Source organism: Sorex fumeus, unplaced genomic scaffold (genome assembly GCF_029834395.1).
Source record: "Sorex fumeus unplaced genomic scaffold, SorFum_2.1 ptg000048l, whole genome shotgun sequence".
In the NCBI taxonomy this organism is placed as follows: domain Eukaryota; kingdom Metazoa; phylum Chordata; class Mammalia; order Eulipotyphla; family Soricidae; genus Sorex; species Sorex fumeus.
In genome coordinates, this window is record NW_026606105.1 from 3,352,902 (window position 1) to 3,417,110 (window position 64,209).

A 64,209-nucleotide genomic window follows, 5' to 3' on the forward strand; every position below is an offset into this window, starting at 1 on the left:
AGTCACTGTGAGATACAGTTACAAAGCTGATCATGGTAAGGTTCCAGTCTTACAATGTTCCAACACCCATCTCTCTGCCAGTATACATTTCCCACCACCAATGTCCCCAGTTTCCCTCCCACCAACCTTCTCCCAGCCTGCCTCTCTGGCAGGCACTTACAAATGACCATTTTTGTGTATCTTCCAAAACCTTGTTATTTATTGTCTTTGTATTTTTTGTGTGTATTCCAAATACTTGTTATGTATTGACTTTCTTGTTCTTTCTTCACTTTCATATTTAAGGTGATCTACAGTATGGCACTTAGATATCTGAGATTAGCCTTTCATGTTGATTCCTTCCTTTTCACTGCTTATGTATGGTCTGAATCCACTATAATTTATCCTACCATGGCGAACATTTGGGTTGTTGCTAGTTTGGGCGACATATTAGTTATCTATTAGTGCTTAACAAATCGCCCCAACACTTAGCATTTTGAAGTGGAACAAAAGGAGCCCTCCAAACTCCCAGACTCCCAGTTTCTGTGGGTCAGGGGTTCTAAGGCCCCTAGCTGGGTGTCTCTCATTCAGTATTTTTCACTGGCTGTAAGCAAGGGTTTGGCTGGTTGGCTGAGACAGCGGGACAATAACCTTCACAAATGAGGAGGTGGGGTAGGGGGCCATCCAAGTCCATTCACTGGAACCCTTGGCAATTCCCTGGGTCTCTGACTTTGGCTGGTCACATCAGTTCTTTGCCATATGGGTCATTGTGGTAGCTAGAACAAAATCTCCCAGAGAACAAAATCTCCCAGAGAGAAGGAAGTTACCTTGATTTGATTATGATTGAATCAAATATGATTTTTTTTTTTGGTAACTAATCTCCAAAGTGATGTCCCATCACCTTTTCTGTCTTCTGTTCTTTATAAGAAAATTATTCAGGCTGGAGTGATAGTATGGCAGGTAAGGCGCTTGCCTTGCATGCGGCTGACCCGGGTTCGATTCCCAGCATCCCATATGGTACCCTGAGCACCGCCAGGAGTAATTCCTGAGTGCAAAGCCAGGAGTAACCCCTGTACATTGCTGGGTGTGACCCAAAAAGCAAAAAAAAAAAAAAAAAAAAAAAAAAAAAAAAAAAGAAAAAGAAAAAAGAAAAGAAAACCATTCATTCCAACCCACACTCAGGGGAAAGAGGTTACGAGAGTATGAATTTTAGGGGACAAGGATTCTGGGGGGTATCTTAAGAGCTACCCTCTACAGGGTACGCTAACAAGTTACCCTAGAACGTTCTTGGCCATACCTCTCATTCACAGGCACAGACCATTCCCCAGTGTGGAATTACCAGGCCATCCAATTTGTGTTAAACTTGATTGGGCTTTTTTCCCCCAAGCTGTTTGGAAAGTGTTGAGCCAGTTTTCGTTCCCTGCAGAGACAGATGACAGTTGCTGTTGCCCAACATACTTGTCATAACATGGTATTCTCAAATTTCATTTCTAGCCAATCTGTTGGGCATGAAATCGCATTCCTTTGTGATTTGAGCTTTTCCCTGATAACTACCAAAGTGCGATGTCTTTTCTTAGATCAGCAAGCGCTTCCACTTTGAAATTCTGCTTCCTGTCTTTCCTTATTTTCTATCGAGTTGTTCTTCTTTCTTCTTGACTCATTGAAAAGTTTCCTTCATATTCTTAGCTCCCAAGACCACTATCCCCACCCCCCATACACACACTTTAAAAGTCTGTTTCTCAGCAAAGTACATTTTAATTCAGGTTACTAGGAATTGTTCAGCTTGTCCTTCGGAGAAATTATTACCGGAATTGTTTCTGAATGATTAATTTTATCTTATTTTTCTATATAAACTTTTATTCCTATCAGTTGTTGCTTTATTTTTTACTTCTTGCTTTCTTTGAATTTTTGTCAGCTATTTTATAATCTAAATTATATATTTAACTCATCAATTTCTTCCAACATTAACTGTTATATTCATAATTTTGTGGGATTTTTAAAATCTATATCTTACAAGTTTAGCACAAGTTTTTTGTTATCATATCGTTTTATGTATTTATAATTCCTATTACAGTTTCTTATTTGACTCATGATTTTTCCAGTAGTGTATACTTTAATTTCTGTTCACTCACACAAAAATATTTTATTATTTTGCAGTAGGGCCGGAGCTTATAGCATAGCAGGTAGGGCATTTGCCTTGCATGTAGCTGACCTGTGTTTAATTCCTCCTCCCCTCTCAGAGAGCCCGGTAAGCTACCGAGAGTATCCCACCCGCATGGCAGAGCCTGGGCAAGCTACCCATGATGTATTTGATATGCCAAAAACAGTAACAACAAGCCTCACAGTGGAGACATTACTGGTGCCCCCTCGAGCAAATCGATGAATAGGAGGTCAGTGACAGTGACAGTGATCTTGCAGTAGATAATTGTCTAACAATTGTTAATGTAGCCAAAGAACATATGATTCCAGTTCCTTTAAAGCTAGCTTTATAACCTGCTATGTTTTTTGGTGTTTTTGTTTTGGGGGCCACACCCAATGGCATTCAGGACTTATTCCTGGCTCTGTGTTCAGGGGACAAGGGAGGTCCCAGGTGGTGCCAGGGATCAAACCCAGATCAACCACATCAAGACAAGCACTCTACCTGCTGTATTATCACTCCAGTCCATTTCTGCTTTTTCTCTCTGATTTCTCTTCTCTCTTCCTTCCTTCCTTCCTTCCTTCCTTCCTTCCTTCCTTCCTTCCTTCCTTCCTTCCTTCCTTCCCCCAATTTTACTCCTTCGTTATTTGGAATGTTTAGGCTATCATCGTGTAGGAATACTTTAGATAGTTTAATACTACATTAAGTTATATGACACAACTGATAACATTTATTGAGCGATAAAGGACTAATAAAACTTGCGTGCATATGTGTGTGATTTATTTATCCTTTTATCATTCTCTAGACATTCAGATTATCTCTATAGACATTGTATATTTGGTGAGGGGGGATGAGGACCTTCCCCAGTGCTTGACCTGGTGGTGTGTTGTTTATCCCAGTGGTTCCTGACAGTCAAAGAGCTACACCCAGCAGTGCCAAAGTGGGGTTGGGAGGTGGGCACGCAGTGCCAGGGGTTCAAGTCACAGCAAGAGAGGCATGTTCTGCCACTGAACTCCGCATCAGGCTGTTTTCACTTGGGGCACCCCAGAGCGGGGTGTGGGTGAAAGCCCTCCCCACCCCAAGGGACCCAGCCTGGCAGCCGACCTCCACTACTCAACCATCACCTCGCTCCAGGCCGCTTTCCACCTGCTCGGGCCCAGCCTCGCATCTGAGTGAACATATTCCTGGACACATCATAAGACACTCCCTACCCATTCTCCATAATTACCACACCATATTTGATGAGGTCCAGACAGTAGGCAACAAATCATAGAGGGAAATATATACATATGCATATATGCATATTTTCTGATATATTTCCCAAAGCTTACATCATCCAAACTTTAACAACATGTTAGTGATATCCTATTGAATGTCCTAATGGCTCCTGCCAAAATAGAACAATCTTCACACTGTTTCCTATATAAACCCTTTTTTGTAAGCATGTTCAGCAGTTCTTCATAACAGACAGTACAAAATATATTCTTTCAGTTGTGTTTTGGGACAGGGCTTAGGGCTTGGGATGGAAACATCCCGAATTTGGTGGTGGGAAGATGTAATGGTGGTGGGATTGTTGTCTGAATATTAAATGTAATCAAATATTGTGAACTAACTTTGGGACAGGGGTTAGGGTTTGGGATGGTAACATCCTGAATTTGGTGGTAGGAAGGTGTTATGGTGGTGGGATTGGTGTTTGAATATTAAATGTAATCAAGTATTGTGAACTAACTTATAAAATCACTATCACTGTCATCTCGTTGATCGTCAAATTATTTGAGTGGGCACCAGTAACAAAAAAAGAGGCATGTTCTCTGCCACTTGAGCTATTCTTCTCCACCCTGTCCTATTTTTTGATTATTGTGCATGGACATGGCAATGTAGATATTACTTCCAGATTAATAAAACAACAAAAAAAAAAAAACAAGAAAGAAATTCAGGTGGTTTTTCCCCCACATATAGCCAGAAGTGGAATCACTGGATTCTGTGATAGTTCTTTTAAATATGTCAAAGGCACTTCTGTGCTATTTTTTTTATAGTCACAGCATTAAGTGCATCCACACCAAGAGTACACGAGGGCTTTCTTTCCCTACTTCTTTACCACTTGCAACTTTTTTAAAATTGTTTTTTTTTTATTTCTATAAAGTAGTTCACAATACTTGATTACACTTAATTCTCAAACACCAGTCCCACCACCATTACAGCTTCCCACCACCAAATTTTGAATGGTTTCTATCCCGAACCCCAATCCCTGCCCAAAAGCAAAACCAAAGTAATTTACTTTGTATTGTTTGTTATGAATAAACAGCAGAAAATGCTCCAAAAAACTTTCCTTAGGGGAGAGTGTGTGAAGATTGGTGTGTTTCAAGGACCATTAAATCACTCTATAAGAGATTATTAATATGTTGTTAAGATTGAGTCTTGTGTGCTTATATATATATATATAAACATACATATATATGTAAAAATATATTGCCTTCTAAGATTGGTTGTCTTCTACTTTTAACCCCCTCTAGTGTGGTGCACTACTCTTGGAATATGAGTGGTGTGAGGTACGAGATGTCCAGGAATAGATTTACTCGTGGGTGAGGCTTGGCCCGAGTGTGTGAAAAGCAGCCATGAGCATGGCAGGAGGATTTTGGCTGCCAGGGCTGGGTCCCTTGGGGAAGGGAGGGGTCTCGCTCACCCCCTTACCCTCCCCCAGGATGCCCCAAATGAAGCAGCCTGGCACTGGGTCAACACATGCCATTTGCAATTTTTGTCTCTTGATAATAGCCCTTCTAATAGGTTTGAAAAGATATCCTGGATATCCTGTGATTATTTGTATTTTCCCATTAGTTAATGGATTTTAGTGTTTTTTTCCAATCTACTGGCCAATTTGTATGCCTTTTTTTGGAGAATTCGTTACTTGGGTCTTTTATTTATCTTCGAATGTATGATTTGTTTTCTTGCCCTTGAGTTCCTCACATGTTTTTATATGAAACCTTTATTTGGGTGTATGGTTTGTAGATAATTTTGCCCATTCCGTGGGTTGTCCCTTCACCCTATTGATAATTTCCTTTCTGTGGAGATACTGTTTCAGTGTAATATAGTTCTAGTTGTTTGTTTTTGCTTCCTTTGTCTTTGCTTTATGTGGTCTTATCCAGTTATTTACCAAGCCAGTGTCAAGGGATTGTTTTCGTTCTGGGAGCTTTGCCATTTCTGCCATGTGTTTTTGTCTTGAATATATTTTGAGTTGATTTTTATTTATGGTCCTAGTTAAGGGTCCACTTTACTTTTCTGCATAAGGGTCTGATTTCATTTTTCTCCAGTTATTTCAACTCTGTATTGGTTCTAGTATCTTCTCTCCATTGTACTTTCCTTGAAGATCAATTGATGGTAAATACAAGTATTTTATTCTGAGCTTATGTCTTGTTTAATTATTCTACATCTTTTAAGATGTGTCTTTTTATTACTATAGCTTTGTAATGTCATGTGAAATAAAAGACTGTTGTGTCTAGAATTTTATTCTTTATTAAAAACTTTTTTATTGAATATCCATGAGATAGACCATTACAAAGCTGTCCACGATTGGGTTTCAGTCATACAACACCCATTCATCCACTAGTGTATCTTTCCCACCACAGTGTCCCCTGTGTCCCCAACACGCCCCCTGCCCCCAGCCTGCCTGTATGGCAGGCACTTTTCTTCTTGTTCTCTCTCCTTTGCCTTTTGTGCATTATGGCTTACAATACAGGTACTAAGAAGTCATTGTGTTTGTTCTGGGCATTCTGGATTTTAATCAGGAAAGTAAGGCTGGGGTAGCTATTTTAGCTGGGTGGCAGCTTTGAGGTGTGTATGTGACTGCTGGGGCTTCCAAAAATACAGGGAAGTGTGGGGAGGTAGCCCATCCTGACCCCGAGAAAGCCTGGGGATTTCAGTCCCCAAACCCACATAACTGAATTGTCAGCAGATTATATCTCAGTGAGGTCTGTCCCAAGAGAGTGGAGTCCTGCCCGGGGCATGGCAGTGATTTTGGATGGTGGGAGCAAGCGGATGCTAAGGTCTTTGCTTGGGAAGACACTAGGATGACCCCTGCCTCTCCAGTTTACCCTACTCTGTTCAGCCTTGTACAGGTCTGAGGTTAACTGTGGGTTTTGATCTCTTGTGAGATTTATTTATGGGTCTCTGAAGCAAGGCCAATAAATGAGCTTGTATAGCTGAGCCAGAGGTGGTTTGTGGCCATGGCTCCCACATACCTAACTTCTGGCCATTTAATTTCTCAGGAAACTTGGTCCCAAGTTGTTGGGGTCAGGCCAGAGGCACAGCGGCAATTTGTGGTATCAGGAAGCCTAAGGTACCATCAGGCTGCTGATGCACTCGCCCCACATTTACAGGTTGACCTGCTGGCACCACCACACCCCTCAAATTTTATTCTTTCTGCAGAATTGCTTTGCCTATTCAAGCTCTTTTGTTGTTTCATTTGAATGGTAAGATTATTTTGATTTTGTGAAAACTGTCACCTGGGATTTTTATAGGGATGCGTTGAATGTGTCAATAGCTTTAGGTAGTATGAAGATATTTTCATTATTAATTAGTTCTTCCAATTCAGAAGCACAGAATAACTTTTTATTTCTCTTAAATTTTGTTTATTGCTGTCTCATGGTTTTCACCATACTGTGTATTTGATCTCTTTTATTAGACTGAATAAAATATTAAATAAGAGTAGTAGAGGGAGCATATTTGTCCGGTTCCTGATCTTAGAGAAATACCTTTTAATGTTTCACCATGAAGTAAGATATTAGCTGTGGATTGTGGGGTTGTCCTTTATTATGTTGAGCTAGCTTCATTTTATATTATATATTGTTGAGAGCTTTCGTCAGAAAAGAGTGTTGCTTTTTTCTGTCTTTTATCTGCTGAGATAGTAGTATAATTTTGTATTTCATTTTATTAGTGTGTTACACATTTATTGGTTAGAAGCTGTTGAATCATTCTGACATCGCTGAAGTAAATCCCATTTGTGCATGAATAATGATTCTTTTAATGTAGTATTGCATTTAGTTTGTAAATATATCATTGATGGTTTCTGCATCATTGTTCATCAGAGACATGTAATTATTTTTATATTGTTGTCAATTTTTGATATCAGAAATAGGATAGGACTAAAGCAATACAACGCCTTTAAAATAGTTTATCTTCATTATCCCCCATCTTGTAGTTGCACTTTTTTTTAAAATTTTTATTAGTGAAACACCATGAGGTACAGTTGTCGTCTTACAAATTTTTGTGCTTGGGTTTCAGTTATACAATGATCCAGTACCCATCCCTCCACCAGTGCCCATTCTCCATCATTTACATTTTTTTAAAAAAATTTGTCAGTTGCACTTTTATTAATGTTTATTTTTCTCTTGTATGCTTTTTATTCTCGTGTTTATTTTAAAAGTTAATATTAGCAAATAGCTGACCTCTTTCGGCTATTCTTTATTTCTTGCTACTTGTGCTCTGATCTGGGAATGTTTTTCTTAGTCCTAAAGAATCCTTTTCCATAGTTCTTGTTCTGTATTGACAAGAAAAATCTTTCCATATTTGCTAAACTGAACCTGTCTTTCAAATTGTCTTCAGTTTGGAAGAAATCATTTACTGTGAATAGAGATTTAAGTTGTTAGATTTTATCATTTGTATTTTATTTTCTTTAAGGAAAAAAAAAAGACGTTTCAGTTGTGTTTTTGTTTTCATCATTTCTTTCCAAAAGTCCATTTTATTAGTTTTTTTAATAAGATGCATCTTATGTCTCTCTCTCTGAGCTCGGTTTTCAGCATTTTAACATGAACCTGTGTTTTAGCAATTTGACTATGATGTGCCTGAGTTTAGCTTTCTTCTCTGGTAGTTTGTGCTGGAATGTGTATTCCTGTCTAAATTTCAATGCTTCTTCACCCTCTTTCAGGGAATTTTTCAGTCATTATTAATACAGTTCTTTGTTTTCACTCTTTCTCTTCTTTTCTGGGATTCTGAGTTTACAAGTCATTACCATGTTTCATATCTGTTATCTTTTGATCTCTTTGTGCCAAGTACTACTGACTGTCTCTATAGTGCATTTGCATATGACATTTTAGAGATTTACATCTCTAAAACCAATTATTGAATTCCTAAATTTCAATCATTGTTTTAATGATATAATTTTCATTTTCATACTTGTTGTAAATTTTCTCCCATACTGAAATTCTCCAGACTTGTTTCTCTTACGGTTGAATTTATTAATCAGTGTTTTTATTTTTAATCAGTCTATTTAAGAATCAAATGTCTGAACTACTCATGACTGCATTTCTATTACTCTTAGCAACTTAATCTTGATTTTTTTTAACCTCTTTCTAAACTTTTGGTTGGTTGTAGAACATCATGAATGAAAAGTAAACATTAATTGCTGAGTGAGGGTGGTAGACCTTTGATGCTGACAAAAGTTAGATTTGGTTGATATAGTTTTAATTTGTTTTTTTTTGGGGGGGGGGGAAATCATGCCTGACAGTGCCCAGGGGCTATTTCAATATTCCATGCTCCATGCATGTGGTTACTCCTGATGCTACCCAGGAGATCAGGCAGAACCAAGGTCTTGACCAGTGCATGGACCACCCAGCCCATTGAGCTGTCTCTTTGGCCCTCAACGGTTAGTTTTAAGATGTCTTAGAGAAAGTTCAGATCTGGTTTATCTTATATCCAAAAGCATAGCCCTTTCCCCTTTATCACTCTTATTCAAAGCCATGGCATTTCTCCGGCTTCAACTGAAAGCAAAGTGTATTATTAATAATCATCTGCTTTGAAGGGATTTGACCTTCCCCCTCCACCCTGACCCCTAGCAGAACCATGATTGAAAGCACCACTCGATTGTTTAATGCGTTAGCTACCCTTGCCTGCAAGTCTGGGGGTGAATAGCATAGGCATTAGCCTGCAACTTCAGGGGATTTTGCACATAGATTTTAGGCTGACCTCTCAGAAGTTTCTTAACTGAAATTTTGGCCTTTCGATTCCAGTTGATTCGCTAATCAGGCAACAGACTGACCTTTTCGGCTTGACCTCAGGTGCTCACTGCTGTGAACTGGAAGATGCTATAAAGGGAAAAGCTATAAAGAAGGGGCAGCTCATGTCCAGTGTTTTTTCTTTCCTCAAGGCTTGTGACTCCTTTTGTCTTTTGCTCTTCAAAGTCTTTAATTTTCTCTATTTCCCCCCAACTTTCACCATTTAATTTTAATACCCCAAACTATTTGTTTGGATGATACTTATTTGTTAGGATGATACTTATTTTTGATAGATATTTTCTTTCTGAAGCAGAAATTTTGGTAATGCAGTCTTGTATTTGTAGGTCTGAAAAGAACCTTTTTTTTTCAATTATTATTTTTGGGTTACACCCAGCAATGCTCAGGTGTTATGCCTGGCTCTGTTCTCAGGAATTACTCCTGGATTGCTTGGGGGACCATATGGGATGCCAGGAATTGAACTCGGGTCGGCCACATGCAAAGCAAACGACCTACCCACTGTGCTATCGCCCTAGCCCCAAAGAACCTTCTTAAAAGGCTCTAAATAGAAGAGAGTGTCAGGGTGCCACTTGGGGTGAGACCAGAGAGGACAGCATTTGGCTAAGTCCTAGTTTAGACCATTGCAGATGGTTCTTTAAACATTTCTCATGTGGGGACATAAACCTGCATTTGTCATTTTGGTGGGGTATGGGCCACCCCCAGTGGTGCTCAGGGCTCACTCCCGGCTCTGTGGTCAGGGATCATACCTAGTGGATTTTGGGGAAACATGGGTGTTGAGATGGAACCAGGGTCAGCAGCGTGTAATACCAGTGCCCTCCCCGTTGTATGAGGGCTCGGGCCTCCTGGCATGCATATTCTATATATGTGATGGCAGTATTCCTGGACAGTCTTTTTCCATTTCAAAATGATTTTTTTTTGGTGGCATTTAAAATGAGAGAGAGAGAGAGAGAGAGAGAGAGAGAGAGAGAGAGAGAGAGGTAGCACTGTAGCACTGTCCTCCTGTTGTTCATCGATTTGCTCGAGTGGGCCCAGTAACGTCTCCATTTTGAGACTTGTTGTTACTGTGTTTGATATATTGAATAAGTCACGGGGAGCTTGCCAGGCTTTGCCGTGCATGCAAGATACTCTCAGTAGCTTGCCAGGCTCTCCGAGAGGGGCGGAGGAATCGAACCCGGCTCAGCTGGGCTGGCTGCGTGCAAGGCAAACGCCCTATGGCTGTGCTATCACTCCAGCCACATTTAAAATATATAAATAAAATAAAGACGTGACTGGGATGGCACGCGTGCCTATCATGTGAGAAACTTCAGGTTTGGTCCCTGGCAGGGCCCAGCCTCTACTCAGCACCACCAGGCATGGCCCTGGTAGTTGCCAACAGGGCCAGGTCTCAAGAAGATGGTGTCTGAGCATCAGTCTGAGAGAGGTCTGATTATCACTGGGGGAGTAGTACCCACCTATTCCCACACTGTTGGTGATAACCCCCCTTTTTTTAAGTCTAAAGGAAGAAATTACTGGTTAACCTTCTCCATTTCTTAGATGACCAAATATATTCTTATTATCTCCCGATAAGCATATGCCAAGATAGAAATGGACCATAAATTTTTTATTGAAGATAAAGAGTATTCTCCAGGATAGGACAAGTTTGCCCTTTTTAATGGACTGTAAAATGTTTTGAGGTATAGGGTTTTAATAAATTGGTCATTCATTCCTATGTTGCTGGATAGTTATAGGACACAATATGTCAAAAGTGACTTCAGGATTTCCAAGCTAGTTTCCATTCCTTAGGACAGAAGCTGTAAAGAGAAACTCCAGGAAGTAGACATGAGCAAAAAATTAGAATTTAAAATGAACACTTTTGGGGGGAAGAGGACACTCCAGTTGATGGATGTGACGTTAGCATGATGTCTGCATGACAAGTTTGATTAAACATTATTGTAAATGCTGGTGCTTCAATCAAAATGGCAAAATAAAAAAAATAAACTGGCAATGTAGCATCTGAAACAGAAAGGATAGAGCAAACTGAAATTTGGTGCAATATAAAAATGGAGCAAAACTACTTAGAAGAGAGGCTGGAGCAATAGTACTGTGGATAGGGCTTTTGCCTTTCATGCGGCAGACCCAGGTTCTATTCCCAGCACCGCATATGGTCCCCCATGCCTGCAGGGAGTGAGCCCAGAGCACAGAGCCAGGAGTAAACTCTGAGCACCAACGGGTGGCCCCAGAACAAAACCAAAGGTGTACTTAGAAGAGGAAACTGAAAGAGCATTAAAAAATTTAGAGAAGAAAACTTACAATGAAGGTAACTGCACTTTTGAAGGGGTGTAGGCCACACTCCAGGGTACTTATTCTGTGTCTAGGAGATCTTGCTTCTGTGCTGGGAACAGAAAGCAGGGCCAGTTACAGGCAAGGCAAGTGCCTGACCTCCATGAAATTGTCACGGACCGGCTTTCTCCACCATGCTCTGTTGAGGAATGATGCTAGGACCACCTTCCCTCCCCCCTCATTTATCTCCCTTGTCAACCCATGCATCAAGGGGACAGTATGAAACATCTGGTTATGGCTGCAGAAAGTGCAGAATCCAAAGAATAAAATACGACTCTTGATTGATGCTTATCTTTGTTTGGGGAGTTGTTATGAAACTGAAGCAAAAGCCAAGGCATGGTGCCCTCACTGGTCCCCTTGCCACAGCACCCACATTGCTGTGAAATTCCAGTCTGGTTGCAGTTTCCCATGGTGGTGGAGGCTTACCATGGTCTCCTCCTAAAGAGTTGGAGGTGGTATCCTTTTCCCTCCACCAGTGTTTGGGCTGGAGATCCCCTCATCTTAGAGATCTGATCAATCAGGGCCAGCAGTAAGGAAACGGGAGCATGTACTGAGAATCTTGCAGACTTAAGGGTCCTCCATTAAAAGGCACAAGTGGCTTTCTAACGCTGAGCTGGCCGTGCTGGAGAAACAGACATAGATCAAGCAAAGCAAGAGCCATTGGACAGAAAGTCAGATCCTGACAGAGAAGTCCGGCGGGCAAACATTAGGTCCCATGACTCACTTTGTTAAAATTCAGCCGGGACTAGGAACAATGTTCAGGAACACTGCATGCTACCATGAACATTGCTGTAAACCGTGGTGCCTCAAAAAAAAATTTTTTAAAAAAAAAACGTATTTAACAACAACAAAAGAAACCCACGTATTGGAGAGGTCGTACTTATGGAGGGATCTCTGCCAACTGTTTCAGCAGGAACATTTTATCCCTCTTTTAGTGGATGAACTCTATTTTTATCATGAAATAATCCATATGACTATTAAAAGTGAAGCATATGGAGGTAGAGAGAATTACCAACAAGTAGTCTACATTTTTTTCTTGCCTGAAGTAACTAATCATTTGATATGTCTTCCGTTTTGGTTTGTTTTTGTAACTATTCAAATATGCTGTGAATGTTTTTTCATACAAATAAACTCGCAGTCACAGGACCATGTTGAATGTCTTGTAAATATGTAAATTATAAATAGGAATTATTTAATATAAATTAACAGGGAACACACAGAGAGCCCCAGTTTGACTACACGGTCCAATAAGTGCTGTCAGAAGTGAAGCCTGAGTAATGTTATGTGTGGCCTAACAAACCCCCTATAAATTGGAAAAAAATATATATATATATATATAAAATCTAACTTAAACATCTAACTCATCTATGTAATGGTTAAATATTATTTTAGATTTTAAAAAAGCTATCATTGGCACCGTTCTTTTGAGAACTAGGCTTCCTGGTTTGTTTTCTGACCGCATTCCCCGCCAGGGTGACCGGAGTCTATCCAGGATTTGGGTCCCACATCCCCTTGCTGAAACTGACACAAAGCAGGGCCTCCTGGTCCGGGCTGGCCGGCCAGGCTCCGCCCCCACCACCGGGCAGCCAATCAGCAGCCCCGCAGGGATCCTCTACACCCCACGCCCCATCAGCACCGCCCCGACTCCCACCCACCCCTGCCCCCTCCCCGGGACACACGCAGGCAGGCACCTCCCACCGCTGCCTCCCCTAATTTCCAAGTCCCCAGGCTGTCGCCCAGACTCCTTGTCGCATCTCTGCAGAGGAGTCTCGTCCCTCTCCGAAGTAGCCGGTGTGGACAATGGGTGAGTCTGGTCCGAAGATGGGTTCGGGAAGCCGAGCTGGACTGGGTCCCCTGCAATCGCGCCGCCCCCCGGAGCGGGAGCGGGAGCCGGAGAGGAGAGGACGGGCTGGGGGGCCCCAGGAGCTAGAGGCCTAGGGCAGCAGCCGGCCACTCCCGGTGCCTCTCTCCGGGGCTGCCCCGCGCTTGCTCGGGTCCCTCCCCGGTGCATTTCCTCCCCAGGAACCTCAGCGGCAGAAGCCTGGTGTTTCCCAGGCATTTCTTGGGTCCTGTACAACGTTTTTCACGAGAGAATAGTTTAAAGCTGCAAACCACGTACAGAAAATAACAGATTTATTTTTTTCAGATGGTGTCATTTTCACCCTGTTGCCTTAGTTTTCTCTGTCCTCTTCGTGTGTGTGTGTGTGTGTGTGTGTGTGTGTGTCTTCTAAGAAGCAGAACAGGACTCTAGCAGCCCTATCCTCAGAGGTAAGTTAGGTTGTACCTTTTTTGTGTATATTACTATTACTATTATTATTATTACCTTATTGTCAACAATTAACATGTAGATGCAGTGTTTTTGTTTCAAAGTATATGTGTGTGTGAAACGGTATCATACGGTTCTAACCTGTGTTACTCCTGACATTTCATACCCCAAAGGGCTTTACAAGCAGACCTTGTCCGTTAGTTGAAAACCCTGAGTTCAGGAGAACATAGAGGACTGATCATTGATCCTTGAAGGATCCTGAATTCAAGTCCTCTTAGCGTTCCCCAAGTCTCCCCTGTGTGACCCCAACCGCTGAGCTCACCTTCCCACCTGCCCTCCTGTTCAGATTACTGGTGGGCTGAAAGGGGTCGGAAAGAGATGGAGAGAAGAAATAGGCCATGGGCTTGGACCCAAACCAAAGTCAGGGCTAAAAGTCACCCAATTTCCCAAGCATGAAATATTGGGCTTTAGAGCATCCCGAATATTTTTTGTTATTCAACAAACATCCATAGTTTTATTGTGTCCCAGGCATGGATCGAAGAACCTTATAAGGATTGAGTCCCCTCAGGTAGACCCTCAGACAGGTTCTTATTTGATCCTCCTCGTTTTACAGCTAATAAAAGAGGCACAGAGAGGCCTTAGGTCAGGCTTCCTGAGCCACTCAGCCCATGGAGGGTGGCCAGGGATCTGAATCCAGGCCTTCTGGTGACCCGCTGAGTTCCCCACTACTTCACTGGCTGCCTGTCACAGGCTGCAAATGGACCAGCGCAGGGAGGCAGAATCTCCATAAGTGTAGGATCGGGACATTCGTGGGCAGAGAAGGAGCTGCTGCCAACTGGTTATCAGGAAGGACTAGAGAAAAAAAAAATGGAATGGATGCTGATGGATCAGCTTTAGCCCAGATTTGCTAGAGACATTCTTTGGTTTAACACTCAGAAGTGACATTTAACTTTGTAGCACGCTTGGAAAAGTTACCTAGCCCCCACTATTCCTCAGGATCAACTTAAAAGGGTCAGGTATACCTCCCGTCCGGAGGAGGAAAGCATTTTCAAGGATTCCTGCCTTTGCGTTTCCCCATGGGGCAATACACACCAAGCACGCCTCTCCCGGGACTCTTAGCTCCTGCAACTGAGAATCGCGAGACGTTCCCGGGAATGCGTGCCCGAGTTGGCCCCGACGAGTCAAGTAAAGTTGAGGCCTTTCAGTAAACGGCTGTCCACTCTGCCAGGACTGGGGTCCCAGGCCAGGCCGAGCCCAGGGGGCTGGCCACACAAAGAAGCGCTGTCCGGGGCCAAGCCCCGCCCCTGCCGCTGCCTGGAGGAAATGGGCGGAGTCTCCTGTGAAGCCCCGCCCCTGCGCGCCAGGCCCCTCCCCTGACACCAGTTTCAGGGGGGTGAGTGGGCGGAGACACTCGGGAGTCCCCGCCCCCGAGAGCCAGGCCCCGCCCCGCGCTAGGCCCCGCCCCGCGCTCCACCGCTGCAGGGAAGCCCATTCCCGAGGATCTCAGGATCTCGCGCCCTGTCTGCGCCCAGCTGGGCCTTTCGGGCTGCCCCTTGCCAGAGTCTGGACAAACCTGGTGAGTGGTAGTCCCCATCTTCTCACAGGCTCGACCCAAGGCGGGGAAGGGGGATGGGGACGGCGCTGGGGGGCGCCGATTGCAGAGCCCACTGAGGTGTAGGCACCTTTTCCCGCAGGTTCCCCGCTCCGGGCACCCTCCCGGGCTCTGCCCAGCCCCTGGCCGCTCTGCTTCTCCACGTTTTTGAGGTTCCTTTGCGGGCTTTGTGGCGTCGAGTTTACTTGCAGAACTGACCTTAGAGAAACGCCTGCCTGCAGCGAGCCACTTCCCACCCCCCTCCCCCAGTATCCCCCCTGCCCTGATGCCCTTTGGTCTTTGCAAACAGCATCTCTGGGACTGAGACCACCCGCCTACTTGTCCTGAGTCCCCTGGAGACGTGTGTGTGTGTGTGTGTACGTGGGTGTGTACGTGAGTGGGTGTGTGCCTGTGCACGCGTGAGGGGAACCCCCGAGACTTGTGCCAGAGAGTCCCCGGGCCTGGGCACCCCCCACCCAACCCAGACCCGACTGCCAGCTGGCGCTCAGTTCCCTGCCAAGCCCGCCCCGCTCCCCTCCTCCCCCTGCTGGCCTGCGCTCCCCCAGCCCCCTGCCACCCCGCCTCTGACATCACGGACTTGCTCTTTGCAGACTGGCTCGGGGCTGGGGAGGAGAGCGTGGCCCGAGGGGAGGGCTGGAGGGGACAGGGGAGAGGGGGGAAGAGGGCTGGAGGGGACAGGGGAGAGGAGGGGAACCCGGCGGGTGACCGCCGGCCTTGGCACGTCGAGCCTGGGTTTGGCTTTGACTTAATCTTGGGGTGGGCTGAGCCGGAGGCGGGGAGAGGCCGCTCCTGGATTTTCGCCTTTTCCTCGAGTACTACATTTCCCAGGTCCACTGAGTCTGGGGCCTGCGCCCCTCCACGCCACTGCTCCCGGCGCTCACTCGTGGGAGGAGTGATCAGAGAGCGAGGGGCCCCGGAGACCCCTCCACGGAAACTCGGGAATTAAGGAGAAACGCGTGTTCTGCCTCGAACACAGTCTCTCTCCCCCTTCCTCCCCCATCACATTTTTAAGTAAATTTCTTGAAAGCGTTTTACTTGGAGAAAGAAAGGAAAGAGAGGGAGGGAGGGAGGGAGGAAGGAAGGAAGGAAGGAAGGAAGGAAGGAAGGAAGGAAGGAAGGAAGGAAAGAAAGAAGAGGAAGGGAAGGAAAGGGAAGGAAAGGGAAGAATGAAAGAACGAAAGAAAGGAGGAATGAAGGAAAGAAGGAAGGAAAATAAAACGAGAAAGAAAGAGGAGAGGAAGGGAAGGAAAGAAAGAAAGAGAGAGAAAGAAAGAGAGAGAAAGGAATCTAGTCATGTGGAAATAGGGGACTAGGAGCAAAGTTTGGGGTCATGTTTACTTTTAAGGGGGTGGGAGATGGATTATTTAAGCCAGCAGGGGCTTTCAAAGGTCTAGACAGTGGTATGTTTTTAAAGAAAGGTGGTAGGTTCATGGGAGTTTAATTTTTTCAATAGAAGTTTTTGCAGCTTGTATCGTTTCCCTGCATTACTCACTCAGTCCTTGTGAAGGACAAATCAGGGAGCTGACTGAACTTTGGTTTCGTCCAATCTTTGGAAAGGATGAATAAGGAAATAGAAACTAGGTACCCTTAAAAAAAGGGAGATGACCAGTGGAGTTGGGGGTCTGCGACATTACTTTTCAAAGTAACAGCAACTCTTTGCTGAAGTAGCACTGTCCTGTAGGACTCTCCTCCCGTTGTTCATCGATTTGCTCCAGCATCTACCGGTAACATCTCCGTTGTGAGACTTATTGTTACTGTTTTTGGCATATCGATTACGTCACGGGTAGCTTGCCAGGCTCTGCCATGAGGGCGGGATACTCTCGGTAGCTTGCCGGGCCCTCCAAGAGGGGTAGAGGAATCGAACCCAGGTTGGCTGCATACAGAGTAAAAGCCCTACCCACTATGCTATGGCTCCGGCCCTTGCTGAAGTAATGAACCCAGATTTGCACTCCATCCCACATCCGTCACTACCTCCACACCCATTCTCATGAGGAATGAAATGTATCCCCTAATTCCAGACTCTGTTAGGAGGATTTGAAATCAAACTATAATGGAGCGAGTGACTCCGTTTCCACGATAGGTTTGCTGCCTACCTGTCCTTCCCTTCCATTCCTCTTCAGAGGACAGCCCATTAGTGGTCGGGTGGTCCCTTCTCTCCCCCTCCCTCCCCCTCCCCCTCCCCCCCCTCCCCCTCATCTCACTCCCCTTTCTCTCCCTCCCCCACTTCTCTCTTTCTCTCTCACCCTTGCCTCACTTCCTCTTTTCCTGATGTGTCCGGCATACCTCTTATTTTTAGGGGCTTCGAGTTCTAGACAGGCCAGAAGCGGAGTGGGGAGGGGAGGCAGGGAGTGGAAAGCCAAGAAGGTGGGAGAACGCTGGGGTGTCGCAACAGGGATTAAGGACAAGGCATTCTGGGAATGCCCCCACTACAGTGGCCCTCTCTCCAAATTAGAAGAGTAAACACCTCCGTCCACCATCCCCTTTCCAAAAACAAACAAAAAGAACACATACACAAATCTTTGACATTCTTCTAGGTCGGGGCAAAATAGTTTCCACTCAGCCTTGACCACTCAACTGCCTGCGCAGAACAGGATTGGTTCAGTTTTCCCTGGAGTTGTCTGGTGGCAACATTAGTAGCCAGCCTAGACTGACACCATCCTAGCTGTTCCTGGGCACACACCCCCGCCCCTGCAAACATCGGCCCCACCCCAGCCCAGCAGGTAGAAGGCAGAAGGAGGAGGAGACCCAGGGGACAAGCAAATCCCTCAACCCCCTTTTCAAATCTGCAAGGCTCTCTGCCCAAGACTCTGTCACGTCACCCCAATAACCCCTTCCTCTGTAGATAATGCAGTTTTGAGAAGGAAGTGTGACTCCCCTGCCTTGGATGCATTCAGAGTCTCAACCTCGCACAGCTCAGAGATGGGGAGTCCAGCCAGAAGCTCTTTTTGTAGAATGGATATAAAGACTGGCTGGTTGGCTGGTACCCTCCTTTATTGGGTAAAGGAGGCCCGGAGGGACCAGGGGTATGTGGAAATCAGAACCGTATGACCTTTGGTTTAGAGATTCCCCACTCACAAAATTAAGCATGGTTCAGGGAATTTCCTTGCCATTTATCTTGATTTCCAGTTTAAAACAAACTCTTTTGTGTTTATTTGTTTGTTTGTTGTTTTGGAGGGGGATCACACCCAGAGATGCTCAAGGGTTACTCCTGGCTCTGCACTCAGCAGTTACTCCTGGCAGTGCTTGGGGGACCATCTGGGATGCCGGGGATCGAACCTAGGTCGGCTGCATGCAAGGCAAACGCCCTAGCCACTATTACTATTACTCCAGCCCCTCCCTTGATTTCCAGTTTGAATTTGTCTGTCCGCATTGGTAGCTTTGTACAGCCATGAGCCTTGGCAGGCAGGCCTCTTTACCCTGAGCTATTATTTCTCTGGGGAAGGTAAGAAGAGCAATGGCTACTCGGAGAATGAGGAGCTGTTAAGTTGAGTTGCCATGGTCAGTTCCCCCAGCAGATTGGGATGGTCGCCCCATGTCGTGGAGGACATTGGAAATCATTACCTGTCATGGTTTTCACCTTCTCTTCCTTCTCTTTATCCTTCTCGGCCTCCTTTTCCACCCTGAATCTTAAGGATCATACACATCTGTCTAATTAGTGAAGTTGAGCATACTTTCTTGGACAGATGGGCATCTTATTTTATTTTATTTATTTATTTTGCTTTTTGGGTCACACCCGGCGATGCTCAGGGGTTACTCCTGGCTTTGCACTCAGGAATCACTCCTGGAGGTGCTCGGGGGACCATATGGGATGCTGGGACTCGAACCCGGCTCGGCCACATGCAAGGCAAACTCCCTACCCGCTGTGCTATTGCTCCAACCCCCCCCCTCCACCCGCCATGGGCATTTTAAATTCCCCTGATGTCAGTAGTTTTCCTTAGAAGGTCCGGATTGCCGTAGAAAGATGGAAGAGGAGGAAAAGGAGAGAAAGAACATTTAAAATAAGCAGGGCACGTGGGAGTAAGCAAGTATGTAGAAAGGGCAGAGAGTTCGGGTGGTGAGAGAATCTGGCAGGATCAGCAAGTCACGGAGGCTAGACACCCCAGAGTGAGGCCAAGATTCTCCCCTGTGACGCCCTGGGTGCTGGGGGAGAGAGGATTCTCTCTCTGAAAATCAAATGGCCTGTCACTATAGAAAAATAAAACTAAGAGCAGTCTTGAGGTTGTTTTAACCAGGTCAGTTTCATTGAATGAATTGTAGGGGCGGGGGGCATGAACTAGGTTAATGGCAGGATGACAGGATGATTGGAAACCAGGAGAGACATTGGCAGGGCTTGTGCCCAGCTGGCTACAGATCATTGTTTGTAGAACTTCACATCGGGCGAGGGATTTTTTTTTTATATTTTTTTCCTCTTTGGAAGAATTCCTATTAGGCATATACATAAATTATTTATTTATTTGGCTTTTTGGATCACACCCAGCAATACTCAGGGGTTACTCCTGGCTCTGCACTCAGGAATTACTCTTGGCAGTGCTCAGGGGACCATAGAGAGAAGGGAGAGGGTGTCACAGTGGTCAGCCCCAGGAACAGCAGGGAAGGGACCCGCTCCTGTTAACCACTTGTTGACTGGTTGTCTAGCCTTAAACTTCTCTGAGTTCAATGTCACCATCTCTACTTGATAGGGACACAGCCTCTGTAATTCACCCTGAAGAAGCTAGTTTGGAAAGAGAAAGACTACATTGAAAATGCCTTTAGAAGGGTGTTGTGAAGACCTTCCCAGGGTGGTAGAGACATGCTAAAAGTAGTCTATAGACCAAACATGATTGCCACTCAATGCCTTTCTTGCAAAACACAGTACCCAAAAGAAGAGAGAGAGAACAAGGGGGAACAGAGACAGGGTGGGATGGGGGAGATGGGGGGTGGGAGGGATGCTGGGACCCGTGGTGGGGGAGGATGGGCACTCGTGGAGGGATGGGTACTTGATCATAGTATAACTGAAACCCAAGAACAAAAATTTATAAGTCTATAACTGTACCTCATGGTGTTTCACTAATAAAAAAAAATGATTAAAAAAAAAAAAAAGAAAATGCCTTTAGATCCAGAAACCCATACAACTGATCTTATGGGTCTTGAGTCTGTTAGTTTTATCAGCATGAGGGGAAGAACTTTTTCAAGGGTCATAGAGGTCATTGAAATCTCAGTATACTAGTAATTCATATAGATCCAAAATAGGAAAACTTTAAATGCTTAATCCATTGTAGAACTTAACATCAGGCGAGGGTTTTTTCCCCCCCCTCTTTGGAAGAATTCCTGTTAGGCATATACCTAAATTGTTTGTTTATTTATTTATTTGGCTTTTTGGATCACAACCACCAATGCTCAGGGGTTACTCCTGGCTCTGCACTCAGGAATTACTCCTGGCGGTGTTCAGGGGACCATATGGATCGAACCTGGGTCAGCCACATGTAAGGCAAACACCCTACCTGCAATACTATTGCTCCAGCCCCTAAATTATAGCATGCATATGCTCATGCATGCTGTATATATGGGTCACTGTCACTGTCCTCCCGTTGTTCATCAATCTGCTCGAACAGGCCCAGTAACATCTCCATTTTTAGACTTGTTGTTACTGTGTTTGGTATACTGAATACGTCACGGGTAGCTTGTCAGGCTTTGCCATGCGGGCGAGATACTCTCGGTAGCTTGCTAGGCTCTCCGATAGGGGCAGAGGAATCGAACCTGGCTGGCTGCACGCAAGGCAAATGCCCTCCCGCTGTGCTAATAAAACATTGAAAGGCACCTAATCTGCAGTAATTTCTTTAATCTTCAGGAAAGCAATGCTGTCCTCCTTACTTGGTTGCTGAGGACATGAAGGCCCAGCCGGGCTGCTCGCCCTCACTTAGCAAGCAACAGATTAGAAGAACCTGAGCCCGAATCCCCTGGCCACTATTACCCTTAAAGCTGGTCCAGTCTTGGCCAAGGAATGGAATACAGAGATGAGCGGCTGAGAGGAAAACTTTGGGGATGCATCTTCCAATGCAGTGAGGGAAGAACAGAAAGCCAGTGGGTTAAGGGGCTGCAGAGATGGACACAAGCTGGGGCTTTGCTGCTCACCGGCTCAAAGTGGCGAAGGCCTCAGGGCCTGAATTTGCAGGATAGACCAGGGGTGTCCTGAGGTTCTGAGTAGGCAAACATGTCTGTCCTTGGGGAAACTGTTTCCTGGGGAAAATCCGATTCCAGACTGTGCCGACAGGGATGCTAGAGGCGAAGGAATAGAAGGAAAAAATATCTACACACACACACATACACACACACACACACACACACACACACACACACTCCTTTCTCTTCCTGTCTCCATGGGTCGAACTCTGCTGTCATTTCCTAACTTGTCACCTTCGACTTCTGCTTCTTGGGGATGTGGACATGAGGCTTAGAGGAGCAGGACTCCGCTTCCCCTCCCCCATGCCTGCAATCAAGGAACCTTCTATGAGGCCCCTTGCTCTCCAGACTGAAGTTCCACCTTCCCTGCTGTAGGATGAAAGAAATGGGGTAGAGGAGGGAGCAGGTTGAGGGGACAGCATGCTGCCCGCTCTCTCTCAGCTCCAAGGCTCGGTGTTGGGATGGTTGGGTTCTTTCCTGCCTCTCCCTTAGCGCCTGGTGTTGGCCCACAAGGTTCAGGGATGGTCCTGTTGAATCTCTGCTTACACTTTCTCAGAATATCCTCCTCTTTGTAGTTACAACAGGTAATGCAGAAATGCAAATGATTATACAAGAATACTCTGCACAACTTTATGCCACAGAGTTGATGAACCTTAGAAGAAAATGACAAATGTTTTGAATCCTAAAACTTCCTAATACAAATTCAGGAGGAAATAGAACACACCAATTACTCACGCAGAGATTGGAACAATAATCAAAAGTCTCCCCCAAAATAAAAGACCGGGCCCAGATAGGATCACAACTGATCACAAGCTTCCACACCTTCAAGGTGGGCCTACTTCCTAAGGACTCACCCAGAAAATTGAAGAAACAAGAATTCTCCCAAGTTGAACCCAATGTTACCCTGATACCTCAAATAGGAAGAGACATTCCTAAAAAGGACAGTTATAGACCATTATCCCTGATGAACACAGACACAGAGATCCTCAACAAAATCTTAGTGAACAAGACTTAATAATATATTGAAAGTAACTTATGCTATGATCAAGTGGGAATTAACCCACTTAAGGAATGCAAGGTTGGTTCAGTATATGCAACTCAATAAATGTAACACACCATAGTGATTTAAGGAGAGATAAAAGTCATGTTATCAGATAAGTAGAAACAGATGAAAAACAATGTCCCTTTATGATAAAAACTCAACAAAATGGACTTAGAAGGAATTTAGCTCAAGATACTAAGACTATGTATCACAGACCCGCGCGTAACATCATATTCTAGTGAAAAACTGAAAGCCTTTTTTCTAAGATCCATCACAAAGCAAAGACACTCTTACCTGATTATTCAGCATAGAATTGGAAGTTGTTGCCACAGAAGTTAGGCAAGAAAAATATTAGAAAAGGTAAAGGCCCTCCCGTTGATCGTCGACTTGTTCAAGCGGGCCCAGTAATGTCTCCATTGGAGACTTTGTTGTTACTGTGTTTGGCATATCGAATACGTCACGGGGAGCTTGCCAGGCTCTGCCGTGCGGGCGAGATACTCTCGGTAGCTTGCCGGGCTCTCCGAGAGGGGCGGAGGAATTGAACTAGGTTCGACCATGTTGGCCGCTTGTAAGGCAAACGCCCTACCACTGTGCTATTGCTCCAGCTCCCAAGAAAAATATTAAGAGATCCAAATTAGAAAAGAAATTAAAATATCACTATTTGCTCATAATATATGTGGTAAACTCTAAAACTCCACCAAAAAACTCCTAGGAACGAAAAGCCTATACTGTAAAGAAGCAGGCCACAGAATCAATATGCAGAAATTCATTGTGTTTCTATATGCAAGTAGGTAAAACAGAAATTTTCTTGCTTTCCCTTTCGCACTTGCACTTAAAAAGGTCAAGTGTCTGGGAATCAAGAAAAGAGGTGAAAGATTTTCACAAAGAAAACTGTAGACACTAAGAAAATAGACACAGAAACTTGAAACATGTTTCTTGTTTGTGAACTGACGAACATGTTTGAAACATGTTTTTTTGGCTGAACTGACTTTGTTTCTTGGCTGAACCGACGTTAAAATGACCATCCCACACCCAAAGCACTGTACAGACTAAATGCAGCTCCCAGCAAAATTCCATGTATACCCCCATGTGGTATCAGACACAATCGGAACGGCATCGTAACACACCAAGCTTAGTAACTTAAAATAATAACCTGAAGTCCTGACTGGTACTAACCAAGTCTATAACTTCTCAGAAAAAGACGTTAGGGGATAGGGAGATAGGACAGTGAATAGGATGCTTGCCTTGTATGCAGCAGGTATGGGCTTGATCCCCACGTAGTCTAGTCCCCTGAACCCCACCAGGAGTGATCCCTAATGACAGCCTGGAGTAATCCTTGTTTACATGGTCTGGAGAGATAGTACACAGGCACTTGAAGTATATGGCACTTGCCTTGCATGTTCCCAGCCTGTGTTCAATCTTGCGGCATTCCAAATATTCCCTCAAACACTGCCAGGTGTTATCTGAACATCACCAAGTGTCACCCAAAAACCTAAAAAGAAAGAAAGAAAGAAAGAAAGAAAGAAAGAAAGAAAGAAAATTCCATGGAATTCTTTGGAACATGGAATAAGGAAACTCCCCAAATAGTCAAAACAGCCCTAGGAGTGGGGTGAGGGTGGAGGGGAAAATAGGAAAAAATTTTTTCCTGACTTTTTTATTCTGTAAAGCTATAGTAATCCAATTTGAGCACCTACTGAGGAGCACAAAATCATTGAAGTATTTAAAGGGAATGAGCAGTGGCCAGTAACAGGCTGAAAGACTACCAGTAGAACTGAGTTGAGTGTGTGCAGGGCTCTGGGTTGGGGGGATGGCAGGAGCCTTAGGGACAGTGGTGAGGGGTGCTGACATGGTTGATGCATCTGGGAGCCCAACCTTGGCTTTCTGAAACCCTGATAATAGTTTTGTAAGCCACAATGCTCAGATTAAAAAAAAAAAATTCTCCCATTTCTGTCTCTTCTTCTCTACCATGTAGCGTCCAGCCTGTGCTCTTTTGAACTTTCTGGCATCTTCAAGACCCTCTTTCCAACACGTTCATATCCAACTCATCTCTTGGCGACTCATTTGTGCCCTGATCCGTCAATTCTGTTGGTTCCCATCAGTGACGGAAGTGTCCAGCACTTTGATGTTGACACTAAGGGTTTTGGAGGCTGGGGTACAAGCGTGGTCTTTGGGTTGGTGAGTCCTTGGGTCCGCTCACCAGGTCAGTCTCATCTGGAGACTGGCAGCAGATTGTCTCAGCTGATGGCAAAGGTGACCCTCTTGCCTCATGTGTCCACGCGTGACTCCCCGACTGAATCTTTGCTTTGCTCTTTGCAGAAGCGGATCCAGCCATGGCCACTCCCTCCGCTGCCTTTGAGGCCCTGATGAATGGAGTGACGAGCTGGGATGTGCCCGAGGATGCCACCCCCTGCGAGCTGCTGCTCATCGGCGAGGCGGCCTTCCCGGTGATGGTGAATGACATGGGGCAGGTGCTGATCGCGGCCTCGTCCTACGGCCGAGGCCGCCTGGTGGTGGTGTCCCACGAGGACTACCTGGTGGAGACCCAGCTCTCGCCCTTTCTCCTCAATGCTGTGGGCTGGCTCTGCTCCTCCGCTGGGGCTCCGATCGGGGTGCACCCTTCCCTGGCACCCCTGGCCAAAATCCTCGAGGGTGCCGGCTTGGAGGCGAAGATCGAGTCAGAAGTGAACGACTCCCTCGGGGTTTACTGCATCGACGCCTACCATGAAACCATGACGGAGAAGTTGGTCCAGTTCATGAAACGCGGTGGCGGCTTGCTCGTGGGCGGCCAGGCGTGGGACTGGGCCAACCAGGGCGACGACGAGAGGGTTCTCTTTACGTTTCCGGGCAACCTGGTGACCAGCGTGGCCGGCGTGTACTTCACCGATAACAAAGGGGACACGAGTTTCTTTAAAGTGTCCAAGAAGATGCCCAAGATCCCAGTCCTGGTTAGGTGAGTGCCTTGCCCCAGGGGTGTTGATCTCTGGTCACTTGGTTCACGTGGTGCTTGTCCTCTAGTTGTTCTCAAACCCAGGAGGAGGGACAGAGCAATAGTACAGTGGGTGGGGCGTTTGTCTTGCACGTGGCTGACCCGGGTTCAATTCCTGGCATCCTATATGGTCCCCCAAGCACCGCCAGGAGTGATTTCTGAGTACAGAGCCAGGAGTAACCCCTGAGCATCACTGGGTGTGACCCCAAAATCATAAAAAAGCAAAAACCAACCAAACAAACAAAACCCAGGAGGGAACATGGCACCCAGGCACGAAGCCATCCCAAATCAGCATCATTGCTGCTATCTGCTCAGACTAGACCGAATTACTAAGAAGCATCTGGCTCTTTGAGGGATGGGGGATCAACCCCCAAGCCCATTCCCTAGCATCTAGCTTAATGCAATATATTGGCAGGCCCAAGCGTTAGCATTGTTAATGCAAAGGGAAGATCACAGGTTACTTTCAGAAGGTCATTTTTGGTTGTAAGGCGAGGTATATTTCCAACAGGAACCTCTTAAGGTAAAGTCTCAAGAGCTGTGGGGAAAGTTCTGAAGTGTCCAGCCAGATGGGATCAGTAAAGAAGCCAGAAATCAGGATGCTGGGGGCTGGAACAGGAGGAAAGTGGGGAGAGCCCTTGCCTTGCACATAGCCGATCCAGGTTTGATCCCCTACGCCCCAGATAGTCTCCTGAGTACCGCCTGGCGTGATTCCTGAGCACAGAATCAGGAGTAAGTCATGAGCATCACTGGGTTTGATCCCAAATAAACAAAAAGTCAGAGGATGCAGAAGTTTGAGAGAGCAGAAAGAATGGCACAAGTTGTAGTTTGCGAAATTTGTGAGGCTGAAAGCGGTTTTGTTTCTGGGCTCAGAAGACCAGGTGATTGAGGAGGAAGGAGGCAGCTGTTGGTGCCATTGTGGAGTCTGGGGCCGACCCTGAAAGTTCTCTCACAGTGTTTTCCCATTTATTTGTTTCAAACCGTTCTTGGGCATGACATAGGACACTGGAAACAGCTGACTAGTCCTGGCTCGGCCAACGGCTGATGGATGTCTAATTTGGATGGATGGATGATTGGATGAGAGAGATTAGAAGCTACAGTAGTACCAGGAGTGGAAAAAGCATAGCGCATCTTGCTCTGTATCAGAGATGAAGACTCAGCATCCTTGATAATGAGCACTGACCTTTACGACTAGTGGGGTGAGAGTCAGGTGGGGTTGGCTGAGAAAGACATAACAGAGGCAGTGGAGACATATAGGGCATGAACATGAACCGCAGACTTGCTTTGGCATGGAACTTCTGGAACCTACGTCTTCATCTTCATGTGTGCAATGAGGAAAGCATGGTGCTTGAGAGTCATAGTAAGTGATCTTACACTGAACACACTTACCAGTGATTTTGCTCAGAAGGATGGTAAGACGAGGCTACAAGTCTTATTTCTTAACAGCCTAATTCCCCTTAGTTGTCCTCAGAGATGGTTCTTGACCAAACCGGACCTCCTCTTTTGTTTGGCACACGAATTATTTCTCACCACTGAATCTGAACTTGGGAGGAAACTTGTGTGTGTGTGTGTGTGTGTCTGTGTGTGTGTGTGTCTGTGGGCACACACACACGTGCGTATGTGTGTGGTGTGTACACGTGTATGTGTGAAATTAACCTGAAGCCTAAGCATTAAGGGAAAATCACACTTAAAGGAAGCACATGAACCTACTGTGCATAATAGGTAATCGTAGCAATGCTTGCTAGGTAAGATTGCATCAAGCTCTTGGCTGCTTCTGCAAGTAGGTATATCCTAATTTTACCTGTATATTATCAGAAGGAAGATTTTCTGCCTTGTGAAATTAACGATGCCAACCTTATTAGGATTTGGAGCTAATTGGTTGAGATGAAGTAAGGGAATAAAAGTAAATGGTGCAAGAGAGTTGTGTATCTGTGTATATGAATGTGTAATAGAAAGATGTGACATTCATATATATGTGTATAAAATACATCTAACAGGGATGTGCCTATGTGTGTGTATATATATGCATAAATGCTTCTTAAATCTTTGGGCAGGTAGAAGAGGAAACATATCCTCCCCTCCCCCCCACAGCTTTCTTACAATAAGCTCTCAAGTACTTAATGCAGAAAGATAAATATTGAGTTATCCTTATGCTCCCCAATATGTTAGTAGTTACCAAAATATATATTTATCAACACTCATTACTGTGTACGGCAATTGAGTAAAATTTTACTCACTGAAAGAAATCTTAGTAAACTTAAAAATAGCTATTTTTAATAAGGATATTAAAAATAATCAGATGTAATCAAATTCATGTATAAGGATATGCAGTTAGCATTTTTTGTATACAGTTGATTACATCAGATCAATAAATTATGGAGTTTTTAAACAATCATTAAAATTATGCTTTTAGAAATATGCTAGAACATGGAGAAGATATTTGGGGGAAAGAGAATTCTGTTAAATAAAATATACAACTAGCTGCATAAATATAAATATATAGAAAATGTATTAGGTCAAATATCAGTGACTGATAGACTTCTAGGTCATGGAATAACAGTGGATGAGCACTGCTTTAAGACATTTTTTTCCTGAACTTTCTATCAGATTTTATTATTAGACATATATATTTTATCTCACATCATACGCAAGAATATTAAAAGGAAAATAACTCAGATATTCATCTTATTAGAGAGCCACATACATGCAACATATTGATCCTTTTTATCATATAAGCAGAAAATTTGAAAAAATTCTGACTACTGAGTTTGCTTTATTTCTCTTTCCTTTCTAATATCTGAGATATATCCATATGTAAGCACATATTTAGCATATTATGTCAATATTTAGCATATTTATGTCAATACTTTTAACTGTTACTCTTCCTCATAGAATATTCATTTACTTTTTCCAATAATGCAGCATCTTAGTTTTGAATTTTCACTTCAAAAAGTTTTTAACGTTATCATGAACCCATTTTACAGCTCTTGATTTCTGCATGGTATTTTACCCGATCATAGCTTGTCACTGCCTAGTACATAATATTTTGAATTCTGCTCTTCCCTATTTTTTATTTGCATTATATTTAAAGGGCTGGAGCGATAGCACAGCGGGTAGGGCGTCTGCCTTACACGCGGCCAACATGGCCGACCCGAGTTCGATTCCTCTGCCCCTCTCGGAGAGCCCGGCAAGCTACCGAGAGTATTCGATATGCCAGACACAGTAACAACAAAAGTCTCCAATGGAGACGTTACTGGGCCCGCTCGAGCAAATCGACGATCAACCTGAGGGCCTTTACCTTTTACCTTTACCTTTATATTTAAAGTGGCCTTTGAGTCCCTTGTGGACTGCCATGTGCATGCCCTAATTAATCATGTGCTGATCTCATCTCTCATTATAATACTGAATAAAATATCCTCAAGGCCTTTTAGAAATATTAGACAATCCAAGGTGGAGTTACCAGAATTCAAGAAGGAAGATTATTTACACCGTATGCTAAACAAAGCTTGCAAGCCCCTGTGGGTTTAGTCAGTGTCCTGTTATTCACTGCTAAACATGCCTTTGAGTGACACGGATTGTGAGTTAAGACACTTCTCGCTTCGTTTCTTGCTAAGCTCTCACTGCGGTTGTGCGACCTCTCAACATTCTCCCAGTGTGAAGTGTCTGCAGACTCTGATCAAGATGAATCAAATTTCTCTCATAAGAAGTTACGACTTTTGTGATTAGAAAAACAAAACCCTCCGTATTAAAAAACTGGATAATCTACTTCTAGTCTGGTGACAACAGTCCAAGCTGGTGGGACAGGCCACTCCCAGCCTCTCCCCCTGCTCCTGTAGCCTGTAGTGCATGGCCACATGCACTTAGAATACTCACCTCCGTGTCATCCATTTGACCAATGCTCACTGTCCTTCCGGGGCCCATGTCTGCTCTCTCATCAGCTCTGTCCCCATATGCCTGAGCATCAAAAGCAGAGTCAGTGTCCCATGCTTCCCCCCCCCCAGTGTTTTGTTTTTGAATTTATTTTTGTTAAGACACCGTGATATCCAAAGTTGCGCATAATACAGTTGTGTCAGGCAGACAATGTCCCAACACTTAGCCCGCCACCGGTGTGACCCGCCCTCCACCAGTTTTCCCCGCTTCTTTCCCATCCTTCCAGTCCACCCTCTTGGCAGGCAAGTCACAAATTTTTTTCATATTCCTTGCTCCAACAAAAGCTAAAGGCATGGCAAATGGAATTATCGGAAAGTACATCAATAAAAGTCAAGTTGTGATGATTGGGATGTGATTTAACCCAGGTAAAGGAAGGAATTCAAATCATTCAATAAATATAATGCAATGCCTGTTCTCATTTACATAAATATGTTTCCAGCCCTGGCATCTAAAGCAGATTGCATTCAATATTTTATTTGAACAGACACACTGGGTCCTTTGTTAGAGCTGCTGGCAGCCTCCTGAGTGCAGATTCAGGAGTAGTGTTGCTGGCGAAGGAATTCAGCAGAGGGCAGCCCTCAGAAAGTTCCCCGGCTCTGTTTTCAAACCAGCCTCTCTGTGCCTTCTTTCTAAAGTGGGACTGACAGTGATTGCCTTGCAGCAGGGCGGTTGTGAGGAGTTACTGAATGAAGAAACTGTGCTAGATCACCCCGAGCCCATCATCAGGTTGATATCCAACTCCATATCATGGTATGGTCCAGTAAATTTCATTACTATTCACTGAGGACTGCTTGAGCACAGCTGTCCTGTTATGCCTTGCCTTCGTCCCCAACCAACCCCACCCCCACCCCCACCACCACCCAAATCTTGTCTGTTGTTCCAGTTGAATGAGGATTGACATCTTAACTGGTACTTGTTTCCTTTCACCAACCTGGACCTGTGGCAGTACAGCAGATAAGCACAGTGAACTGTCTTTCTAAGTCCAACATAGCCGGCCTTGGAGGTTGAGTTCTTTCCACCAAATCAAAGAGTCAAGACAAGAGTCAGAATGGCATGGCATAACCTATCCTGGATAGTTTTCAGGAGAATCAGACACAGTAGCCAACTCTGTCTCTTGGAGAAGAAAGCCTACACACACACACACACACACACACACACACACACACACACACTTCATTTTCACCCATCTCAGGCTTCTCTTGGGGGGATTCTCAACATTACTTGAGTCTGTTCTGGATCTTGGACATTATTTCTTAGTTCAGGAGAATGTTCTCCAAAGATTTGAGAATCAGGGGTCTGGAGAAAGGTTCAATTACTAGGCCTTGAAGTGATCATTCTGTTTTCCTAACTCCCCGCCCAACCAAATAACTTTTGTAGGGGGAGGGCTGTGAGACCAGGCTTCAACAGAACTTGGAAGACCAGGATCCACTGCCAGGAACTGCAGGACTAGCTAGAACCACATACCATTTATCTAGATTCAGCAGTGGTTAGATTTTGCCACCTATGCTAGATAAACACTGAAGAATTATAGCTCTGTCCTCCCGTTGTTCATTGATTTGCTCGAGTGGGCCCAGTAATGTCTCCATTGTGAGACTTGTTGTTAATGTTTTTGGCATATTGAATACATCACGGGGAGCTTGCCAGACTTTGCTGTGCTGGTGAGATACTCTTGGTAGCTTGCCAGGCTCTCTGAGAGGGGTGGAGGAATCGAACCCAAGTAGCGTGTCGGCTGCATGCAAGGCAAATGCCCTACCCACTGTGCTATCAGATAAACACTAGACAGATTTTATTTTGGGGAGGGGGCGCTTAACCACTTGAGAGTAGCCCATGGACCTCATGCTGCCTCAGCCCTATATACGTGAGCATGAATCTGCTAAGAGAAAAACAAGGTCATGGTCCCACAGACGGGCTCATTTCACTCAGAGTATTGGCACAGTTACTGCAAACACCCATATTCAGATATAGCCTTACCTCAATTTTTTTCTTTCAGATTTTTAAAAAACAGAGGCTCCAACTATATCTGTAAAAATTTCCCATCTTCTCTTACTTTTCAAGGCATGAGCCATCACATTCTCTTACTTTTCAAGGCATGAACCATCACGTTCACTGCAGTGCATCCATCAGAAGGCGCACCAGCTGCATTTGGCCGGTTGCGGCAGACATGGGTCAGTTAAACTGGGCTTAACCAGATTCTCCTGTTGCAGTAACACTTTGCCTTGCCTTCACATGGTTGTTGGTTGTCGCTGTAATATCCAGGGATCGCCTACTTGGTGGGTGACACTCATGTACTTTAGTTGTGCTCACACACACTTGGTTGTGGCCCCAGGGACACAAGAGGCAGTGCCACTGGGATCACACATAGTGTGTGGGGTGTGCTGGGAACTGAACTGGTGGCCTTATACACACAAGGCAGGTACTTAACCACTGAGCCACATCCCCGGCCTGACTTTCCTCCCTTTTTTACTAACGTAATCCATGGCTTAAAGTGCTTATTGCAATAGCACTGACATAAGAGTATACCAGGAGCATTCTATCCACAGTCTGGGCACATGTTAATCTTTACAGGAAGTGGTTATTTCCTAAATAGCCTAAAATAACCTATTTCCTAAATAACCAATTTCCTAAATAACCTATTTCCTAAATGCATTAATATTCACAGAGGTTATTTCCTAAATAACTAAAGCAGTAGCTCCTTTATGGACGATGAATATCAAGTAGCTTCTCATCCAGAAAACCACCCAGCCCCTCCCCTCTTTGCATATGGATCCCACTAATTTGTTTTTCCTGTGGGTCTGCCCCACGCAGGCTTATTTGCACATTTCTCCCAGAGTTGGTTGAATCCTTCTGTCTAAAAGAGTCTTCCCTCACTAGCTGCAAGACATTCATTGTTAGTTTTTTGGTGGGTTTTAAATTTGGATGGTTTTATCCTCTGTATCATGTGCCCTTTTTAAAAATATCACATATGCTATCGGAAATCAGGATGGTTGAGAGGTCTAAGAGAAAAAATATCTTACATGCTATCATTTATTTTCAGCCATATTATTTGAAGGTGATGCTTTTATCAAGAAAGAGAAAATGTCTGGGCTGGAGCGATAGCACAGCGGGTAGGGCATTTGCCTTGCGTGCGGCCGACCTGGGTTTGATTCCCAGCATCCCATATGGTCCCCCAAGCACTGCCAGGAGTAATTCCTGAGTGCAGAGCCAGGAGTAACCCGTGAGCATCGCTGGGTGTGACTCAAACCCCCCCCCCCCCAAAAAAAAGAAAGAAAAAAAAGTATAAACTAAGCACCCAGTTTCCACATCGAGAAGTTAATAAGGAAATAAGACTAAGCCCACGATATGGAGAAGGAATAAGCAGATGACAAAGATGAAAGCAGAAATAAAGGAAATAGAAAAACAATTCATGGGGGAAAAATCAGTAAAGTTGAAAGATGTTTTTTGCAAAGTTGGTAAAGTGGATCAACCCCTGTGTTTGCTGATTTTGACAACAAAAACAAAACCAAAAAGTATAATTTCCAGGAACTGAAGGAGTAACATTTATACAGATTCTAAAGATGTTAGTACGGGGCTTGAGCCATAGTACAGCAGGAAGGGTGTTTGCCTTGCCCGCAGACAACCTGGGTTCAATCCCCAGCATCCCATATGGTCCCCCAAGCACAGCCAGGAGTAATTCCTGAGTGAAGAGCCAGGAGTAACCCCTGAGCACCGCTGGGTGTAATTCCCCCCAATAAAAGCAAAAATAAACAAATAATAAAAAATAAAGACATTAGTAGGATACTAAGGATATTACAGCTGTCCATGACAATAAATTTGACAACAAAGGAAGTGGACAGATACAGCTTACTGAATTGTCACAAGAAGAAATGAGGTACATATGTTACAGAATCCTGATCAAGCAGGAAGTATAAAGGGGAGCCCCATTTACTTATGCATACAGACTTGACCTGGCTTTTTTCAGAAAGGATCAAGCCCCAAGTATAGTTCACGTAGGGTATTTGCACATTAGTTACTTGCTACCTTGCTCACAGTTGGCGCGGGGGGGGGGGGGGGGGGGGGGGCGAAAATTTCATTTAGCACACACAATGGATGGTACTGATTTATTTCAGGTTCCAAACAGACATTTACTTCCTTGTTTCTGTGACTTCCTAGTTCCTGTTCATGCTAATATTAGGGGGAGCTAGATGATGGATAGTATTAGTAGGAACTAGAATTCTTTTAGTTTTTTTTAAATGTAGCACTGTCCTCACGTGGTTCATCAATTTTCTCCAGCAGACACCAATAACGTCTCCATTGTGTGACGTCTTGTTACTGTGTTTGACATATCAAATACACCACAGGGAGCTTGCCAGGCTCTGCCGTATGCGTGAGATACTCTTGGAAGCTTGCTGGGCTCTCAGAGAGGGACGGAGGAATCGAACCGAGATCAGCTGCATGCAAGGCAAAGGCCCTACCCGCTATGCTATCACTCCAGCTCAGTTTTTTTTAATATAAAATTTTAAATGCCATTTAAAATTAAAAACAATAATGGGAAAAATCCCATCTCAAGTTATTGATTTCTGGTGATATTGACGGTAAAGATATACATATAAATCAGGCTGCCAGAGCCAGTCTATGGGGGTTTGCCTTCAAAGTGGCTGACTTAGGCTTAATTTTTAGTATCCTAGATGGTCTCCCAAGTCTACCAGGAATGATCCCTGAATACAGAGCTACGAGTAAACCCTGAGCACAGCCACGTGTGGCCAAAAACAAAAACAAAGCATATAAATCAATAAAACAGACTGGATAGTCAGAAACAGATCACCTGATTTGTGGTTTTGTTTTTTTTTTGAAAAGGTACCTAAGTAATTCACAAAGAAAAATCTTTTTCAACCTATGGTTCTGGAGCAGCTGTTTTCCATGTGGAAAATGACTTTCATACTTAACCTACTCCCCATATATAAAAAATAATTATAAATAGATCTAGGGGGCCGGGGTGACATCATGGTGGGTAGGGCATTTGCCTTGTATGCAGCCTACCTGGGTTCGATCCTCGGCATCCCATATGGTCCCCTGAGCATTGCCAGGAGTAATTCCAGAGTGCAAAGCCAGGACTAACCCCTGAGCATCGCCGGATGTGACCCAAAAAGCAAAATAAAAAAAAATAGATCTAGAACTAAATCTGGAAGCTTGTCTTACTCCAACATCATATACAAAAACGTCTCTTTCTCCCAGTAATGCAAGATATCACCATCAGATTTAGTGTAACCTTGGCTTTTAAAAACATACTATTCGGAGTTGGAAATTAACTGATCTTTACCTACCGTCCATTCAAACCAAGATAATCTATTCCTTATCTCACCCCACGTTTTGCTGAAACCATCTGTTAATTTGGGTGCCAACTTGGCGTTTGCTTCATGTTTATTTCGTACTTTGCTTTGGCTTTTAACATCCTGGCTCTGCTAATTTGGAATCATGTCCGAGTTGCCAATTTTCCAGCACTGGTCACACATTATACAAGTATCCTTTGTCCACCACTGCTTTTGGTGTTCTTCTAGATTGTTCTTATATTCACTGTTAGTTTTGTAGTCCTATAGTCAGTAATTTTGGTTTCTTTTTTTTGGGGGGGTGGACATACTAAGGGTAACTTCTGGCTCTGCACTCAAGAATTACTCCTGTGCTACTCAAAGGAACCATCCACATGGGATGCAAACAAGGCAGGTGTCTTACCTAAAGTACTATCTCTCCAACACTAGGATGACTTTTTTTTCCTCTTGGGCAGTCTTCATAACTTTGTCTTTAGATTTGAAGATCATGAAGTACCATAAAGGAGTGGAATCCGCATAGCATTTCATTCCAGCGACTGCGTTCGGAGTTGCTTCTAGGAAAGTCCAGATCTTGATATCAACACAAGGACATTGCCATCTCATTTTACATGTTTCTTAGGCTTGTTTTTCTTTTTGCTCTTTGCTCTGAAGCTCTTCCTTGCTGTGATATTAGCCTGCCGATTTGTCCTTGGTTACTAGACTGTTTCCTGGTACTATCCACCATGATGACCTTTTGGCATTATGCTGTACAAAAAAATCTCATGAATCCTATCCATGAGTTTATGCTGTACAAAAAAATCTCATGAATCCTATCCATGAGTTAAAACTGAGGTTATCTGTTTGGCAGTGATTTGTATCCTAATTCTTTTCATGAGTTGATCCCTTGTATTTTATGAGAATGAGATATATAGTTTATGATATCAAAGCTTGCCAATTACAGGCAATATTTATTCAAGACCTTATCATTTTTTTGCTGTTTCTTCCTTGGCAGTTCACTTTCTCTGTGTTTAGTTTGGTGCCTCTCTTACATGACAGTGATTTTGATCGAATGCATGATAGGTCTTATTTATGTGATGAAATGACATTGAAATTCTTGGTTGATCAGGGTAGTTGAGACACATTATCTTAGGACAAAAGATAATGGGTGGCAGAGTGTTGTCATTTTCTTGGTTGTCTCATTCATGGATATGCAGTTACAGATTCTTTGGTCTGAGGTGTTGGACCAATGGGATTTCCATTTGATTTTTTATTTTCTATGATTTCCTCGCTCTTAGTTTATTATTCCTTTCTCTTTTTTTTCTTTTTTTGCTTTTTGGGTCACACCCGGTGATGCACAGGGAAAACTCCTGGCTCTGCACTCAGGAATTCCTGGCGGTGCTCAGGGGACCATATGGGATGCTGGGATTTGAACCCAGGTTGGCCATGTGCAAGGCAAATGCCCTACCTACTGTGCTATCGATCCAGCCCCTATTATACCTTTCTTGAGGCTCCATGTTATTAGGGGTTTGTTTTCACTTTAATAACTTAGGTTTCATTTCAGAGGAGAGTGGGAAAGGAAATTAAAATGTCAGGTGTTTTCCAGCACATGAAGCAGTCATTTATCTCTCTCTCTGCATCTAAGTCATGGCTGTTGGAAATGACAGGCGCCTACCTGTGCCTTTGTCACATCCACCTGACTTAGCCTGAGCAGAACCCACTCAGAGTCATCATTGCCCTGAGGTTCCAGCTGCTGGGTGTCTCTGTATCTGCTTTGTACCTCCAGTTTCACCCCTTGTCCTGGCAGGCAGGCAGGTCAACCTCAAACAGTAACCCACAGCATGCCTCCAGGGCAGGTACTTTTCTTCACTGTCTTGTCTCTGTCTCTCTGTCTCTCTCTGTCTCTCTCTCTCTTTCTCTCTTTTTGCATTATGGTTTGCAATGCAGGGACTGAGAGGTTACCTCCTTTCAGCACTCAGTTCTTATCCAGAGTGATCACTTCCAAAATCATTGTCATACTGGTCCCTTCTCTGTCCTAACTGCCCTTCCCCTGCCCTGCCACTTGTGGCAAGTTTCCATCCATGGATCAGTCCTTGTTGGCCCTTGTTTTTACTGTCCATGAGTATTAGTCTAATATTATACACTTTTTTTTATATCCAACACATGAGTGCAATCATTCTATGACTGTCTCTCTCCTTTTCCTTTTCCTCAGCATGACACTCTCCATCTATCGACAAACAAATTTCCTGACTTCATTTTTCCTACATGGAAAATTACTACGTGGCTGTGTAGTATTCCAGTGTGTAGATGGGCCATATTTTCTTTATCCAGTCATCTGTTCTCGAGCACTCGGATTGTTTCCAGATTCTTGCTGTTGTGAATAGTGCTGCAGTGCTGAATCCGTAGTCATGGTTTGTACAACAACCTTGCATCTGTATCTCACAGTGATAATATAATAAAAAATAATAATAATAAAATTGGGGGCTGGAGCAATAGCACAGCTACTCGGGCATTTGCCTTGCACGCGGCCGGCCCAGGTTCAATTCCCAGCATCCCATATGGTTCCCCCAAGAACCGCCAGGAGTAATTCCTTAGTGCATGAGCCAGGAGTAACCTCTGTGCATCACTGGGTGTGGCCCTAAAAGCAAAATAATAACAATAATAATAATAATGATAATAAATAAAGCACAGTAACCGTATCCTTCTCTGGCTTCACATATACATATAGAGTACTTAACTGCATCAAATTTATAAACAGAATGCTTTTTTGATAGGAACATGCTTCCTATTTAATTTTGTATATGTGTTTAAAGAACAAAAAAAAAACACAATTTTTTGGGGGGAGGGGGCTCAGATCTCAGAATTTAGTCCTGGCTCTGTGCCCAGGGGTTATTTCTGGCTCTGTTCCCAGGGATCACTCCAGGCTCTGTGCTCAGGGATTACTTGCCCAGGTGAGCTGCACGCAAGGCAAATGACACTCATTATACAATCACTCCAGCCCCACCCAAATTTTAAGGGACAGTTTTATTGCAAAATCACCAAATTAGATCACTAAGGTAGATAACAGGTCTCACAATGGAGACATTACTGGACCTGCTCGAGCAAATCGGTGACCAATGGGAGACAGTGCTACAGTGATAAGGTAAATAAAGTGTTGGTTGAGAAATACCCATATCACTAAGAGATAACATTCTGATTGACCTGGCCAGTAAGTTATTTTCTGGGCCCCTGATCATGGGAAGTGAATGATAGTCATAAGGCTGTTAGGGTGGAGGGTTAGTACTGGGATAAGTGTTAGCCTTGCATGCGCCCAGCCCCAGTTCAATTCCTGGTACTGCTTATGGTCCCTACCAGTCATGACCTCTGAACACAGATACACAGATGCAGGAGTCAGCCCTGAGTACTGCATGTGTGGCCAGGTGTGGCCAGACCGTCCCTAAATCCCTCCCCCCCAACCCCAACATACGCACACACACACACACACACACACACACACACACACACATACACACACACTGCTGTGGATCTGGTTAGAGCAGGGAGTCGCTGTCACTGTCCTCCCATTGTTCATCGATTTCTAGCGGGCCCAGTAACATCTCCATTTTGAGACTTGTTACTGTGTTTGGCATATTGAATATGTGCCCAGGCCGTGGTTCCGCGCGGTGCCTCGCCTCAGCCTGCACATAGCAGCCAACTTAGAACTGGTGCAGACCAGGGAAATCTGACTGTTTAATTAAAACAAAGCATCCCGAAGGCCCGCGGCAGGTGTTGACGCGATGTGATTTCTGCCCAGTGCTCTGAATGTTGAAGTGAAGAAATTCAGTGAAGCACAGGTAAACGACAGGAGTAACTGTGACTCTCCTAAGGTAGCCAAATGCCTCGTCATCTAATTAGTGACGCGCATGAATGGATGAACAAGATTCCCACTGTCCCTAGAGCAGGGAGGTCAGAGATAAATGGTCTGATGGTTCAGCATTCCCAGAACTGTCAGGTCACACCTGGGAGTGACACGTTTCCCTTCAGAGGTGGTTTGGTCTGGGAAGAGGATTCCAGTTGTCCCTTCATGGTTCCATGATGCAGGCCAGGGCTATTGCTCAGCAGCAGAGCACTCGCTTTTCATGTATCAGGCCCTGGGTTCAATTCCCACCCCTGTCAATAAGTAAATGAATGCAAAGATTCGGTCCTTGGGACCTCATGTCCCCTGAGCCCTGCTGGGAGCGAGTCCTGAGCACAGAGCCTGAGTAGTCCCTGAGTACCACTGGACATGGCCCCTGAGCCCAAATAATCATCCTGGTTCCCTGAGGATGCTCCTGGCCCTGAAACAATGCACAAATACAGCACAAATCTGTCTGCTGTGCTCCCCGCTTCTCAGAGCTCCTTCCAGCTCTCTCCTAACCATCACGGGAACGGAGGACCCCACACTGGGTGCTCAGGGGTGAAGGGACTTCACCATCTCCTCCTCCTGTGGGGTCGCGAGGGTCATGGGACACCTGAGATACTAGAGGGCTTTGTTCACTACTGACCGAACAGACAGCAGGAGGAGGTGCATCTCCCAGAGAGACCACCAGGGGGCGCATCGCAGCTAGTGGGGCTCAGTGCAGCTGAGGCTGCTCACCGCTCTGCCTCCGGAGATCTCAGTGACTCCTCCCTGACTCCCTTGCTAGGCTCCTCAGTGGCTTCATTTGCAAAGGATTTGGCTGCACAATGCTGACAAATGAGACTCCTTCTGAGCACCAAACCAGGAGCTCCCAATCAGTCCTTTATACCAGGCTTCAAAGACTGGAAATAAACACTCACCTGCAGAATATTCGGGACACAGTATTGGCTGATCAGCAGGGGCTCCCCATAAATTGGGGAATCACGCACCAAGAAGGAGCAGAGTGGAATTAAGCTCGTGCCTCTTTCTCCCCTGCTGGGAGACTTCCAAGGCCCAGCTCTGCCCCTCTTTCGCCTGGTGAGACTGATAATAATAACGCAGGTGACATCTTAGCGATGTCACAGGCTCCTGGCACTGGCCCCCATGCAGTCAGTAACCTGTGGGTGACTTCTGAGCTCTCCAAATCTTAATCAACCAGCAGCAGCCTGCTGTTGACCTGAAGACTTCCTGCAAACCTGTTAGCTCACGCTCTCACTATTTTCTATGGTTCTCATCCCATGAAGTAAGCTACGGCACTGTAGCACTGTCCTCCCATTGTTCATCGATTTGCTCAAGCGGTGACCAGTAACGTCTCCCTTGTGAGACTTGTTGTTACTGTTTTTGGCATACAGAATCCGCCATGGGGAGCTTGCCAGGCTCTGCCATGCGGGCAGGATACTCTCGGTAGCTTGCTGGGCTCTCCGAGAGGAACGGAGGAATCGAACCTGGGTCGGCCGCGTGCAAGGCAAATACCCTACCCACTGTGCTGTCACTGCAGCCTGAATTAAGCTTTAGGGGGAGAAATTCTACTTTTAGGAACGGTTCAAGGAGGTGACAGGGCACTCGTGGTGACGTCCCACGTACCATATTTCCTGAGGTGGTCAGTTAATAGAGTTGATTTTTTTTTTGTTTTTGTTTGTTTGTTGTTTACTTTTTGGTCACACCCAGCGATGCTCAGGGGTTCCTCCTGCCTCTGCACTCAAGAATCAGTCCTGGCAGTGCATGGGGCACCCTATGGGATGCCGAGGATTGACCCCAAGTCAGCCGCGTGCATGGCAAACACCCTATCCGCTGTACTATCGCTCCAGCCCCTAATAGAGTTGGGTTTTTTGTTTTGTTTTAATTTATTTACTTATTTTGCTTTTTGGGTCACACCTGGCAATGCACAGGGGTTACTCCTGGCTCATGCACTCAGGAGTTACTCCCCACGGTAATCAGGGGACCATATAGGATGCTGGGAATCAAACCTGGGTCCACTGTGTGCAAGGCAAACGCCCTACCCACTGTGCTATCACTCCAGCCACCCCAATAGAGTTGTTGACAAGGAAATTCGGGCACTGGTATGTCCAGGCAGTTTGCCAGGTAGGGGACAAGGCCCAGCAGTGTTTGTCAAGTGGACACTGGCGCTGTGCCTGGTGCGATCCTAACACACGTGCATGTGTGAGGTAATGGGGGGAGGGGGGTTCACCCTTCTAACTGACCACACCCTCCCTCTTGCAGCTGTGAGGATGACCTCTCGGAGGACAGAGCGGAGCTCCTGCACGGCATCTCGGAGCTGGACATCACCAACTCGGACTGCTTCCCGTCGCAGCTGCTGGTGCACGGGGCCTTGGCCTTCCCGCTGGGCTTGGATTCCTACCACGGCTGTGTCATCGCGGCCGCCCGCTACGGCCGGGGCCGGGTGGTGGTGACCGGCCACAAGGTCCTGTTCACCGTCAGCAAGCTGGGCCCCTTCCTGCTCAACGCCGTGCGCTGGCTGGACGGGGGTCGCCGGGGCAAGATCGTAGTGCAGACGGAGCTGCGGGCCCTGAGCAGCTTGCTGGCCGTGGGCGGCGTGGAGGCCAGCATCGAGCCGAACCTCACCAGCGATGCCAGCGTCTACTGCTTCGAGCCCATGAGCGACGTGGGGGTCAAGGAGCTGCAGGAGTTCGTGGCCGAGGGCGGGGGCCTGTTCGTGGGCGCCCAGGCCTGGTGGTGGGCCTTCAAGAACCCGGGCGTGTCCCCGCTGGCCCGGTTCCCCGGCAACCTGTTGCTCAACCCCTTTGGCATCAGCATCACCAGCCAGAGCCTCAACCCGGGCCCCTTTCGCACCCCCAAGGCCGGGATCCGGACCTACCACTTCCGCTCCACGCTGGCCGAGTTCCAGGTCATCATGGGCCGCAAGCGTGGGAACGTGGAGAAGGGCTGGTTGGCCAAGCTGGGCCCCGACGGTGCCGCCTTCCTGCAGATCCCCGCCGACGACGTCCCGGCCTACATGTCCGTGCACCGGCTTCTCCGCAAGCTGCTGAGCCGCTACCGGCTGCCGGTGGCCACGCGCGAGAACCCCGTGATCAATGATTGCTGCCGGGGTGCCATGCTGTCCCTGGCCACCGGGCTGGCCCACTCGGGCAGCGACCTGGCCCTCTTGGTGCCCGAGATCGAAGATATGTACAGCAGCCTCTACCTGCGACCCTCAGAAACGCCCATCACCGTGGACGTCAACTGCAACAACCCAGGTAGGGGCGGGAGGGTGCGGAAGAGATCGCCTTCCCACCCACGCCCCCCCCCCAAAAAGAAAACCTATGTGTGGAGGGTGACGGGGACAGGACGTGATGGCATCTGCCCACTGCTGTCCCAAGTGCTAGCTGCAACCCTGGCTGGTTTCTTTCATCCCCAGGAGATGGGGCCTGAGGTTTGGAAGAGCTGGGTGGAGGGTGGAGGAAGGAAGGGGGGAAGGCCTGGGTGGGGTGGAGTTGGGGGCTGGGATGAACGCTGCCCTTCTTGTGCTGTCCCCGGCAGGCACCAGGTATTGCTGGATGAGCACCGGGCTCTACATCCCCGGGAGGCAGGTCATTGAGGTCTCCCTGCCCGAGGCTGCGGCGTCCGCGGATCTAAAGGTAATGCCACCGCTGCCACTCAGGGGCGCCCAACTTAAGGACAGCCCTTTGGACTCTGACACACACCCCTCTTTTTTTTTTTAGATTTTTTTTTAATCGGATCACAGTGCCCAAAAGGAGAGGGAGGGAGGGAGGGAGAGAAAGAGAGGGAGAGGGAGAAACAGACAGACAGAAAGAGGGAGAGGAGGGGAGAGAGACAGACACAGAGAGAGAGAGAGAGAGAGAGAGAGAGAGTTTCTTTTTTAAAGTTTTATTTGTTGAATTACCGTGAGAATAGTCACAAAGCCTTTCAGTGTAAGTCTCGGTCAGTCATACAATGATCAAACACCCGTCCCTTCACCAGTGCACATTTTCCACCACCAAGAAGAGAGAGAGTTTTTAACATGCCAAAAAGCCCAACTGATTGATTTTAATGTAAAAAAAAAAAAAAATATATATATATATATATATATATATATATATGATGCATTTCAGGTGCCAGGGCGACACAGCCCTCCTTCTGATTCAGGTTTTGTGTGTGGTACTTTACCATCTAGTAAAGGATTAAGAAAGAAGGGCTGGAGTGATAGCACAGCAGGTAGGGTGTTTGCCTTGCATGCGGCCGACCTGGGTTCGATTCCCAGCATCCCATATGGTCCCCTGAGCACCACCAGGAGTAACTCCTGAGTGCAGAGTCAGGAGGAACTCCTGTGTATTGCCGGGTGTGACCCAAAATGCAAAAGAAAGGAAGGAAGGAAGGAAGGAAGGAAGGAAGGAAGGAAGGAAGGATTAAGAAAGAAAGCAGAGGGGCCCAGAGAGATTGAGGGGCTGGGGGCGGGGGGCACTTGTCTTGTCCGCAGCAGGCCAGAGTTCCTTCCCCGCACCTTATTGGGTCTCCTGAGCCCCACCAGGAGTGACTCCTGAGTGTGAAACCAAGAGTAAGCCTTGAGCACTGCTAAGTGTGGCCCAAACTCTACACACACACACACACACACACACACACACACACACACACACACACACCACATACACACACAAAACAAAAAGGAGAAAAGAAAGGAAGTAGAGGGCAGACCCTTGGCACATGGTGCCCTGAGACCACCTCAGTTCCTTTCCCATCCATCACTGCTCCCTCTGCCTTACCAGGTCTTTCGGAATCTCCCTCTTCCTGTGAACCAGACTTTCTTGCCTGCCCGGTCCACCCGCATTACATCACACTCACACGCACATACTCACACACATACACACACACATGCATGCACATACACATACAAGCACACACACAAACACACACGAGCATGCACAAACACACGTGCGTGTACATGCAAGCAAAGGAGCACACACAAGCGTGCATACACACACGAGCACACACACACGGTTGAGAAAATCAAGTTGCCATCTTGCTCTGCTGCTCTCGAGGTGTGCGGGGACAGCTAAGGGCGCCAACCCACATGCAGGACAGTGCCTGCCCCACCCTCCCGTGTAGACTTTGCTGCTGGAGCCCCAGAGGATACAACTCTGCCCACTGCCCCGTGTCCATTAGCAAAAGGCAGGGTCAGAATGACCAATGCCATGCAGGAGACAGCCTGGGCTCCCGTCTGACACGCATGCCTCAAGGGTCCCAGCCGGTGCCCCTCCTATCAGCAACGCCCCCTGGTCCTGGGAGGAGCCGCATCTCTGCTGGTATGGGGGGACCGGGATGTGACACCCGCCTCGGTCCCTGCACCTTGAAGGACACAGCTTCTCGGGGTGCTGCATACATGTTTGGCAGGAGGGCCGGCCACACATGGGGCCCCAGCCCCACGAACCCTCCTGCCTCACCTTGCAACCCCCAACCTCCATCCCCACACCCCCGAGGTAACTCTGGCGGGGGCATCTCTGTGCACCAGGTGCAGATCGGCTGCCACACCGATGACCTGACCAGGGCCAGCAAGCTGTTCCGGGGCCCGCTGGTCATCAACCGCTGCTGCCTGGACAAGCCCTCCAAGTCCATCACGTGCCTGTGGGGCGGCCTCCTCTACATCATCGTGCCTCAGAGCAGCAAGCTGGGCTCTGTGCCCATCACCGTCAAGGGCGCCGTGCACGCGCCCTTCTACAAGCTGGGTGAGTGGCGGCCCGAGGAGGTCCCCATGGAAAGGAGAATGGGAGTCAAGGGGCAGGGGGGCTAGGGTTGGGCTTGGGGGTGTGGGAAGAACGAACTGGATGGGGGGACAAGAAGCAAAGCTCCCTCACAGGCAGGAGAGAGAGAGAGAGAGAGAGAGAGAGAGAGAGAGAGAGGCTGACCAGAGAGGGAGGCAACTGGCTCGTGACCGGGGTTCCGTGTCCCCATGTCCGCGCGAGGGTGTGAGATGGACAGTGAGCCTCAGGCGTCCCGGCCTGTGTCCCCAGGGGAGACAACGCAAGAGGAGTGGAAGCGACGGCTCCAGGAGCACCCAGGCCCTTGGGGGGAGCTGGCCACGGACAACATCATCCTGACGGTGCCCACGGCCAACCTCCGCACGGTGGAGAACCCGGAGGCCCTGCTGCGTCTGTGGGACGAGGTGATGCAGGCCGTGGCACGCCTGGGGGCCGAACCCTTCCCGCTGCGCCTGCCCCAGAGGATCGTGGCCGACGTGCAGATCTCAGTCGGTGGGTACCGGGGTAGGGGGGTGGAAAGGAGGGGACTCCCTTCCTGCCCGCAGCCACGCATGCCCGTGGGCAGCCAGCGGGGGCCACAAGGAAGCGGCCGTCCTCACTACTTAAAGGGGATTCGAGAAATAGACTCAGCAGTGCCCCTGAGACACAACCAAAAACCAACAAGAGAAGGGTAGAGCGCATGTGTGCCTTTCAGTTGTATTCTTTGGCTTCCGAGTCACACCCGTGGTGCTCAGGGCTTACTCCTGGCTCTGTGCTCAGGGCTCACTCCTGACAGTGCTCAGGAATCCAACAGTGGTGCCACCTTGCCCACTGGACTCTCTCCAGTCCAGAGTGCGTGGTTTGTGTGTGTGAATGAATTGTGAGATTGTGCAGTGGGTCAGCTACTTAGTATTCACTCGGCTGGCCTATGTTTCATCCCTGGCACAGCAAATGGTCCCCCAAACCCCTCCAGGGGTGATCGCTGACCACAGAGTCAGAAGTAAGCCTTGGGCACAACTGTGTATGGCATTAAAAAAAATAATTAAAAGAGGGGCCAGGGAAATAGCACAGTGGTCAGGAATTCAGGTCTATGTAGAGCCCCACGTTTGAAACTGTATCCCCAGATCACCTGGTTACTGGCTTAGCATAACTTTGGGCAACTCTTTCTAGTCCAGCGCACTCAGAAACTGAGCTTACGGCAGTGTGTGAGGGGGGAAGAGGCAGAGGAGGGAGGTAGAGTTCAGGGCCCGAGGCCCTGCTTTGCATGCCTGCAGCAGGACCCCCCTATCACCCCTGAGCTCCAGCAGGAGCGAGCCCTGTGCACGGCAGAGTGTGAGTCCCAATCCACAAATCACGTAAAAAATGCTGCGTCGGTGCAGGGGTTTCATAGGGAAAAGGGTATATGGGGACACGGGGCTGCAGGGACTGTGCAGGCCAACAGGAAAGCACAAGGACTGGAGGGGTAGCCCGGCCCAGTCTCCCATTCCCCCTCCCGCCCGCGCCCCCTCTGCAGGCTGGATGCACGCAGGGTACCCAATCATGTGTCACCTGGAGTCGGTGCAGGAGCTCATCAACGAGAAGCTCATCCGGACCAAGGGGCTGTGGGGGCCGGTGCACGAGCTGGGGCGCAACCAGCAGCGGCAGGAGTGGGAGTTCCCCCCGCACACCACCGAGGCCACCTGCAACCTTTGGTGCGTGTACGTGCACGAGACGGTGCTGGGCATCCCCCGGAGCCGTGCCAACATTGCCCTGTGGCCCCCGGTGCGGGAGAAGAGAGTCCGCATCTACCTGAGCAAGGGCCCCAACGTGAAGAACTGGAATGCGTGGACAGCACTGGAGACCTACCTGCAGGTACGGCGGGAGGGAAGGGTCCCCGGGAGCCAGGCCCAGGGTGACCCCAAATGACTCACTTCCTGCCTGTAGCGCCTCACTTCCGGTGCTGCCCCACTCCTGGTGGCGCCTCACTTCCAGTGGCACCCCCACTTCCAGTGACGCCTCACTTCCGGGGGCCCCCCCACTTTGCACCACCCTGAAGTGGATTCGGTTGTCCTGGTGCCCCGCTGAACTCCCCACCAGATGCTTTGAGAAGACCCCTGAGAACAGGAGAGGAAGCACCACGGGAGCTTCCAAGTGTTGGACACAAGTGGGGCCCCATCAGTGTGACCTCTGGCACTGGCCTTGAACCCAGCCACGTCCGGGACACAACCAAACTGATAACCAGTTGCCCAAAACTGAGCATTCCTAGGGCCTGAGAGATCGCACAGCAGGAAGGGCGTTTGCCTTGCCCACAGCCAGCCCAGCTTCCATCCCGGCACCCCATAAGGTCCCCTGAGCATTGCCAGGAGTGATCACAGAGTGCAGAGGCAGAAACAAACCTTGAGCACCGTCAGGTGTGGCCAAGAAATCAAACAAAATACACTAAGCATTCCCCCACGCACACATAGACATACAGGGTGGAAAGTGATGTCTCCCTTCCCAAGGTGAGTGGACCATTCTCCTCTTAGCCCTCCACCCTGCTTCTCTTTCCACCGTAGAGGGGATCCAGAATTACTTCCTGTCATGACCCTGGAGTTACTGCTCAGAGCGCCACTTCCCTTCCCTCCCAGGCCCTGGATTGGTTCCCAGCTTACTGGTGGAGCGTTTCATACCCTCGAATTCTGGAACTCAGTCCTAGGCCAGCCACACGCTATTCCATGTGCTCAAGTATCTCTCCCCACTGTCCAGAATTTGGCAGCGAAGCTTAAGATGGGAAGTTTGACTTCCGCCTTATCATGAGGGCCCCTCTGCCCCTGAATAGAGGGTCCTCATTTGTGAACTAGCATGGGGGGTCCTCTGGCTAGCACCCCTCTTTCTTCGTACTCAGAAGTACCATGGCTCAGCCTGGCATGGGCTCTTGCCAAGGGACTGGCCTTTTTCTCAAGTGACTCATTAGCGCTTTTGTCTGGCTACCACTTCTGTGAGACTTGCTTTCTCTCAGAGGCCATTCCAGTCCCTCGGAAGTAGATTCAGACTTGTGTTTCATGAGGATTCGAGTGCTTCGGGTTGGAGGTGGGAGATTATAATCTTGCTCTACTGTAGATACCTAGGAGATGGCCCCCGTGGTCAGAGTGCATGCAGGCTCCCGAGTTTCATCCCAGGCGTCTCATGCTTCTGGTCAACCCCCAGCACTCTGGAGGGCCCAAAAGATGCAATAAAGTCTGTTAGAAGACTAATGCTTCCATTTGAGGCCATTTGATACCCTAATGTCATACCTTGGCATTGCCATCCGGTGTAGGAATCAGGACCTGGTAGTAACTACTCCACCCCCAGCTATTTCCGGTGCTCTGGGTCTAAGTAGAGCTTGTCACCTGCTCCCGACCTTGCTTGGCACAGGAGAGAGTGAGGCCGTCGGGCCCAGTGGGAGAGCGGGTCAGCGAAAGAGATCCGAGCCATGTGCAAGGGATGGCCTCGGTGTGCCACCCGTGGGGGCTTCCTGTCGAGACAGGGTCTCACCCCCGCTGATTTCTCCTTCCAGCTCCAGGAGGCCTTTGGGTGGGAGCCTTTTATCCGCCTCTTCACCGAGTACCGCAACCAGACCAACCTGCCCACAGACAACGTTGACAAAATGAACCTGTGGGTGAAGATGTTCTCTCACCAAGTGCAGAAGAACCTGGCGCCGTTCTTTGAGGCCTGGGCCTGGCCCATCCAGAAGGAAGTGGCAACCAGCCTGGCCTACCTACCTGAGTGGAAGGAAAATATAATGAAACTGTACCTCCTCACACAGATGTAAGGAGTGCCCAGCGAGGTGGCAGGTTAGAGAGGTCCCGGGAGGCAGGCAGAGAATGGGCCTTCGCTCCGCCACCTCTGTCACTCAGAGCGCGAGCCTGGTCTTCTGCTCCCATTAGCCCCGTAACCCCCTGATCCCCCCTGATCCGCACCCCCAGTTCTGTCTGGAGGAAGTAGGCTCAGAGCACACAGAGAGGTGGAATCGGAGCTTTGCAGAAGCAAGGTCTTGGGACTTGCAAGGCTCGTGTCTCTGCTCTCAGATTTCGGTCCTTGCCTGTTTCCAGGCCTTGTTCTGAGAGTGTCACCTCCTGGACTGGGTCCCCAAAGGGAGCCCCCTCCTCCTGACATCCTGGGGTCTCTCTGGGCTTGTATTTCTGATCAGTGCTCCCCCAAGGCTCCCTTAGAACCCAGCGCAGACCCGAATGCGCCAGGAGCACCAGCCAGTGCCCCGGTGATGTGAGGCGTTTTCTCCAGGAGCTGCTAGGAAGGGCCATACCTAGGCCGAGCTCTGGAGTAGCGAGTGTGGCCTTCTTCGTGGCTAGCTGTGTGATTCCAGGCAAATTCCTGCCCTTTCTCATCTCGAAAATGGGATCTATTTTGTAGGATTATTGTGAAGATCCGATGGTAGTCCTTTGAAAGGCGATTTGAAAAGAACCTAGCAATGATTAGGAGGAGGGAAATGAATGAAAAAGAGAGAGAGGGAGGCAGAGAGGGAGGGAGGGAGAGAGAGAAATATCGACCACCACTGTTCTTTACCTAACTCACTCATTTTTCAATTCACTCATTTTAAAACAAGGCTTCACCTTCAGCTGGCATGTACAGATGCAGTATAATTATTTCTCTTCCGTCCTGTGCTTGGTCTGCCAGACCCTGAAAAGACTGTGGTACAATGTTTTATGAATTTAAAAATCACAATGGGGTTTTCAGTGTTGCTTGAGGATCAGCCTCTTTATTCAGTTCTGTCTCTCAAGCAAGAAAAACAATATCCTGCCTTTGAATAAACGAAGCCTGGAAGTAAAGCTCTTGAAAAACCAGGACAATGTTTGTCTTTAACCAACAATGGACTTCTGGCTCAGGGCCTGGGGCAGGTGCTTATGTTTCCACAGTTGAGACAGGTTCCAATCACTGTCCGGAGTTACCACTTTGGCAGATAAAGTGCAGACAGGGGTGATAGTAGAACGGGTAGGGCATTTGCCTGGCAGGCAGCCAACCTGGGTTCAATTTCCAGTGTCCCATATGGTCCTCCGACCCCACCAAGAGTTAGCCCAGACTGCAGAGCCAGGAATAAGCCCAGAGCATCCCTAGGTGTGGCCCCCAAGCAGGAAAGTGCACCGAGAGAGAAATCTTTCTTTTAGAACAAGATAACTCAGCACAATTGATGCAAATTTCCTTTTTTTTTTAAACAAAACATATAAAGATTTTCTGAAATTTCCTCTGATCTTATTCAGAACCTCTCATTACTTTGTAGCTTTAACTATAATTGAGGGTCTATAATTAAAGTTAGTTCATTAATCTAGACAGCTTTTCTTTGGCTCACTTCTATTTATTTCATTGTTTTACAGTTCTCTCTGCTTTGGGGGAGTTTTGGTAGACTCAAGCACTTGACATAAATTGTGATTTTCTTTGGATGCCTTTATTATTTCTCCATCATTAATATGATTTTTTAAAAAATTGAATAATAAAAAGGGAATTATTTCCCCTTATCTCATGACTATGTCATCTATTGCTTTGAATGTAGAAGTTGACTTTTCAGTCACCTTGGAAAATAACAACGGGCAGGAAGTGAGTTGTGGAGTCTTGGCAAAGTCTCTGCTAGCGATGGTCTCAGTTAATCTTCACAATAATCTTAGAAGATGGAAACTCATTGCTCCCTGTCAGGTATGAGCAGAACAGATGAGATGAGCAGCGGTAAATTGCCCCAGCTACAGTGCTAATACGAGATGGATCTAGTCTGAAACAGGCCTCCTGGTTGCAGAATGGGTGTTAACAACCGCAGTTCTTTGAACACCCAAGTGAAAAGAGTATATGACAGACCCAGCCATCCAGCCGTAGGATCTGTCTGTCCTCACTCACCTCCTGTTGCTCTGGCCTCCTATACTGGTTCCTCATCTGATTTCATTAGAACAAACAGTCCCTCTGATCATCCCGGGTGCCGGTTTAAAGGGAATGTCTGAGGTGTTCCCTACTAGTTAGAGCTGGGATGACCCCTTTATCATCATTCAAAGGCTCAACTTCTGGGCTGTTGGGATTTCAGTCTTTCTAGTTCACTAGCTTACTGGGTTTCAAAATGATGGGTCCCTTCGGTAAAAAACTCACACCCCGGAAGTCCCAGACTCTGCATGTTTTCAGCAAGCTTATTAGATTCTCATCCATCCCCTCCCTCTCGATTCCATTCTCATCGCCCTAGGGGGACCTTTAAAAACTGGAAAGCTAATCCAGGTCAGTGCCCTGTGTGCAAGCCTCAAGCGGGACTTGGAACTTAAGATGATGAACTGAACATATAAGTTTACCTCCCCTCCCTCCCCAGGCCCCACTGAAATTGAAGTCAAGACATGCAAAAGCCAACTGACACCTCTCAGCCAAGCAAACAGAGAAGATTTGGTTCTAAGCGAAGAAGAACTCAACCCAGGCCAGCCGGAGCAGGATAGTGGACACGCGGGAAAGCATCTTCCAGGCAGGACATAAGCTGATCCGAATCACACGACCCCCAAGAGACCTGGGCACGCGAAGAGGCTTATCTGTTAGCGAGTCAAATGAGTTGTGAAGCTGAACCCCACTGAACCCCTCGACCCCACTTTCGTGCTCAGAACACAGGCAGTGTATTGCTACCGGTTTCAAGTCCCTTGTCACTGTTATTGTCATGGTGTTTTTTGCTGTTGTTGTTTGTATAAAGGAACTGAATAAACTGCCTGAGGAGAGGTAGGAGTTGGTGCTCCAGAATAAAAATCTTTCTTTCTTTCTTTTTTTTAGTGCAAATAAATAACCCCTTAGCCTATTAGCAAATTCTCTAATTAGAATTAGAATGAGACTCATCCCATCCTCACTCCTTCTCTAGTGCCTAAGTGCTTCCAGAGTCTTAGTAGAAAGAAGGCTTGAAACCCAATTGGTAAGGGCAGCAGAAAACCCATGCCAACTCCTAGAAAAGTCAACAGTTATATTGATTCCTCAATGCCAGCCAGGAATTCCCAGACATTGAGCAGAGAAAGGGGAGTCAGAAGGAGGGAGAATCAAGTGAGAGAATGTAAGGAAAATAACCAATTTGAGTTAGGAGATTTGAAATTAAATGCACACACGCACACCTGGAAGAAAATTTTTGGAAAAAAAATAAGTAACTTAGAAATTTTAGCTGCAGAAAGATCTGGGGTATTTTTATAAGGTGAAAATACAGGGAAAATAAAAGAATTTTTTCAAAGTCCTTTTGAAATTAAAATAAGACTCTCAAACATGGTAGACTGGAAGAGAAAAATAATACTCACAGATACAGAGCCCAAAAGAAAGAGCAGAGCAGAAAGCATGAATAAAGGAAAGAGACAGAGTCAGTATCTAACTGCTGGAACTTTTGGAAGTAAAAACGAATGAAAAAAGGAAAGAATTGATGAACAGAACAGTCTTCAGATTGAGGTGACCCCCATTCTACTTAGATCTGTACAAATCTTGTGACTGTGGAATATTGGGAAAGGAGGGAAGACATTAAAAGTGCCTGGAGAGAAATTAAATTTAGTTTTTTATAATTAGTACAATAAACAAGGGATGAGGAACTGGCAGATTTTTCATCAGGGCCACTGAAGGTGAGAAATCAGTGAAGCAACGTCTTCAGAAATGGAAAGTATTTTCCCCCACCATTCCTAGACTTCCAACCCTTAGAGTCGCCTAAAAAGGAAGACATTTTCTGATATGTAAGTTTTCAAAGTCTCTCCCCCTCTGAACCCCTAATGAGTGGGTACCTTGAGGAAGTTCTCTAGCAAAACTGAAATGGAACCCCAGAAGTGAAATAGAAAAATAATGGAAGTCCAAGAGGAAAGGCATGGAATCCAGAAAAAGAGCCAGGGACTCTCACCCATTAGATATAACTCTAGATTCACAGCTCTCCAGCAGGATGCCTCACTCCAGAATAATGTTTATTCCCAAAGAATACCTCACTCCAGACTAAGAGTTTCCCCACAGAATACCTCACTCTAGAGTAACAATTTCCACACAGAATACCCAACAGTTACCCCCACAGAACACCTCACTCCAGAAAAATAGTCACCAACAGGACACTTGAGAGTGACAGTTACCAACAGAATACCTCACTCCAAAGTAATGGTTACCATCAAGATACCTTGCTCCAGAGTGACAGTTACCAACAAGATACCTCACTCCAAAGTGACACTTACCACCAGGATACCTCACTCCACAGTGACAGCTACCAACAGAATACCTCATTTCAGAGTGACAGTCACCCAAAAGGACATCTCCACAGTGAGTAACAACAAGACATCTCACTCTACAGTGACAGTTACCAACAAGACATCTCATTCCAGAGTGGGTTATCAACAGGACACTTCAGAGTGATAGCAAAAGGTTGCCTCACTACAAAGTAACAGTTACCCACACAAAATACCTCACTCCAGAGTGATAGTTACCAAGAGGACACTTTACTGCAGAGTAACAGTTACCTTCACAGAACACCTCACTCCAGAGTGACAGTTACCAACAAAGAGGCATCACACTTGAGTAATGGTTATCCAGCAGAACACCTCACCTTAGAGTGACATTTACCGACAAGGCATTGCCTTTCAGATTGGCAGTTATTTCCACAGAACACCTCATTCTACAGTAATAATTATCCCCACAGAACGCGTCCTGAGTAAGAATTACTCCCCAGTACATCTCACTCTAGAGTAATGGTTACCCACAAGATAGACCTCACTCCAGAGTGATGATTATCAACAGGACACCTCACTTTAGAGTTGCAGTTATTTCCACAGAACACCTCACTCCAGTGTAGGTTATCCCTGATGAATACCTCACTCTAGAGTAATGATAATCCAACATGACACCTCACTCCAGAGTGACAGTTACCAGCAGGACATCACTACTGGATAACAATTAACAACAGTGCACTCCCAGATTGGTGGTATCCAACAGGACACAACTCCTAAATGGAAATTACAAAAGGATACCTCACCCTATTGGGATGGGTATCCAACAGACACCACACTCAAGAATCACAGTTTTCAAAGAGGGTGATTCACTCTGGAGTGATGACCCACCACGATACCTCATTCAAATGACTGTTAATTGACAGGATGCATCATTAGAGTGAGTTACCTACCTGCCAGGATTCTTCAGTCTGGAGTGATAGTTGTTCCATAAGATACCTCCACTGGAGTGATGGGTATGAAGCACACCTGTTTCAGTTAAGAATGTAAGTCTGAGGCTGTCAGGGAAAAATCTACCTTGAGTATCATAGATAGTACCATTGAGAAGCTGGAGTGTTTGAGAATATAGAGAATAAGCATTCTTTAGTCAACAAAAAATAAAACAGAACAATAAGAAATCAAGAAATTCATACCCATGAGGCAGCAACAAAATATCCATATATTGTAAAAAGTCTCCATTTAACATTAGTGGTGGGTATATTTCTTTTTCAGTGGTACAGGCATCACGACATTGGGTGTGTATGATAAAATTTTGCTTAGCTCTCAGTAAACAATATTTACATGGACACAATAATGAAGATGGTACTCTGTGTTCTGTATGATCAGCCTAGACGCAAATTATGAAAGAATTAGTTTATTCAGAAAAGATCAAAATGAATCCTGACAAATTAAGGGAGAAGAACAGAAAGATGTTGAGACTCTGTAGAGATGAGAGAGAAGGAAGAGTAGGGTGAATTTATATAAACATGAAGTAGGAATCAAAAGCAAAGTCTACAGTAATGAGACTTTGTATCACTTTTTCAAGTGAAAAAGTACACTTGAAAAAGTGTACTTTCCAAAATGATAAATTAAACCAATGGAAGCATTAAAAAAGTCACACCAAGAGCATATGGAAAGCTAGGGGTAGCTAAATTCTTATCTTTTGTAATGGGGGAATTGTTAAAAATTGTCTGAAGTTAGTAAGTCAAGAAATTATTGTTCAAACATTATTTAATGCTAGGAAGTCATTTACCAGAAAATCTGAAAAATAAAAATTTTTAAAAGAAAAATAAACCATCTTGCTTCTAGAGATAAGACTAGAGTTTAAAAGGATGGGGTCAGAAATCTTGTTTTTTTCCTTTTAAATCCTTCTGTACTATTTCATTTTTTTATCCTGTGCATGTATTACTTTGAAAGTTTTTAATAAACTCTGCTAAAATGTCTCAGTGGCTTCATGTTGACTAAGACCATCCCAAAGAGTGTCAACACTCTTGTCTTTCCATTCCACTCTAGCTGGAACCACATCAAATATCTTCCAATGACTTCCACTCACAGAATCTGGTCTTGATCTCTGCGGACGTTCCACAGAAAAGCAAAACAAAATATGCCCATGCAACTAGTGACTATGATAACTGCTAACAGGTTTTCAATATTTGTTGAATGGATGAATATCCAAAACGGTGTTGCAAGATTGGCCAACCAGTGGGGTTTTTTTTATTCTGTTCTGTTTTGTTTTTTCCATTATTTTTGTTCTTATGTCTGAAAGCATTTTAAGATTATAGATCAAAATGAGTCTTTCCTATAGTCCTATTTCTTTGATGAATTGTTTCACATGAATTTCCTTGATATTATTGCCACTTTCCCTGAATGTCACAATCTGCTTTCTATTGCCTTTCCTCCTGTGTTAGAAGAAATAACCATCTATCTACTGGAAATCTCAGACTGGGCTGGAGCAATAGCACAGCGGTAGGGCATTTGCCTTGCACGCAGCCAACATGGCCGACCCAAGTTCGATTCCTCCGCCCTCTCGGAGATCCCGGCAAGCTACCGAGAGTATCTCGCCCACACGGCAGAGCCTGGCAAGCTCCCCATGACGTATTCGATATGCCAAACACACTAACAACAAAGTCTCCAATGGAGACATTACTGGGCCCGCTCGAGCAAATCGATGATCAACGGGAGGGCCTTTTACTGGAAATCTCAGACTTCCAAGTTTCTTATTTCCTGACATGCCTGATCTCTAGAAAGCTGTTTCTTCTCAATCATCTCTAACATTTATGAATGAAAATATATTTACAGATTTTTTTGTTTGTTGTTTTGTTTTTTTGTTCTTTGTTTATTTGGGGAGCACACCTGGCTATGCTCAGGCCTACTCCTCACTTTGTGCTCAGGGATCACTCATCATGGGCCTCAGGGGACCAGGTAGAAGATCCAGGGATGAAACCAAGTCAACCATGTGTGAGGCAAGTACCCGACCTGATATACTAGCACTCGGCTCCAGTTTAAAAACCTTTCTTATCTGCATTAGCGTCTCTATGTTCTATGTTTATCATTAGATTCTAAAATGCAGATAAAGCCCGAAAAATGAGAAGGGTTCCCAGATTAGCGGAACAATCACTGAAATAATTCTTTTGTCCACCACCACACCACTCTGCCTGAATTTCGATAGAGTGAACCTAAAATATATTAGTTCTCTAGACCTTTCTTATCTGCATTAGCTTCTCTATGTTCTATGTTTATCATTAGATTCTAAAATGGGAGATCACTTGATCACTTGATCCCCTGTTATTCATCGATTTACTCAAGCTGGTGCCAGTAATGTCTCCATTCATCCCTGTTGCGTGCTAGCATAGCCCAATGGAATCTGTTCATTCTAGGAACATGCAGAGCCTCAAACCGATCACTCAGGGTCTTGACGAAGAAGTCTGACCATCTTGTAGGTGGGCGTCCATGCGATCTTTTGATGTCCCGAGGAATCCAGTCAGTAATGGCTCTAGTCCAGCGGTTGTCTGTAAACCTCTTTATGTGTCCAGCCCATCTGATTTTTGATGCCTTGGCAAATGAGACAGCGTCCCTGATTCTTGAGCGTTGACGGAGATCAGAACTCCGGATTCTATCTCTCATTTGACTGAGGCGTGATATTCCAAGCATAGCTCTTTCAATTCCTCTTTGAGTGACCCGAATAGCGTTCTCATCCTGTTTTCGTAGGGCCCAGGTCTCTGAGGCATATGTTAATGCAGGAAGAACAGTGAAATCAAAGAGATGTGCTAGTAGCTGGAGGTTCTTTGTCCTCTTAGTTATTTCTTCAATGCTCTTGAAGGCATTCCAAGCCGCTCTCTTCCTCCTGTGTAACTCAGGTGCCGGGTCATTCATCATGTTGATTTCTCGACCTAGGTATATATAACTGTTGCATTCGGAGATGGTGGTTCCGTTGAGATTAAATGCAGTGTCAGGAACGAGGCTGTTTCTCATAAACATTCATCTGTAGCAAGACCTTTCCACACTCAAGGTCGAAGTCGGTCAGCATTTGCGCTGTTTCGCTGATGTTTGGTGTTATTAGAACGATGTCATCAGCAAAGCGGAGGTGGTATAGTTGCCGACCATCTATCTTCACTCCCATTCTTTCCCATTCCAGTTGTCGCATGATGTTCTCGAGGGTGGCACTGAAGAGTTTTGGTGAAATGGTATCACCCTGCCAAACCCCTCTCTTGACATGGATGATTACTTCTTTGCAGAATGGTGAGATCCTGGTAGTGAATCTGTAATAGAGCTCATGAAGGATCCTGATGTATTGAGTTTGTACATGGAGATAGAGCCTGAAAAATGAGAAGGGTTCCCAGATTAGCTGTACGATCACTGAAATAATTCTTTTGTCCACCAAAACACCACTCTGCCTGAATTTCTATATAGTGAACCTAAAATATATTAGTTCTCTTTATTCCATTGTCTAACTATCAAAGGTGGTGTTTATTGGAAATCCTTCCCATTGCCTCTTCATAAAATTAGTCTCTATGGGACATTAATAAGACCTTAAATCAATGTCCCCCAAAGAATAAAAGGGCCTTCCATAGAAGCAGGGGATATTGAGGGATATTGGAGGTGGGAAATGTACATTGATGGAGAGATGGGTTTTGCAATATTGTTTGACTGAAACCTGATCACAAAAGCTTTGTAACTGTGTCTCACAGTGATTCAGTAAAAAAAGTGAAAAATAAATAAATAAATAAAAAATGCCCTGGATGGCCACAGTCTTTAGTATAAGACAAGTTTGTATATGTCCAACCTAGAGATGGAAGGAGTGTAGCTGTATATGAAGATCCTTCTCTTGTTTCTTACTGGAACAAGGAAGTTTCAACCTATGTATCTCCACAGTGACCATGAAAGAGGTTTTCCAGGATGTCTTTTTCATTAGAAATAATCGACTTCTGACACATGTGCTTCACACATCTGGTACCCAAAAGGCTCTAGACAGGCCCAGGGTGGATTCACACAAACACCACAGGAGAATATAGATGCTTTAAGAACTCTCAAAAAGGGCTGGCCACCTGTCAGGAGACAGAGAAAGGTCCAGTTTCAAGCTTTAAATAAAGCAAGCCGGCCAGAGCTTGCCCTTAAGGATAGATCAAGCTACTGCTGAATAAAGGTTAGCATAAATGTCCTGCAGAATGAATGACATCATGGGTAAATCTTTCATAAACACTCATGTTGATGGCTTTGTACTTTTCTCCTACTATAATATAATCTGAATTAAAAACACTCCAGTTGGAAGATGCATGCTGAAAGTAGACTATAGACCAAACATGATTGCCACTCAATGCCTCTTTTGCAAACCACAGCACCCAAAGGGAGAGAGAGAAAAAAAGGGAATGCCCTGCCACAGACGCAGGGTGGAATGGGGGGAATCGGGGAGTGGGAGGGATACTGGGATCAGTGGTGGTAGAGAATGGGCACTGGTGGAGGGATGGGTACTCGATCTTTGTATAACTGAAACCCAAGCACAAAATATTGTAAGTCTACAACTGCACCTCATGATGTTTCACTAATAAAAATTTTAAAAAAACACTCCAGTTAGAGATATAATTATGACAGTACTCGTATTAGCCTGGATACCCCCAAGTGCCAGAAACCAAAGTAAAACCAGAGGTGCAAGAGAAGGTTTTTTTTTTGAAGGAAACACATGTGAGAGAAAATGGAACTGGGTACAGAGGAGCCTGGGGAAATTTTGAGAAGAGAAGAAGAGGAGAAACAGAAAGTTTGAAAAGGCTTGTACTGGAGTGTGGGTCTTTGAAAGTGAGACCAATCAAGAGATTCAATCCTCAAGTCAAACCCCTCCCCATCAGAAGAATTCCCTGTTTCCCCAGAATTGGTCCACTTTGGTATTCCTGCCACACTTCATCATTGATAGGAGACACCCCTGGGACACATGGCGTTGGCATTGAGGAATGCAGAGGACACCAGCTGAGGCTGGGCTGTAACTTCTGCAGTCGGAGAACCCAGAGGAGCGTTTCCAAGACCACCAGAGTCCTGATTCTTCAAGCAGCCATGGGCACCTGCTCCATATCATCTTAACGACTTCGTAAGCCTCTGCAGTGACTCATGCCGATAAATGCAGAGTGGAGCCACTCATCCGTCTCTACTACTAAATTAGCGTGCAACTAATCCTCTCTAGATTCTTGAGGCCTCTCAGAGAAGAGATATTCGGGGCCTCATTCAGTGTAGCTCGTGGTTAAAAATAGTTGAAGGAGGTCAGGGATTATTAAACCCCAGCCAGTCACCAGGAAGCAGATCTATGAAGTAGAGCCTGCATTGACTTAATGAGAAACTAGAGTACTGCAGAGACTTTATTGGACAAAAATGGATGGTGTACCACACATAACAATAACAGTTCTACTTGCATATGCATGCTGGGCCATCAATTATTTTGCTGTTTATGAATATTTAGTAGGTACAACTCCAATAGAGACAGTTAATTGCAATGCCAACTGTAGTCACTGCAATGCAAAAAGTAGGGATTAGTGTTCTTGGTTTAAGACCATGCCCATTGACCTGTGAAATTCGGTAATGACATTTTCTCCTGAATCTTGCAGGCAGTGCCTCACCTAAATGTTCTAAACTGGAGTTTTAGAACTAAGAAAGGGCAATGGAGACACGGTGGGGAGGGATGTTGGGAAAGGAAGCTTGGTACTCCCTGCATGCAACTTTTTAAAGCTCTTGTTCCTGGCTGTAGAAGAAAATGTTTTAGTTCTGAGCGCGTCAACCAAAGCCCCTCGGAACCTGGCTGAAGAAGGGCTCAAGACAGAGGCTGTCCCCCAAAGTCCCCTTAGCAAGTTTTAATTAATCCTTAGGAACACTCATCCTTCTCAGTGGAGCCTTGTGCCAGGCCGGTCTTCGCCGCTGGGGGGCAGCCGGCGCCGCAGGAGCGCGGACGGCGGTGACGGACCGGGTAGGACCGAGTCCCAGCGGGTCCCCGCGCACTGGGCTCCCGGGGGCAGGAGCCGGTGGCCGCACGCCCGGTTTCCCGGGGACGTCGCGTTCGCTCCTGCCCGCGGAATCGCAGCGCCTGGGCACCGTCTCCCCCGGGATCCTCGGAGGGTGCGGACACCCAGATTCCGGTGGCGACTTAGGGACAGGGCCAGCGGGGAGAGGAGGGAAGGCAGAGCGGGCAGAGAGAAGAGGGTCAGGGTGGAGGGCCAGCAGGGACGGCAGGGATGGGAGAACCGGCAGGGACAGGGATGGGAGCACCGGCAGGGACGGCAGGGATGTTAGGACCACCAGGGACAGTAGGAACAGAAGGACTAGCAGGGATGGGAGGACCAGCAGGGACAGCAATGGGAGGATCAGCAGGATCAGGGATGGGAGGATCAGCAGAGACAGAGATGGGAGGACCAGCAGCGACAGCAGGGATGTTAGGACCACCAGGGACAGGGATGGGAGGACAGGCGGGGATGGCAGGGATGGGAGGACCTACAGGGACGGCAGGGATGGAAGGACCGGCAGGGACAGGGATGGGAGGACCGGCAGGGACGGCAGGGAGGTGAGGGACCGCAGGGACAGGACGCGCGACGCTGCCCTGGAAGGAGCCGCGCGCAGGCCCGCCCCGCCCCACGGTCCCGCGGGCAGCACCCGGCACAGGCCGCGGCTCCCGGAACCGGCCCGGCGCACCCGGAATCCGAGCGTGAGTGTTTGCCGCGGGCGCGCCCGGGGGGCAGGGGGGACCCCGCGCACCTACGCGCAGCTGCGCCCCGGGACGCCGAGGGCCGGCGGGAGGCCCCAGCTGGAGGGATCCGGCTCTGCGTCTCCTTTCGGGTCCCTTCAGTGCATTTCTTTGGGGTTTCTCCGTTTCCTTTCGTGCGTTTTTCCCTAGACGCTTTCGCTCCTGGGATCCGGTTCCCTGGTGTGCGCGCCCAAGGGTCCGAGCAGAGGAGCGAGGAGGCGCCCTGGGAGGGAGGCGCGTCTGGGCTTCGGGTGGTTTTTCCTGTAACGCCCAAGAGGTCCGAGTGCCTGAGGCGTTCCCTGGCCTCGGGGGTGTTGAGTGGGACTTGGAGCAAAAAACCCAAAGCCCAGAGCGCGGCTCACCCAATGCTTCCCCTTTTGTCCACTTCAGCCCGCTCCTGGGCAGTTTCCCGGGAACTGCTAAGGCAGAAGTTGGGAAAAGGAATTTTCTGGGTTTTTTTTTTTAATGCGTTTTATTTTCCTTTGATTTGGGGTCACACACCCGGCAGTTCTCAGGGCTGACTCTGTGCACAAGAGTCACTCCTGGCCGGCTGGGGTTTGGGGGGCAGTGGGGACCGTATGGGATGCCTCAATAAAATTAGTTTTTAAAGGGATAAGGAGAGTTGCATTAGGGCTAGGAGAGGTAGTATAGCTGGTCGGGCGCTTGCCTTGCATACTGTCAACCTGCATTCCATATTGCCGCCAGCTGTGTTTCCCCAAGCCCCTGAAAGTGGTGGGGAGGAATTGGGGGCATTATGTTGGAAGTCCAGACAGCGCAGGGATGGAGGGACAGGCCGGCTGGGAGTTTGGAAACCCCAAGGGAAGACTGCAGTGGTCTACTCTCTCGTTTGTGGGTGGGGCTAGACCCTGGGTTTAAAGCCAGACTGGGTCCTTCCCCGACTAAATATGAACTGCCCCCAGTGGTGTTTGGTGGGCTGTCACAGTGGGTGGGTTTCCGGAGGCTGGAGGGAGCAGACCCCTGAGAGGACAGCGGTCTCTGTCCTTGATGGGCCTGAAGTGCAGGTAGTTTAGTGGGGCAGGGAACCCCCACTTACACCCCCAGAGTGAGACCTGGGGAGGATGAGGAAGGCAGGAGGGGGCTTTTTGCCACCCTGGGTGACGGGCGTTCACCTCCTCCCTGGAGGTAACCTTGATCCCCTCTGTGGATGTCAGCTCACCCCCACAGTACAGCTGCCACCTGGGGGTGACCTGTGGATGGAGGTGAGCACCCAACATAGAGGGGCTCACACAGAGGCTGGCCTTGGGGTTGGGGGTTTCAGGGGGTGCCCAAACCCCACCGTCCTGCACCACTTTGTACCCCCCTCTTTTTGAGGGGGTCACATCCGGCGATGTACAGAGTTTATTCCTGGCTCATGCACTCAGGAATTACTCCTGTCGATGCTCAGGGGACCATATGGGATGCTGAGAATCGAACCCCGGGTTGGCCGCGTGCAAGGCAAACGCCCTACCCGCTGTGCTATCGCACTGGCCACTGACGCTTTGCCCCTTAGGGAAGAAGGAAAGGGCACAACCAGACCCACAGCTGCTCCAGCGCCCACCCACCCAGGGAAAGTCTTAGGAGGCAGCCTTTGAGCCTCCAAAGCCAGCACCTGAGATGCACATTCTTTTGTTTCTGCAGAGGGGCCCACCGGGCCTACACCCTGGGTTCACCCAGGGCAGAGAGGTCAGCGTTAGACACACAGAATAGTTAAGCTCAGGACACACCCGGGCCAAGAGACAGCCCCCTGGCCAGGCACAGCCCTGGGAAACAGAGGGCATTTCCGGCGGCTGCAGACCAGCTGCACGGGCAGTCGTGTGAAAGGCCAGCATCGCTTCTTGTTCAGAGGAATCAAACCCTGGCAGCCAGGCGTTGGCTGGGCCCTGCCTGCGAGTTTCAGACACTTGTCCCACCCTCCTCCATCCCTTAACCCCCTCCAGAATCAGCTCACTTCTGAAGGGGAGTTCCCAGGAGCAGTTACTAAGGAAGAAGTGGAGAAAGGGTATTTTAGGTTTTTTTTTTTTCATAAGATAGTCCACAATATTTGATTACATTTAATATTCAAACACCAGTCCCAACACCATTACACCGTTCCACCACCATATTTTGGATGTTTCCATACAGAACCCCAATCCCTATCCCAAAGCAGAACTGAAATAACATATTTTGTATTGTTTGTTATTAAAAACCTGTGAGTAAAAGTATCCTTAGAGGAAAGAGTGTGAAGATTGTTCTATTTCAACAGGGCCCATTAAGACCTTCTATAAGAGATCACTAACATGTTGTTACAGGTTGAGCCTTTGTGTGCTTTACATATATGTATATGTGTGTGTAAATATCTATATATATGTAAAAAAATATATTCCTGGACCACGTGGTCCAGGAATAGGTTCACTCATGGGTGAATCTTGGCCTAAGCGTGTGGAGGGCAGTCTTTAACATTGTGGCAGTTGAGTTCTGGAGGTTTTTGGCTGCCCAGGCTGGGTCCCTTGGGGCATGGAGGGGTTTCACCCAGCCCCAAGTGAAACAGGCTGACGTGGGGTCTGGCCACATGATTATGGCAAGCTTCGTGTTATCCTTCCTTCAGGGAGAGAAAGCATGGGATTGGTTTTGTTGTTGTTATTTAATCATTTTACCTTGGTTTTGGATTACACACCTGGAGGTGCTCAGGGCTTATTCTTTTTTTTTTTTTATGTAGGAGTACTGCTATTCATTCAGCCACTGATTAGGCTGATTGAATTGGGCATGAACTCCACCTTACTTTTTTAATATTCATTTTTTATAATATTATTTATTGAATCACCATGAGAGCAGTTACAAAGCTTTTGGGTTTAAGTCTCGTTCATAGAATGAAACACCCGTACCTTCACCAGTGCTCATTCTCCACCCCCAAAAACCCCTGTATGCGCCATCCCACGCCTTCCCCCTACCTGTAGGGCAGGTGATTTCCACATTACTCTCTCTCTCAATTTTGATCACATTCAATATTTTGACACCAGACCTACCATTATTATTTGGGATTTTACCCCAACACTCAGATCCTCTGAAAAAGGAACAGTAGACAATTTGTTTTCTATTGCTGGTTAAGAATAACATATGATGTGGCGTGGCTGCAGTAGTGGCCGCGCGATTTTGAAATTCCGAAATTTCAACAATTGAATCTGGAGGGATTTCTGCCAAAACCTGCTGGGTTCTGAGATTTGTTACTGAGTCTCTGGGATCATGGCTGTTAAGGAGCTCGATCAGGAGCCAGAGAGGCCGTTTGTGGGTGGCGACTTGGGGGTCTTGTTGGGATGGGGAGGAAAGGGCCGGCTCCACCCCCCTCCCACGAGACCCCGTGTCTCATCACTGAGGGCCTAAACCTGACTGTCCAGTGGCCTCTGGAGAATGGCAGCCACCGAGCCGCCTAGGGGGAGCAGGCGTAGGAACAGCACCTCTTCACCCCTGGAGTGGCCCGGCAACATAACCTACTGCGGGGTCCACACTCATTTCTGCCAAAAGCCGCTGGATTTCAAGATTTGTTTCTGAATCTCTGGGGTCATGGTCAGGGCTTATTCTTTATCACTAGCCCGAGCCAGCGCTAGCCCGAGCTAGGGTCCAAGTATCATCTGACACAGTGGAGTTTTGACAAGGACCCCGAGTCTGAATCACAAGCAGCTTATATAGGGTTCAGTCAAGCAGCGGTTTATATGCTGGTCTATTTTTAACATTGGCCTATTACAACAGTGGTCAGCAATTAGACAATAAGCACCAGTAACGGTTTGGGGTTCTTTGCAAGAAGGGTGCGGCCACCCCTCATGACTGACCAGATCCAACTGCCCAGTTTCTTATCTAGGTGAATTACTCAACTGGGAGTTTACCAGAAACTGCAAGTCCTGCTTCGGGGAAACAGGAACTGGGGCCTAGTTGAGATTTGATGTTAGCTGCATCCTGTCATGGCTTCTGAGGAGCCTGCTTTTGAGCCTCACAAAGGAACCTTTATTCCCCAGAGGGCTAAGTCCAGACAGCAAAGGGGTC

The 64,209-nt window shown here is 46.8% G+C and overlaps 1 protein-coding gene across 2 annotated transcripts; it reads left to right on the forward strand.

The window, feature by feature from the left end:
* The first annotated feature begins 13,119 nt into the window (after positions 1 to 13,119).
* LOC130032437 (TRPM8 channel-associated factor 1) lies at positions 13,120 to 51,043 on the forward strand. Of its 2 annotated transcripts, none has more exons than XM_056123990.1 (9): positions 13,120 to 13,240; positions 24,832 to 25,465; positions 40,844 to 41,838; positions 42,122 to 42,219; positions 44,088 to 44,301; positions 44,587 to 44,826; positions 45,827 to 46,164; positions 47,828 to 48,104; positions 50,606 to 51,043. In XM_056123990.1, the coding sequence occupies exons 1-8, from the start codon at positions 13,237 to 13,239 to the stop codon at positions 48,080 to 48,082; spliced, it is 2,778 nt and encodes a 925-aa protein (XP_055979965.1). In that variant the 5' UTR covers positions 13,120 to 13,236; the 3' UTR covers positions 48,083 to 48,104; positions 50,606 to 51,043. The 2 variants fall into 2 exon arrangements, with proteins under 2 accessions (XP_055979965.1, XP_055979964.1); XM_056123989.1 differs by having other exon boundaries at positions 47,828 to 48,078; positions 50,606 to 51,042.
* Positions 51,044 to 64,209: the final 13,166 nt, after the last annotated feature.

Excerpts from the sequence above, each read along its gene's own strand:
- LOC130032437 (XM_056123989.1), top strand. Across the intron at positions 41,839-42,121 it reads CGTCAACTGCAACAACCCAG|GCACCAGGTATTGCTGGATG; the intron begins GTAGGGGCGGGA and ends TGTCCCCGGCAG. Across the intron at positions 46,165-47,827 it reads CACTGGAGACCTACCTGCAG|CTCCAGGAGGCCTTTGGGTG; the intron begins GTACGGCGGGAG and ends TTCTCCTTCCAG.